The sequence below is a fragment of the Moschus berezovskii genome, chromosome 14 (assembly GCF_049115385.1).
Source record: "Moschus berezovskii isolate FMDL1 chromosome 14, NW_MosBer_1.0, whole genome shotgun sequence".
Taxonomy (NCBI): domain Eukaryota; kingdom Metazoa; phylum Chordata; class Mammalia; order Artiodactyla; family Moschidae; genus Moschus; species Moschus berezovskii.
The window spans coordinates 51,477,158-51,548,211 of record NC_142473.1 but is presented as its reverse complement, the minus strand read 5'-3'; the positions used below and the strand labels follow the sequence as shown (position 1 = coordinate 51,548,211).

The 71,054-nt window shown below is 38.0% G+C and overlaps 5 protein-coding genes across 5 annotated transcripts; 3 read left to right on the top strand and 2 right to left on the bottom strand.

Annotated features, from left to right (window-relative positions):
- The first annotated feature begins 18,122 nt into the window (after positions 1-18,122).
- Positions 18,123-19,061, top strand: LOC129553864 (olfactory receptor 52E4-like). The gene has a single exon (XM_055422564.2). The coding sequence runs from the start codon at positions 18,123-18,125 to the stop codon at positions 19,059-19,061; it is 939 nt and encodes a 312-aa protein (XP_055278539.2).
- A 13,000-nt stretch (positions 19,062-32,061) lies between these two features.
- On the bottom strand, positions 32,062-33,003 carry LOC129553863 (olfactory receptor 52E8-like). The gene has a single exon (XM_055422563.2). It carries the CDS (start codon positions 33,001-33,003, stop codon positions 32,062-32,064), a length of 942 nt encoding a protein of 313 aa, XP_055278538.2.
- An 11,168-nt stretch (positions 33,004-44,171) lies between these two features.
- LOC129553588 (olfactory receptor 52E8) lies at positions 44,172-45,104 on the bottom strand. Its single transcript, XM_055422402.2, has one exon. It carries the CDS (start codon positions 45,102-45,104, stop codon positions 44,172-44,174), a length of 933 nt encoding a protein of 310 aa, XP_055278377.2.
- Positions 45,105-57,940: 12,836 nt separating this feature from the next.
- LOC129553587 (olfactory receptor 52E8-like) lies at positions 57,941-58,885 on the top strand. The gene has a single exon (XM_055422401.2). It carries the CDS (start codon positions 57,941-57,943, stop codon positions 58,883-58,885), a length of 945 nt encoding a protein of 314 aa, XP_055278376.2.
- Positions 58,886-68,722: 9,837 nt separating this feature from the next.
- Positions 68,723-69,658, top strand: LOC129553862 (olfactory receptor 52E4). Its single transcript, XM_055422562.2, has one exon. It carries the CDS (start codon positions 68,723-68,725, stop codon positions 69,656-69,658), a length of 936 nt encoding a protein of 311 aa, XP_055278537.2.
- The last annotated feature ends 1,396 nt before the right edge of the window (positions 69,659-71,054 follow it).

Genomic DNA, 71,054 nt, shown 5'->3' with positions numbered 1-71,054 from the left:
AATTATGTATCCATTGTTCATCAGGCATTCAGCTCAAATTGCTAGTGTTATTAGGCTGTTTATCTTTAAAATGATTTAATTATTCCCAACATGAGGGCCTTTAAACTTAAATGACCATAGCTTGTTGTTAGCCATGTAAATTCATCCCATAATTGAGGATGTGGCCCTTCTAATGACAGGGAAGTTATATTCTTTGACTGTAATTTAGCCCTTTGCTCTAATGGAGTCTGTGTAACTTTAAAGAAGGCTCACACTTATGGCCACGGTCAGACAAGTATGATTGATCAAAAACACAAAAGGGTCTTATCTAGTAATATCAATAGTGATCAGAACAGAACTATAACTTCTTTCTGTTAAAACAAACTTCCTAAAGGGCCAATTCAACTAGAATAATGATGAGGACAAATAACGTAGGTAACCTAGGAGTACTAGAAATTGGCTACTAAAGTTGAACTGGTTTTTGATACTTGCATATGACTGATCCCAAGAGAGAAATACATTTATTTATAAGCAAAAGTGTGAACAATCATCAAGGTAATCATATACAGGCCTGGTCCAGCTGGGTTAGCTCTCTACTTCAGATGTTCTCTTCTTCTCATCCAGGAATTGCAGTCCATTCAGGAAAGGAGTCCTGAAATGATTCCTTTCAACATGACTGTAAAATGTCTTCTATCTGATATCTTTTCCAGTGTGCATAATCTCCAGGTTTCAGGTCATGGGGCATCTCATCTTCATCTAAAGGTAGATTACTGTGGTAAACTGGTAAGGCTGCTGTGAAACCCTGTAAGCAAGATACCAGGTAGTTTTTCCAAGAGTTTTCATAGTTCCATAAATTTACTTTAGTTTTTTAAAGCAGTTTGATCATATCTGATTTTATGGGTATTCACAAATATAATATTCCAGTCAACATCACGGTAATATAACCAATGTTTCCAGTTATGTCTATTATACGGGGCGACCCTTATTGAACTTATGCAAGTAACTATATTACTAAAAATAAAAATACTCACTAAGAGTTTCCGAATTCTGGCTGAATTACATAGATAGAAAAAGTAAATATTTTAATTCTACTTATAAAAGTACAATTTACTAAATTTCTGTAAGTCATAATTAGTTTAAGGGGAAGGATTTCCTAATATACAGAAAGCAAAACTTAAGTCAGTAATACTTTAGTCAAAAGACATAAAACTTATGACCTTCTTCATTAGTTCACACAATCCTATGTAATTCATCCTTGATCTTAATTTTTGGCAACAGTTATTTTATGAAGTCATCAGAATTTCCATTAGAATTCTTTAATTTCTTACCCAATTCAGTGTTATGATCTGAAATTTATCAGAAATGTGTCATTGTCTAAAAGTCCTTGGTATGAATCTTCTTGAAAATGAAACATTTTTGCAAAAACATTAGAGACAACAATAATTCTCAATAAATGACAAAGATTTAGCAGGTCATGGTGAAAGATCTGATTACAATGTAAGTGAGAAAGAAATTTGGTTACTTTTGTGACATACAATACTTTAAGATAATAACTAGAATTATAAAAGATAATATGCTAGGACATACACAAATTTTAGAAATTTAATATATAATTTCTAGAGCATTTAGATTATGACATTTGCTCATATAATATAACCCAATGAAGTTTCAGTTCTGTTCAGTTGCTCAGTCATGTCCGACTCTTTGTGACCCCATGAATCACAGCACGCCAGGCCTCCCTGTCCATCACCAACTCCCGGAGTACACTCAAACTCATGTCCATCGAGTCGGTGATGCCATGCAGCCATCTAACCTCTGTTGTCCCCTTCTCCTCCTGCCCCCAAACCCTCCCAGCATCAGGGTCTTTTCCAGTGAGTCAACTCTTCGCATGAGGTGGCCAAAGTATTGGAGTTTCAGCTTTAGCATCAGTCCTTCCAATGAACACCCAGGATTGATCTCCTTTAGAATGGACTGGTTGGATCTCCTTGCAGTTCAAGGGACTCTCAAGAGTCTTCTCTAGTACCACAGTTCGAAAGCATCAATTCTTCGGCGATCAGCTTGCTTCACAGTCCAACTCTCACATCCATACACGACCACTGGAAAAACCATAGCCTTGACTAGACGGACCTTGGTTGGCAAAGTAATGTCTCTGCTTTTTAATATGCTATCTAGGTTGGTCATAACTTTCCTTCCAAGGAGTAAGTGTCTTTTAATTTCATGGCTGCAATCAGCATCTGCAGTGATTTTGGAGCCCCAAGAAATAAAGTCTGACACTGTTTCCACTGTTTCCCTATCTATTTCCCATGAAGTGATGGGACCAGATGCCATGATCTTTGTTTTCTGAATGTTGAGCTTCAAGCCAACCTTTTCACTCTCCACTTTCACTTTCATCAAGAGGCTTTTGAGTTCCTCTTCACTTTCTGCCATAAGGGTGGTGTCATCTGCATATCTAAGGTTATTTCTCCTGGCAATTTTGATTCCAGCTTGTGCTTCTTCCAGCCCAGTGTTTCTCATGATGTACTCTGTATATAAGTTAAAAAAAATAGGATGACAACATACAGCCTTGACGTACTCTTTTTCCTATTTGGAACCAGTCTGTTGTTCCATGTCCAGTTCTAACTGTTGCTTCCTGACCTGCATACAGGTTTCTCAAGAGGCAGGTCAGATGGTCTGGTATTCCCATCTCTTGAAGAATTTTCCACAGTTTATTGTGATCCACACAGTCAAAAGCTTTAGGATAGTCAATAAAGCAGAAATAGATGTTTTTCTGGAACTAGCACCACTCATTTAACAGTGTTTCCATGCAATTTAACATGCCAAGTAACCCTATTAATTTAATATATTTTTATATTTTTGAGAACCACTCCAAAGCATTCCAAAGTTAATTAAATATCAAAAGAAATTTAATTAAAATCTGACCTTTGAAAAGTTTGTAAGAAGTATGCAAAACAGTCTTCAAGAGATTTTAAAACACTTGGTCAGGAAGGATCATAGGCTATTGTGAAACAGCACTTATTCCCTTAATCAAAATAACAATAAAAATTTTAAAGGCAAATGCAGAAAGTTACAACAGAATACTTAAAGGTAAAGAAACTTAAAATCTAAAGCAGATCAACATTCCAAGAAAACTTCGTTCTCTTAACAGAGACAGAAAATCAAATTCTGATTTTGCTCCAAATTATTTTTAATAACAAAAGTCATTTACGCAGTTAAATTCAACCTAATTTTAACCAGTCCTTGTGCTTAATCGTTCAGTCGTGTCCGACTCTGCAACCCCATGAACTATAGCCTGCCAGGTTCCTCTGTCCATGGGGATTCTCCAGGTAAGAATACTGGAGTGGGTTGCCAACGCAGTCCTTATCATACACTAAATTTCTTCCTCAGGGTTCTTTTTCCAAAAATTTTCCAAAACTTCCTGTATTCATATTAAATTTCCCTTATTTTTTTAACATTGAGAAACAGCCAAATTTGGGATAAAATTACTTTTTCTTCCCTTAAAATACATTTCCACTTCTTGTACCTTGTTCTACTGAAAGCACACATCCTATTTTATTTGCATACTGAAATATTTTTATTATTTCTTTATGACTTTAATGACATATACCTATATATATTTCAATCTTTAACCTTAAAACCTTAAACTTTAGCAAAAACCAAGAAGCAAGTAACTGTGAAATGTTTGTCATATCAGTATTTCCCAATTGACAAACTTATGAATATATTCTGTAATCTCTAGAAACATTCATTTTCTCATAGTATAACTTTTTCTTCAATGTAGTACAAGATGTGTGTCCAACCAACTTAAACATCTTTAGTTTTTCTCTAATAAGAAAACAAAGGAAGGTAAACTTAAGACTTGTTTAGTGATTAGTATTTCAGTGCTTTATCTTGCTTGGAAATGATAAATGTTATTCAATGAATTAATATTATTTAACTTAGAAAAACTCTAATGTTGCAGGTTACCAAAAATCTGGAGAAACTATTTTTAGGTTCAGTTCATTTCAGTTCAGTCGCTCAGTCGTGTCCGACTCTCCGCGACCCCATGAATCACAGCACGCCAGGCCTCCCTATCCATCACCAACTCCCGGAGTTCACTCAAATTCATGTCCACAGAGTCGGTGATGCCATCCAGCCATCTCATTCTCGGTCGTCCCCTTCTCCTCCCGCCCCCAACCTTTCCCATCATCAGAGTCTTTTCCAGTGAGTCAACTCGTCGCATGAGGTAGCCAAAGTATTGCAGTTTCAGCTTTAGCATCAGTCCTCCCTAAAACATAATTATTCTTAAAAGGTTTACCTAAAAACTCGTTATTTCATTTACATTTAATTTACTTAATGGTTTCATCAAACCAAGTTATTTTTCCTGCTGGCAAACTTTTATAATAGAAATAATAAGATCTCACTGACTTACAGTAAGTCTAGGTATAATAAAATTATTATACTTAATATTGATGACTATACAGATAGGTCTGTGTTAATCAAACCAATAAACTTAAACTAACTCTAATACCTGTTTTCATACAATATTGAATCTTTCTCTGATCACATGAACCTGAAATTCATTTGTGTTCGCTTTTTTTTTTGAACGTTTATGTGGGAATTAAAATTAAATTTTCTTTAAGCCAACACAATAGAGCTCCTTTACAAGTTTTCCATAGTGACTGAACCAATTTACATCTCCACACACTACGTACAAGGGTTCCCTTTTCTTCATATACTCACCAATATCTGCTATTTATGTCCTTTTGATGATAGCTATTCTGATAGTTTAGAGTGATATCTCATTGTGATTTTGATGATGCTAGGAAAGGTTGGGGGCAGGAGGAGAAGGGGACGACAGAGAATGAGATGGCTGGATGGCATCACCGACTCTGTGGACATGAGTTTGAGTGAACTCCGGGAGTTGGTGATGGATAGGGAGGCCTGGCGTGCTGTGATTTATGGGGTCACGGAGAGTCGGACACGACTGAGCGACTGAACTGAACTGAACTGAATGACTGTGAAGAAAGCTGATCGCCGAAGAATTGATGCTTTTGAACTGTGGTGTTGGAGAAGACTCTTGAGAGTCCCTCGGACTGCAAGGAGATCCAACTAGTCCATTCTAAAGGAGATCAATCCTGAGTATTCATTGAAAGGACTGATGCTAAAGCTGAAACTGCAATACTTTGGCCACCTCATGCGACGAGTTGACTCACTGGAAAAGACTCTGATGCTGGGAAAGGTTGGGGGCGGGAGGAGAAGGGGACGACGGAGAATGAGATGGCTGGATGGCATTACCAACTCTGTGGACATGAGTTTGAGTGAACTCCGGGAGTTGGTGATGGACAGGGAGGCCAAAGAGTCGGGCACGACTGAGCGACTGAACTGAACTGAACTGAATGATTCACAATGTTGAGCATTGTTTAATGTGTCTTTTGGCCATCTTCATTTCCTTTTTGAAAAAATGTCTATTCAGGTCTTGTTACCTTTTTCAATTGCTTTTTTTGGAAAGGGGACGTTGAGTTGTATGACACGTTTATATATTTTGGATGTTAATCCCTTATAGGTCATATGAAATATTTTCCCCATTCAGTAGATTGTCTTTTAATTTTGTCAATGGTTTCCTTTTCTTTACAAAAGCTTTTAAGTCTAGTTAGGTCCCATTTTTTTATTTGTAATGCTCTTATTTCTTTTGCTTTAGGAGACAGATCAAAGAAAATATCGCTACAATTTATGTCAAAGAGTGTTCTGCCTATGTTTTCCTCTAGGAGTTTCATTATTTCTGGTCTTACAGTTAGATCTTTAATGAATTTTGAGTTTATTTTTGTATATGATGTTAGAGAATGTTCTAATTTAATTCTTTTACACATAGCTATCCAATTTTCCCATCACCACTTATTAAAGAGAAGCTGTTGCATTTATGTATACTAATAAGAAACTATTTGGCTCAGAGGTTAAAGCGTCTGCCTCTAGTGCGGGAGACCCGGTTTCGATCCCTGGGTCGGGAAGATCCCCTGGAGAAGGAAATGGTAACCCACTCCAGTATTCTTGCCTGGAGAATCCCATGGACGGAGAAGCCTGGTAGGCTACAGTCCATGGGGTCGCAAAGAGTCAGACACGACTGAGCGACTTCACTTCACTTCACTTCAATAACAAACTATAAGAAAGAAAAATTAAGGAAACAATACCATTTACCGTCACATCAAAAGGATAAAGTACCTAGGAATAGACCTATCTAAGGAGATAAACGGAGAAGGCAATGGCAAGCCACTCCAGTACTATTGCCTAGAAAATCCCATGGATGGAGGAGCCTGGTAGGCTGCAGTCCGTGGGGTCGCTAAGGGTCGGACACGACTGAGCGACTTCACTTTCACTTTTCACTTTCACACATTGGAGAAGGAAATGGCAATCCACTCCAGTGTTCTTGCCTGGAGAATCCCAGGGACGGGGGAGCCTGGTGGGCTTCCGCCTATGGGGTCACACAGAGTCGGACACGACTGAAGTGACTTAGCAGCAGCAAGGAGATAAAAGACCTATACTTGGAAAACTATAAGACATGAACAAAAGAAACTGAAAATAATACAAAGAGATGAAAAGATGTACCATACTCTTCGATTGAAAGAGTCAATATTGTTAATCATACCACTCAAGGCAAGCCACAGATTCAAGGTAATCTCTATCAAAATACTAAAGGTATTTTTCAAAGAACTAGAACAAATAACTTTAAAATTTGTGTGGAAACACAAAAGACCCTAAATAGCTAAAACAATCTTGAGAAAGAAGAACAGAGCTGGAGGAGTCATGCTTCTTGTCTTCAAACTATACTACAAAGCTATAATAACCAAAATACTATAATACTGGTACAAAAACAGAAATATAAATCAATGGAACAGAATTTAGAACCCAGTAATAAACCTACACAATTATGATCAATTAATTTATAACAAAGGGGGAAAGATATCCAGTGGAGAAAAGACTTTCTCTATCCTATTCTTAATCTCAAGATAGCATAGAAGCCTCAATTGGTTAACTGCCTTTGAGTTTCATATTTTTCTGAGGCTCCTATACATGCAAAATTTGTTTCCCTCCTGTTCACCTGTCTTATGTCAGTTTATTTGCTAGACCAGTCAAAGAATCCATTAGGGAAGAAGGAACAAGTTTTCCATCCCTACAGTTCATTTGTTTGTCCATTCCACAAATAGATGTTGTGTACTTATGAGATACCACATACTGTTACAAGCCAGCAAGATATTTTAGTGAACAAAACAGAGTCCTACCCATGTGAACTGCTTACTGCAGACTTATTAGCCTTCTGTATGATGAGATTTTTGAGATCAATGAGTTTTCATTTTTCTCTTTAATAGCCAAGAATTCCCTTGAATTTAGGTGAATTTTCATTCTAAATTATTCACTGCCTAATTTTTACATTAGCAAAGACTAGGCATAATTTAGACAACTATTAAATAAAGACTCTTTGAATAAAATTTACAAATTAAAAATTATAAAGCATAAACGGTGAGTAAGGTTTCCCTGGTGTCTCAGACAGTAAAGAATCTGCCTGCAATGCAAGAGACTCATGTTCAATCACTGGGTCAGGAAGATCTCCTGGAGAAGGAAATGGCTGCCTACTCCAGTATTCTTGCCTGGAGAATTCAGTGGACAGAGGATCCTGGCAGGCTACAGTCCATGGGTTCACAAATAGCTGGACATGACTGAACCACTAATACATGCAAATGTGAATCAAGAAATAAGCATAGATTATTTTTGAAAGCACAGAATAAATACTATTAGATTAACATCTTAGAAAAGGAAATAAAAAATTGGGATTCCAAAATTAAAGGAAATTTTTTCTACATAGTTTTCCAAAACACGAGTTGGCAACATTTTCTATAAATGACAATATAGTATTTAATTTACATTTTGCAAGCAAGATATAAGAATATTAAGTAGTCATTTATAAAAATAGAAAACAAATGTCTACAATTTTTACTGAAAAAATTCAAAACACAGTAAAAATTATTTAGTACATTTTGTTGGTAATTCTGATCTGCTAGTGAGGAAAGAGAGTCCTGTTTTTGTGGTAACATTCCGGTTACATAGGGCTCTAGATTACTGTTTCCACTCATCAAAATTGATTGTAAATGGTCATCTGTTAATGCTGATTTATGAGATTTGAAAAGTTCTTTTACAAAGACAGATACCGTCAAATACTGATATGAGTTCCTTAGCCTGCAATTTTAATGGAGCATATTTATCACTTGGAAAGGCACTTGCAGAATCCAGTTAGATTTTAATGTTGATATTTGTCTTTTAGCATTTCACTATATTAGAGATCAATCACTTTCAACTGAAGGCTAGATGTTAATTTTCTTTAACTCCTTTCTCCATTTGCAGAAAGCCCTATTCTATTCTCAGAAATCAAGTTTCCTGTCCCCTATGTATCTTGTAATTTTTTTTAAGTACTGCTATTTTGAAAATCCATCTAATCCTCATCCCACTTCTGCTTCTAGATAGAGGATAGTGATGAGTTTGGAGTTCTGTAATGGAAAAGATAATATATGAGGTATAGGAAATTGTCTATTGTCAGCATTCTGTATACCTCAACTCATTTATTAAGAATGCATATTGTTCACAATGAATAATTATAACCATATTTTTAAAGTTCACTTCTCCCCAGTAATTTCACTCACAATCCATTGTAAACATGAATGAGTATGTTAATTCTGCCATACAATGATTAAAGCACATGCATTTCCTAAACTTTATCCCCTGTACATTTATTTTCTTCAGGAGCACAAAATGTGATTTATCTGGGACAAGACGGGAATTTCAGTTTCTAATTATAATTCTCTTTTCTCCTGCTTCTTAGATATATCCAGTCAGCTTGCTACATATTGGGCTAAATTTACATAGTGATGCTAATATTCATGTATTAGGCCTTTTACACCAAGTCACAGTTCTGAAACCTAGAACTCATTGACTTGCATTAAGTTTGAGATGACATATTCTCCAAGGATTCTATGCAGTCATGACACCATTTACCATATAGACATTTAAGTTTATCCATTCATCTGTTGATGGACATCTAGATTGCTTCCACGTTCCAGCTATTGTAAATAGTGCTGTAGTGAACAATAGGAAATGTGTATTTTTCAGTTTTGGTTTCCTCAGCTTATATGCCTAGAAGTGGGATTGCTGGGTCATATGCTGGCAACCCACTTCAGTGTTCTTGCCTGGAGAATCACAGGGACGGGGGAGCCTGGTGGGCTTCCGTCTATGGGGTCACACAGAGTCGGACACAACTGAAGTGACTCAGCAGCAGCAGCATGCTGGTTTTATGCCTAGTTTTTTAAGGGATCTCCATACCATCTTCCATAGTGGCTGTATCAATTTGCATTCCCACCAAAAGTGCAAGAGTGTTCCCTTTTCTCCATACCCTCTCCAGCATTTATTGTTTGTAGACTTTTGGATGATAGCCATTCTGACAAGTGTGAGGTGATATATCATTGTAGTTTTGATTTGCATTTCTCATGAGTGATGTTGAGCATCTTTTCATGTGTATGCCATCTGATGTCTTCTTTGGAGAAACATCTGTTTAGGTCTTTTCCCCACTTTTTGATTGGGTTGTTTGTTTTTCTGGTATTGAGTTATATGAGCTGCTTGTATATTTTGGAAATTAATCCTTTGTCGGTTGTTTCATTTGCTATTATTTTCTCCCATTCTGAGAGTTGCCTTTTCACCTTGCTTATAATTTCCTTTGCTGTGCAAAAGCTTTTAAATTTATTCAGGTCCCATTTGTTTACTTTTGTTTTTAATTCTGTTACTATTGGAGGTTGGTCATAGAGGATCTTGCTTTGATATATGTCATCAAGTGTTCTGCCTATGTGTTACTCTAAGAGCTTTATAATTTCTAGTCACACATTTAGGTCTTTAATCAATTTTGAGTTTATCCTTGTGTATGGTGTTAGGAAGTGTTCTAATTTCATCTTCTATGTGTAGCTGTCCTGTTTTCCCACCACTATTTACTGAAAAGGCTTGCCATGCCCCATTGTATATTCTTGCCTCCTTTGTCAAAAATAAGGTACCCATAGGTGCATGGGTTTATTTCTGGGATTTCTGTCTTGTTCCATTGGTCTATATTTCTGTTTTTGTGCCAGTACCATGCTGTCTTGATGACTATAGCTTTGCAGTATAATCTGAAGTCAGGAAGGTTGATTCCTCCAGCTCCATTTTTCTTTCTCAAGACTGCTTTGGCTATTCGGGGTCTTTTGTGTTTCCAAAAGAATTGTAAATTTTTTGTTCTAGTTCTGTGAAAAATGCCATTGGTTATTAGACAGGGATCTCATTGAATCTGTAGATAGCATTTGGTAGTAAAGTCATTTCACGGTATTGATTCTTCCTACCCAGAAACATGGAATATCTCTCCATCTGTTTATGTCATCTTTCATTTCTTTCTCTAGTGTTTTATAATTTTCTGTGTGCAGTTCTTTTGTCTCCTTAGGTAAGTTTATTCCTAAATATCTAATTCTTTTTGTTGCAATGGTGAATGGGGTTGATTCCTTGATTTCTCTTTCTGATTTTTCATTGTTAATATATAGAAATGCAAGTGATTTCTGTGTATTGATTTTGTATCCTGCAACTTTGCTAAATTCACTGATTAGCTCTAGTAATTTTATGATACTATTTTTAGGGTTTTCTATGTATAGTATCCTATGTCCTCTGCAAACAGTGAGAGCTTTACTTCTTTTCCAATCTGGATTGTTTTTATTTATTTTTCTTCTCTGATTGCTGTAGTTAGGACTTACAGAACTGTGCTGAATAATAGTGGTGAAAGCAGAAATCCTTGTCTTGTTCCTGATCTTAGGAGGAATGCCTTCAGTTTTTATCACTGAGAATAATGTTTGCTGTAGGCTTATGTGAAAAAATGACTCATTTGAAAAGACCCTGATGCTGGGAAAGATTGAAGGCGGAAGGAGAAGGGGATGACTGAAGATGAGATGATTGGATGGTATCACCAATTCAATGGACATGAGTTTGAGTAAGCTCCAGGAGTTGGTGACGGACAGGGAAGCCTGGTGTGTAGCAGTCCATGGGATTGCAAAGAGTCAGACATGACTGAATCACTGAACTGAACTGGAGACTTATCATATATGGCCTTTACTATGTTGAAGTAGTTTCCTTCTATGCCCCTTTTTTGAAGAGTTTTAATCATAAATGGGAGCTGAATTTTGTCAAAGGCTTTTACTGCATCTATTGAGATTATCATATGCTTTTTATCTTTCAATTTGTTAATATGGTGTATCTCATTGATTGATTTGCATATATTGAAGAATCCTTGCATCCATGGAATAAACCCAACCTGGTCATGGTGTATGAGCTTTTTGATGTGTTGCTGAATTCTGTTTGCTAAAATTCTGTTAAGGGTTTTTGCATCTATGTTCATCAGTGAAAACTGATCAGTTTCCTTTTTTTGTGTTGCCTTTGTCTGCTATTGGTATCAGGGTGATGGTGGCCTCACAGAATGAGTTTGAAAGTGTTCCTTCCTCTGCAAGTTTTTGAAAGAGTTTTAGAAGGATAGACATTAACTTTTCTCTTAATGTTTGATAGAATTCTCCTGTGACGCCGACTGGTCCTGGGCTTTTGTTTCTTGGGAGATTTTTGATCACAGCTTCAATTTCAGTGATTGTAGTTACGTTGTTCATAATTTTTATTTCTTCCCCGTTCAGTCGTGGAAGATTGAACTTTTCTAAGAATCTGGGCTTCCCTGGTGGCTCAGAGGTTAAAGCGTCTGCCTCCAATGCGAGAGACCCAGGTTCGATCCCTGGGTCGGGAAGATCCCCTGGAGAAGGAAACGGTAACCCACTCCAGTATTCTTGCCTGGAGAATCCCATGGACGGAGATGCCTGGTAGGTTACAGTCCACAGGGTCGCATAGAGTCGGACACGACTGAGCGACGGAACCGAACCGAACCGAAGAATCTGTCCATTTCCTCCAGGTTATCCATTTTATTGCCATATAGTTGTTCATAATGGTCTCTTGTAATCCTTTGTATTTCTGCATTGTCTGTTGTAACCTCTCCTTTTTCAACTCTAATTTTGTTGATTTGATTCTTCTCTTTTTTTTTTCTTGCTGAGTTTGGCTAAGGTTTGTCCATTTTGTTTATCTTCTGAAAGAACCAGCTTTTAATTTTATTAATCTTTACTATTGTTTCTTTCACTCCTTTTCATTTATATCTGCTCAGATCTTTATGATTTCTTTCCTGCTACTAATTTTGTGGGGGTTTTGTTCTTCTTTTTTCAGTTTTTTTAGCTGTAAAGATAAGTTGCCTATTCAATGTTTTCCTTGTTTCTTAAGGTAGGATTGTATTGCTATAAACTTTGCTCTTAGAACTGCTTTGGCTGCATTCCATAAGTTTTGAGTTGTCATGTTTTCATTGTCATTTGTTTTTAGAAATTTTTTATTTCCCTTTTGATTTCTTCAGTAACCTGTTGGTTGTTTAGAAATGTGTTGTTCATCTCCATGTGCTTGTGTTTCTTACAGTTTTTTTCTTGTAATTGAAACCTAGTCTCATAGCATTGTGATCAGAGAGGATGTTTGATACAATTTCAATTTTCTTAAATTTACTGATGCTTGATTTGTGACCCGAGAAGTAGTCCATCCTGGAAAATGCTCCTTGGGAAAAAGGTGTATTCTTCTGCATTTTGATGGAATGTCCTGAAGATATCAATGACAGCCATCTCATCTAATGTATCATTTAAGACTTGTGTTTCTTTATTAATTTTCTATTTTGATGATCTGTCCATTGGCGTGAATGGGATGTTAAAGTCTCCTACTATTATGATGTTACTATCAGTTTCTCCTTTTATGTCTGTTAGCACTTTTCTTATGTATTGAGGTGCTCCTGTGTTGGGTGCATAGATATTTACAATTGTTATGTCTTCCTCTTGGATTGATCCCTTGATCATTATGTAGTGTCCTTCCTTATCTCTTATAATCTTCTTTATTTTAAGGTCTATTTTGTCTGATATGAGGAGTGTTACTCCAGCTTTCTTTTGCTTCCCATTTGCATGGAATTTATATTTTCCATTCTTTCACTTTCAGTCTATATGTGTCTTGAAGTCTGAAGTAGTTTTCTTGTAGACAGCATATATATGGGTCTTGTTTTTGTATCCATTCAGCCAGTCTGTGTCTTTTGGTTGGAGCATTTAATCCATTTAGATTAAAAGTAATTATTGATACATAAGTTCCTATTGCCATTTTCTTAATTGTTTGGGGTTGATTTTGTAGATCTTTTTTCTCTTGTATTTCTTGACTATAGAAGTTCCTTTAACATTTGTTGTAAATGTTTGGTGGTAATGAATTCTCTTAACTTTTGCTTGTCTGAAAAGCTTTTTATTTCTCCATCATTTTGAGTGATACCCTTGCCAGGTACAGTAATCTTGGTTGTAAATTTTTCCCTTTCAGTGCATATATATATATATATATATATTTCCTGCCATTCCCTTCTGGTCTGCTGAGTTTCTGCTGAAAGATCAGCTGTTAAATATATGGAGTTTCCCTTGTATGTTACGTGTTGCTTCTCCCTTGCTGTTTTTAATATTCTTTCTTTGTGTTTAGTCTTTGTTAGTTTGATTAGTATGTGTTTTGGCATGTTTCTCCTTGGGTTTATCCTGTATTAGACTCTTTGTGCCTCTTGGACTTCACTGACTATTTCTTTTTCCATGTTGGGGAAATTTTCAACTATAATCTCTTCAAAAATTTTCTCATACCCTTTCTTTTTCTCTTCTTCTTCTGGGACCCCTATAATTCGAATGTTGGTATGTTTGATAGTGTCCCAGAGGTCTCTGAAATTATCCTCAGTTCTCATTCTTTTTACTTTATTCTGCTCTACAGAAGCTATTTCCACCATTTTATCTTCCAGCTCACCAATTTGTTCTTCTTCTTCAGATATTCTGCTATTGATTCCTTCTAGAGTATTTTTAACTTCAGTAATTGTTTGTCTCTGTAGGTTTATTCTTTAATTCTTCTAGGTCTTTGTTATTTGACTCTTGCATTTTCTCCCTTTTGTTTTCAAGGTTTTTGATCAGCTTTACTATCATGATTCTGAATTCTTTTTCAGGTAGTTTACCTATTTCCTCTTTATTTATTTGGACTACTGTGTTTCTTGTTTGTTCCTTCATTGTGTAGTATTTCTCTGCCTTTTCATTATTATTATTATTTTATTTATTGTGTTTGATGTCTCCTTTTCCCAGGCTTCAAGGTTGAATTCTTTCTTCCTTTTGGTTTCTGCCCTAAAGCCTCTGCCTACAATGCAGGAGACCTGGGTTCAATCCCTGGGTAGGCAAGATCTCCTGGAGAAGGAAATGGCAACCCACTCCACTATTCTTGCCTGAAAAATCCCATGGATGGAGGAGCCTGGTAGGCTATAGTCCATGGGGTCACAAAGAGTCAGACATGACTGAGTGACTTCACTCTTAAGTCCAGCGGCTTGTGTTAGTTTACTATTGGGTGAGATTTGTGCTGAGTTTTTGTTTTTGTTTGCTTTTCCACTGATAGGAAAAGCTGAGTGAGGTGGTAATCCTGTCTGCTGATGATTGGATTTGTAGTTTTGCTTTGTTAGTTGTTTAGATGAGGTGCAGGACACCTTTCCCATCAGACAGAGAAGTCTGGCAGGCCACAGTCCACAGAGTAGCAAAGAGTTGGACATGACAGAAGTGGCCCTGCATACATAGAAGCAAGACATTTTTTGCCTGTGGCAACTCTGCCCCAGTAAGGGCTGAGCGTGAAGGTGGCTAGCTGCTTGGCTTGCTGGGACCCTGTTAGTGCCAAGTGTTCAGAGGACATGGACTGCCTCTGCCACAGGAGTTGTGGCCCTATTGGAGTCTTTTTCCAAGCCAGTTGTAGCTGATGATCAGAAGGCCTCTTTGGCCAGTCTTTCTCTGTAGCTCTGCCTGTTCAGGCATTTAAAGGGCTCCCTTGCCTGGGGACCTTCTCTGTTGTTCAGTAGGTCAGGGACATAGAAGGGGCCCCCTGCCTGGGGTCCTCCTCTGTAGATCAGTGTGTCAGAGGGGCACCATGGGTGGGGTTGTACTATGTAGTTCAGTGTGTCAGGTATTTGATGGGCCAGCCTCTCTATTGTTCAGCTGCCAATGCTGGCATGTGGGGAGAAAGAGTCTATGGTGATGACTCCACCCCCTACACATGACTCAGCAATATTGCCTTGCTTCCATGGCTGCCTGGCTTTCCTCCACAGGCATTTGCTATCACAATCTCCTCCGTCACATCCCCTCGATCTGTCTCTCCACAGTCAAAAGCAGCCCTCACCCTGGGATTGTTCCACAATCCCTAAACTCCATTTCCCAGCCGCTGTGCCTTCTACGGAACCTGCATCCCTGTCTGGAGTATGTGGTTGCAACAAGGACTGTCTGATTCTCATTCTATTTAGGCTGCCACAGGTCAGCTGTTTCACTCTCAGCCTTAAGTGTTTCTCTTCTGACTCATAGAATTGCCCCAGTGTGGTTATCGGACCCCTGCTTCAGTTCTCCCACCTGCTAAGGGGCAGGTCCCGTCCTACTAACACTCCTGTTTTTCGCCCTAGTTCCTTCATCCTACTTTGATTCTATATATTCTTTTCCATTGGTCAGGTACTCCTGTCTGCTCTCAGCTGGTGTTCTGCATGCACTTCTGTGTATGAAGGGGTATTCCTGATGTATCATGGAGAGAGATGTACTCCTCTGCCATCTTCGACAGTAAGTTATTTTGTTCTCTGCTATTCCTTCCTCTTAAGCTATTTTTCCATATTCACTGACATCTCAAATTTCCATTTTGCATTTATCCACTCACATGTGGGAGGATTTCTAGCCTCTTTACGCCAAACACTGTTGTCCTGGTTGAGTAAATCTACTCATCCATGGTGTAATCTAGACTCGGAATGTAATATATGTTGGTCATCTCAACAAAAAGTGACAAGGAGCTTAGACATCATGAGAAGGCATGTCTGAAATCTGAATACTTACATGGCAGACTAAGGCTGCTACTTTCAGTCACAATGATGTTAGATCCCAGTGGGAGGGAATGTTGGATCTCTGTGAGTCCAGAGTGTGTATAGTTAAAAAACCTATTACTGCTCCAATCTCCATGAAATTCCATGAATTAGTACAATTCGAGAAGATATGGCTTGTGTACTCCAGAAGGCCTGGACTCCTGCTCACAGAAATTCAGTACCATGTTTACAAGCCATGGCATTAGCATTTTTATAACCATTATTATTCCAGGCTATATCATACATTTTAATTATATCATCTTCCTTCTGTTTTTATAAATCAAAGCCAACAGCTTTTAAGAGTTTAATGCTGCTAGACCAAATTTAGGGATAGAGTCTGTGGAACTGGGTAGAGTGGACATTGATAATGAAGGTGGTAACTACAGACCTCATGGTACAAAAATACAGTCACAGGAGGATTAACTATTTTCTTTGAGAAGAGGGACCTTCTAGACCCTAGGGATTAATGGTTCTATGTGAGATGGGCTGGGAGTTGGGAGTTAATTGCAGCACAAGTATAAATCATCTCTATAGTTATGACAATTATATAAAGTCAGATGGGGAGATGCTGCTGTAATCTGATCCTGCAAGTATGCATATGAATCACAGACATGGTTAAGGCAGGTGGCGCTGCTCGAGGCTGGGCTCTAGGAGTAAGGAATTGCCAGACACGAGGGACATGAGTTCTGACAAATAGTGACAAACAATGATCCCCTGAATACGACTGGAGCTGTAAGGAGCAGAGAAGCATAAGGTAGGTGTGGCTGGAATATTTTTGACAGGGGTAGGGTAAAATTTCCCACTTTGTGTTTTGTTAATCTCAGTTTTTCTTAAAAGCATAGACCAAAAAAGATATTTTAAAATAAGACACATTCTTTTTCCTCCTATCCAGAATTTTTAGTGAATTTCTACAGATGTTTCAATAAAAGCTTGATTAAAAAAAAAGAAAATGTTGAATGTAATGACTTTCTTGGTCTGTCCATCATACGTGAGTCTCACTTAGCTGAAGTGTTCAGAGAACCTCCCAAGCAGAGATGACCCTAGCTCCAATTTGCCACACCAACCACTTAGACTGGAGAAGGCAATGGCAAGCCACTCCAGTACTATTGCCTAGAAAATCCCATGGATGGAGGAGCCTGGCAGTCCGTGGGGTCGCTAAGGGTCGGACACGACTGAGCGACTTCACTTTCACTTTTCACTTTCACACATTGGAGAAGGAAATGGCAACCCACTCCAGTGTTCTTGCCTGGAGAATCCCAGGGACGGGGGAGCCTGGTGGGCTTCCGTCTATGGGGTCACACAGAGTCGGACACGACTGAAGTGACTTAGCAGCAGTAGCAGTAGCAGCAACCACTTAGAACAAGAAAATAAAACAAGGAGGGAGAATTCAACTTCTTTACTCTTCCTCACAAACCTGCTTCTTCATCCCCCAGAGAGAGTTACTAACTTTCCTAAAGCCATTATTTCATAACCTTATTAGAGAACAATTATTACTGTTTTCAGCTTACACTCCAAAGCTCTAAAAATTTTTCTTTCTAGAATTCAAACTGAAGTGTCATCCCATGTCAAAGGTCTTTAATGTTCATTGCTAACATTAAGCTGAATCATCCTCATACTGCATTCGTGTAACTTCTTGTATGTCACTTTGTTAGAGAGGACTTTCTTCATGATAAATTTAAAATGACACTAACTTCATCTACTTGTCATGTTTTGTTTTACTTCAAAGAATTTATTTTTCTACCATCTACCTGCTGTATATATAAATATATATGTATATATGTATTATATATGTATATATAAATATATATGTGTGTTATATAAATATACATATATATGAATACACATGTATACATGTACATATCTGCTGTTTATTTGGCTACTGTCTCATTCCTGAACTAGTAGTATTATGCAATCAAAGGCTTTGCTTTCTACACTTAGCAAAATTATTGTTTTTGAAGATTTGAATGAATCCACACTTTAAAAGCTAGCATATAATCTCCTTCACAATTTCCTACTGATTAGTGCTCACAATTTATTATATTCTTTTCTTTGAGATGGTTTGACTTTTTTAATTTATTTGATCATTTGTTTGTCTTCTCTGGGATTCCAAGAGAACAGGGAGAAGATGTTCCTCTCAAATGCCACTGATTTCCACCCCTCCTCTTTCCTCCTGCTGGGAGTACCAGGCCTTGAAGAGATGCATGTTTGGATTGGATTTCCTTTCTGTTCTGTATATTTGATTGCCCTTGTGGGGAACAACACTATCCTGTTTGTGATCAAGAATGAGCAAAGTCTTCATCAGCCCATGTTTTGCTTCTTGGCTATGTTAGCCTGCATTGACCTGGGTCTGTCTACATCCACCATCCCTAAGATGTTGGGCATATTCTGGTTTAATTTAAAGGAAATTAGCTTTGGGGGTTGTGTCACCCAGATATTCTTCATTCATATATTCACTGCTATGGAGACTGTTGTGTTGGTTGCCATGGCCTTTGACCGCTATGTTGCCATCTGCAATCCTTTGCGGTATAGTCTGATTCTCACTAACAGAACTATTGGTTTCATCCTCATTGTGGTGTTTGGTGTTAATTTCATTTTGGTTATCCCTCTTGTGTTTCTCATCTTGAGGCTTCCTTTCTGTGGACACCAAATAATTCCCCACACTTACTGTGAGCACATGGGTATCGCTCGACTGGCCTGTGCCAACATAAAGGTGAACATAATATTTGGATTGATTCTCATATCCATGGTGCTTGTTGATGTGGTTCTGATTGTCATCTCCTATGTGAGAATACTCCGAGCTGTCTTCTGCCTTCCTTCTCGGGAGGCCAGACGAAAAGCCCTTAATACCTGTGGCTCCCATATCTGTGTTATTCTAGTCTTCTTCACTCCAGCATTTTTCTCCTTCATGACCCACCGGTTTGGCAGGAATGTCCCTATATACATTCACATTCTCCTGGCTAATCTATATGTTGTTGTTCCACCTGCTCTTAATCCTGTTATTTATGGAGTGAGGACTAAGCAGATTCGGGAGAAAGTATCAAGCATCTTTTTGAGAAAAGGCTGATACAAGGTGTCTCAGAGATATTTGTTTTAATCTAGGGAAAGGAGATTGTGCTTCTCAATTACAGAATCTTGGAACAGAAAAAAAGACTTTGACTTTAGTATTATTTCATTCATAATGAAATGTGATCAAGGCACATAGAGCTCCAGGACTACTGTCTATAGAGATGCCAAGGTTCTTTTAACTGGCCCCAATTCTAGGGTTCAGTTCAGTTCAGTTCAGTCGCTCAGTCGTGTCCGACTCTCCGCGATTCCATGAATCACAGCATGCCAGGCCTCCCTGTCCATCACCAACTCCCGGAGTACACTCAAACTCATGTCCATCAAACCGGTGATGCCATCCAGCCATCTCATTCTCCGTCGTCCCCTTCTCCTCCCGCCCCCAACCTTTCCCGGCATCAGAGTCTTTTCCAGTGAGTCAACTCGTCGCATGAGGTGGCCAAAGTATTCCAGTTTCAGCTTTAGCATCAGTCCCTCCAATGAACATCCAGGATTGATCTCCTTTAGAATGGACTGGTTGGATCTCCTTGCAGTATAAGGGACTCTCAAGAGTCTTCTCCAACACCACAGTTCAAAAGCATCGATTCTTCGGCGATCAGCCTTCTTCACAGTCCAACTCTCACATCCATACATGACCACGGGAAAAACCATTGCCTTGACTAGACGGACCTTGGTTGGCAAAGTACTGTCTCTGCTTTTTAATATACTATCAAGGTTGGTCATAACTTTCCTTCCAAGGAGCAAGCGTCTTTTAATTTCATGGCTGCAATCAGCATCTGCAGTGATTTTGGAGCCCAAAAAAACAAAGTCTGACACTGTTTCCACTGTTTTTCCATCTATTTCCCATGAAGTGATGGGACCAGATGCCATGATCTTTGTTTTCTGAATGTTGAGCTTCAAGCCAACCTTTTCACTTTCCTCTTTCACTTTCATCAAGAGGCTTTTGAGTTCCTCTTCACTTTCTGCCATAAGGGTAGTGTCATCTGCATATCTGAGGTTATTGATATTTCTCCCAGCAATCTTGATTCCAGCTTGTGCTTCTTCCAGCCCAGCATTCCTCATGATGTACTCTGCATATAAGTTAAATAAGCAAGGTGACAATATACAACCTTGACGTACACCTTTTCCTATTTGGAACCAGTCTGTTGTTCCATGTCCAGTTCTAACTGTTGCTTCCTGACCTGCATACAGGTTTCTCAAAAGTATTCAACAGACAGCTCCATTGGGTGGTGCAGTATTCATTTCATGAGACTGCTAAAGGTTGGTCTATAAAAATAGTTCTGGCATGCTGATTTGAAAGTGATTCAAACTGTTCACATAGTCAGTGGCCCCAGAAAAAGCATTTGTTTGAATACCTGTGTTTCTTAAGGACAGCACAGAACCTTTGGAAGAACCTACTACTTATATCAAAATATGTGGCACTGCCAACCACCCATAAGAAGCCTTCATGCCACTGCTAGTCAGTAACTTTCAGAGTTCATCATTTATTCACATCTGGTACTATAAATTAGTTTCTAGTTTTAATACTAATTAACGAAGGCCCGTCTAGTCAAGGCTATGGTTTTTCTAGTGGCCATGTATGGATGTGAGAGTTGGACTGTGAAGAAAGCTGATCGCCGAAGAATTGATGCTTTTGAACTGTGGTGTTGGAGAAGACTCTTGAGAGTCCCTTGGACTGCAAGGAGATCCAACCTGTCCATTCTAAAGGAGATCAACCCTGGGTGTTCATTGGAAGGACTGATGTTAAAGCTGAAACTGCAATACTTTGGCCACCTCATGCGACGAGATGACTCACTGGAAAAGACTCTGATGCTGGGAGGGATTGGGGGCAGGAGGAGATGGGGACGACAGAGAATGAGATGGCCAGATGGCATCACCGGTTTGATGGATATGAGTTTGAGTGAACTCTGGGAGTTGGTGATGGACAGGGAGGCCTGGCATGCTGTGATTCATGGGGTCGCAAAGAGTCGGACACGACTGAGTGACTGAACTGAACTGAAGTCATGTAATATGCATCCTTTGTGGTGGCTTATTTTATTCAAAATTATATCTATGAGATGAATTCATGTGATTGCATATAGTGAAACTTGTTACTTTCTATTGTTGTATAGTATTCCATTTTATGAATGTTCAGTTCAGTTCAGTTCAGTTCAGTCGCTCAGTCGTGTCCGACTCTCCGCGACCCCATGAATCACAGCACGCCAGGCCTCCCTGTCCATCACCAACTCCCGGAGTACACTCAAACTCATGTCCACAGAGTTGGTGATGCCATCCAGCCATCTCATTCTCCATCGTCCCCTTCTCCTCCCGCCCCCAATCTTTCCCAGCATCAGAGTCTTTTCCAGTGAGTCAACTCGTCGCATGAGGTGGCCAAAGTATTGCAGTTTCAGCTTTAGCATCAGTCCCTCCAATGAACATCCAGGATTGATCTCCTTTAGAATGGACTGGTTGGATCTCCTTGCAGTATAAGGGACTCTCAAGAGTCTTCTCCAACACCACAGTTCAAAAGCATCGACTTTTCGGCGATCAGCCTTCTTCACAGTCCAACTCTCACATCCATACTTGACCACGGGAAAAACCATTGCCTTGACTAGACGGACCTTGGTTGGCAAAGTAATGTCTCTGCTTTTTAATATACTATCAAGGTTGGTCATAACTTTCCTTCCAAGGAGCAAGCGTCTTTTAATTTCATGGCTGCAATCAGCATCTGCAGTGATTTTGGAGCCCAAAAAAACAAAGTCTGACACTGTTTCCACTGTTTTTCCATCTATTTCCCATGAAGTGATGGGACCAGATGCCATGATCTTTGTTTTCTGAATGTTGAGCTTCAAGCCAACCTTTTCACTCTCCTCTTTCACTTTCATCAAGAGGCTTTTGAGTTCCTCTTCACTTTCTGCCATAAGGGTAGTGTCTGCATATCTGAGGTTATTGATATTTCTCCCAGCAATCTTGATTCCAGCTTGTGCTTCTTCCAGCCCAGCGTTCCTCATGTCACCTTATTATTTATGAATGTACCAAGTTTAATTATCCACTCTGAGTGGACATTTAGGCTTATCTCATTTTTTGATATTTTCAATAAAGTTGTTATAACTATTTCTCTACATGTTGTTTGGGAGACACTTGCAGGCAATTATAACTTCTAAGGGTATGATTGCAGAGTGATTATTTTTGTATTAATAGAAAGTTCCAGTTTTCCAGAACTATACATCATTTTACATTTTTAGCAGTTATGTATCAGCCAATTTGCTGTGCATCCTCACCAGCACTATTTCTTTTTTATGTGTGCTTGTGTGTGGATGTGGATGTGTTTTTGCTTTTGTTCCCATTATGTGGAATATGTGATGCATTAGTATACATTTTCTTGATCCTTAATGGTGTCATAAAAACTATTTGCCATTTGGATGTTTTATTTAGAACACTTTGTAAAATCTGTGCTCATTGTTGTAGAATTTTTTCCAGTGAAGTTATGAAAGTTCTTTTTATAGCCTGTATTTGAGTTCTTTCTCAGATATGTATAACCTGCAGGTATCTTCTCCCACTACATGATTTAGCTTTTAACCCTTTACATGGTGCTTTTTGAGAAATTCAAGTTGTCATGTTCAATGTAGTTCAATTTGTAAATATTTTTCAATAAAGCTATTGTCCTTTAGTCCTGTTGAAGAAATTTCTGCTGAGCTTAATAACATGAAGATATTCTCTTATGTTACCTTCAATATGGGCTTCCCTGGTGGCTCAGTGGTAAAGAATCTGTCTGCCAATGCAGAAGACACAAGTTCAATCCCAGAGTTGGAAAGATCTCCTGGAGAAGGAAATGGCAACCCATTCCAGTATTTTTGCCTGGAAATTCCCATGAACAGAGGAGCCTGTTGGGCTACCATCTATGGGGTCTCAAAAGAGTTGGCCATCACTTAGTGACTGAAAAACAACACCACCTTCAATATGCTTTATTATTTTACTTTTACATTTAGCTCTATGATCCATCTAGAATTGATCTTTGTGTCTGATGTGAAATTAGGACCAAGTTTCCTATATGATATCCCAATTAATTCTGAACCATTTATTGAAAAGTCCATCTTTTCCACACTGTATTTCAGGACACCTTTAGAGTAAATCAGATACTAGTAAACAGATAGGAATATTTCTTGATTCACTCATCCACTTTTCTATCCATGTGCCAATACTATACTATATAAATTAATTTTATAGTAATAAATATAGGTTTCTGGTAAGGCCTATATGGCTTTCCCAGGTGGCACTAGTAGTAAAGAAACTGCCTGCCAATGCAGGAGACATAAGAGAAAAGGGCTCAATCCCAGGTGGGGAAGATCCCCTGCAAGAGGGCATGGCAAATCACTTCAGTATTCTCGCCTGGAGAATCCCACAGGCAGAGGAGCCTAGCGGACTACAGTCCATTGGGTTGTAAGGAGTCAGAAACAACTGAAGTGACTTACATATGCACACACAGCACAAGGCCTATATCTCATATCTAGGAGTTCAGATAAAAACAGATGAATATTCCAAATATCAAGCCATATTACAAATAAATAGGGCTATCAAAGCATCAAAACAAAGTGATCAGTGGAAAAAGCTTGAAATCTTTCCAATATTTATTGCTGACGGTTATGAAAACTACTGAAGTTACCTGAGCAGGAAATGAGAAAGAGACTAGGAAAAGAAAAAGAGCATTGCTCAGTTCAGTTCAGTCGATCAGTCAAGTCCAACTATTTGCAACCCCATAGACTGCAGCACACCAGGCTTCCCTGTCCATCACCAACTCCCAGAGCTTGCTCAAATTCATATCCATTGAATCAGTGATGCCATCCAACCATCTCAAATTCTGTTGTCCCCTTCTCCTCCTTCCTTCAATCTTGCCCAGTATTAGGGTCTTTGCTAATGAGTCATTTCTTAGCTTCAGATGGCCAAAGTATTGGAGTTTCAGCTTCAGCATCAGTCCTTCCAATGAATATTCAGAAATGATTTCCTTTAGGTTGGACTAATTTGATCTCCTTGCTGTCCAAGGGACTCTCAAGAGTCTTCTCCAACATTTCAGTTCAAAACCATCAATTCTTCGGCACTCAGCTTTCTTTATAGTCCAACTCTCATATCCACGCATGACTACTGGAAAAACCAAAGCTTTGACTAGATGGACCTTTGTTGGCAATGTAATATCTCTGCTTTTTAACATGCTATCTAGGTTGGCCATAGCTTTTCTTCCAAGGAGTAAGTGTCTTTTAATTTCATGGCTGCAGTCACCATTTGCAATGATTTTGGAGCCCCCAAAAATAAAGTCTCTCATTGTTTCCAGTTTCCTTTTCTATTTGCCATGAAGTGATGGGACCAGACACCATGATCTTAGTTTTCTGAATGTTGAGTTTTAAGCAAAATTTTTCACTCTCCTCTTTCACTTTCAACAAGAGGCTCTTCAGTTCCTCTTCACTTTCTGCCATAAGGGTGGTGTCATCTGCATATCTGAGGTTATTGATATTTCTCATGGCAGTCTTGATTCCAGCTTGTGCTTCATCCAGCCTGGCATTTCGCATGATGTACTCTGCATATAAGTTAAATAAGCACAGTAACAATATACAGCCTTGACGTACTCCTTTCCCAATTTGAATCCAGTCTGTTCCATGTTCAGTTCTAACTGTTGCTTTTTGACCTGCATACAGATTTCTCAGGAGATGGGTCAGGTGGTCTGGAATTCCCATCTCTTTCAGAATTTTCCACAGTTTATTGTGATCCACACAGTCAAAGGCTTTGACATAATCAATAAAGCAGAAATAGATGTTTTCCTGGAATTCTCTTGCTTTCTCAATGATCCAACGGATGTTGACAATTTGATCTCTGATTCCTTTGACTTTTCTGCATTGCTGGTGGAAATGAAATGATACAGTCACTTTGGAAGACGTTTGGTAGTCTTAAAAAATTAAATGCAGTATTATCATATAATACAGAAATCAGTCATGCTTGCTGATATTTACCCAAAGGAGTAGAAAACTATATCCATAGAAAAACCTGCATTCAGATATTTACAGCAAGTTTATTCATAATTGCCAAATTTTGGAAACAACCAAGGTGTCCTTCAATGGATGAAAGATGATGTGGTACATCTAAATAACAGATTATTGGCTAACACTGAAAGAAATGAACTAATAGGCCATGAAAAGACATGGAAGAAATTTAAATGCATATTACTAAAAGAAAGAAGCCAATATAAAATGGCTTCATACTGTATGGTTCCAACTATATGATATCCTGGAAAAGGTATGGCAATAGTAAATAGATCAGTGGTTTCCGGAAGTTGAGGTCTAGGAAATGGATGAATAGCACAGGAGCACAGAGGATTTTTAGGGCAGGGAAAGACCCTGTATGATACTGCATTGGTGAATATGTGTCATTATACATTTGTCCAAACTCATGAAGAATACTGAGTGAATCCTAATGTAAACTCCACTCACTCTGGGTGATAATGATGTGTCAATACAGGTTCATCAGTGGTAGCATATGTTACCAGTTTGGTGAGTGATGTTTAATGGAGGAGACTATCCATGTGGGGACAGAGGATAAAAGAGAAATCTCTGTTATCTTCCACTCAATTTTTTCATGAATCTAAAACTTCTCCAAAAAATATACTTTACAAGGAACTAATGTATAACTCAGGGAACTATACTCTTAATATTTGCAGCAACTTTATAAGGGAAGAGAATCTGAAAAAATTAGATATATTGATACATGTCTATATAAATGAATCACCTTACTGTACAGCTGAAACTAACACAATGTTGTAGATCAACTATACCTTAATTAAAATAAATAAATAGACTATTAAACATACAGTTCTTGTGTTATTATTTTAACTTGTTAAAATATAGCAGGCAATTCTTTAGAATACTGATACCAGTTTCTTTCGTTTTCTCCAGTTGGATAGGAAAAGTTTTATTTTTATTTCTTCTGGATTATTTACTTATTTTTGTTTTAGATAATACTATAAAAGGTGACAACAAATATGTATAGCAAAGTCTAGTCTCCAGGCACAACAATAAGGATTTAAAGATCAAATTAATGATCTAGAATAGGATGTTGTACCAAAATTTTCCAAATACCTACAAAGATACATATTGACACATTAAATATTAACCCTCTAAGTATGTTCAGTGGATAAATTTATTTTTTATAATTATTTATTTACATTTAAATTTTTTGGATCATAACATTAAATATGTATACACATTTTAGGAAATTCATTAAATGTCTAGTAATATTTATGATGACCGTATTTTTGTAAATGGAATTGTTTATTTTGCTTTAGTTAGTGCTCATTAATTTTGCACCATCTTGTGTTCTTATTTTTAGTTCATCTCTGGATTAACCAAAGTATGCTGAATAGGTGGTGTAAAACTCAGGAAGTATTGTATATTAAAAGATTGCTTTCCCTTATGCCATTATATTAGAAAATTAAAATCTTGTAGGTTTTCAGTTCGAAGCTATTACAGATAAAGCTTCTATGAATATCTGCGTGCAGCCTTTTTTTTTTTTTTGGTAAAAAAAATTGTTTTTTTAATTTATTTTGGGTAAACACCTAGGAATATATTGTTTAGGTCATATGATAGTCATATGTTAAACAATATTTTCAAAACTACATAACTGTTTTCCAAAGTCTTCCATTTTACATCAAGCTAGCAAGGGCTTCCCAGGTGGCACTAGTGGTAAAGAACCCACCTGCCAATGCAAGAGACATAAGAGACTTTGGTTTGATCCCTGGGTCTGGAAGGTCCCCTGCAAGAAGGTGTGGCCATCCACTCCAGTACTCTTGCCTGGAGAATCACCACGGACAGAGGAGGTTGGTGGGCTACAGTTTATGGGGTCACAAAAAGTCAGAAATGACTAAGCGACTTAGCACACATGCACAGCAATATGTGAGAGTTCTGGTTGCTTCACATCCTTGCTAATATTTGGTATGCTAGTCTTGTTAATTTTAACAATTTTTATAATGGTATCTTGTGTGGCTTCAATTTGCATTTCCCTAACGACCAGTGGTAGTGAGCATGTTTTCATTTGCTTATTGAGCATTTGTAATCTTTTTGTGAAATAGCTATTAAAACTTTATCTTCATTTTTAAAATTTAGCTGTCTTTTTACTATTGGTCTGAAAAGTTCTTCATACAGCCTGCATGCAAATCCATTGTCTGATATATATGTTGCAAGTATTTTCTCTTAGTCTGGGACTTGCATTTTTTTTAGTTTCTTAGTAGTATATTGTGAAAAATAATTATATCTCTATATATTTTATAAAGTCCATACAGTCAGAGAAGGAAGTCAGATAAGCAATGAAATTTTAACACAGGCCCATCTCACATTGGCCCACTTGGTCTCTAAAACTCTATTGTGGTTTTTTCCAGAATGCATAATTGGAATAGAGATATTTAGCATCTGGCAGAATTTCTTCAAGGAAGGCCAGTCTTTTGTTCTATCTAGGCCTTCAATTGATTGGATGATGCCCATCCATACTTTGGAAATCCCAGATTTCTCTATGCAAAGAATAAAGTTTAAAAGATTTTCACAACACTGTAAATAAAATATAGTACAATATAAAATAAAAATAAATAACAGACCTTTGGGGCTTTACACCGAGTTAGAGTGTTTGTGTTTGTTTCAGGTGTATAGCAAAGTGATACAGTCATATATATATATGAATTAACAAAAGCAGTTTCCGTCTTTTGATGGGGTGCTCATGGTTTATAACATAAATGGCATTACTTTGAGAGAGGGATAACTTAGGTATGGTATTGGGTTTTTTTCTTTTTGCAGCTTGAGACAGTTGTAAAATAACTTAATGTAGCTTTTTACATTTTTGCCAAATTCAGACTTAAATTGAAGAAAGTAGGGCAAACCACTAGACCATTCAGATAGGACATAAATCAAATCCCTTATGATTATACAGTGGAAGTAAGAAATAGATTTAAGGGACTAGATCTGATAGAGTGCCTGATGAACTCTGGATGGAGGTTCATGACATTGTACAGGAGACAGGGACCAAGACCATCCCCATGGAAAAGAAAAGCAAAAAAGCAAAATGGCTGTCTGAGGAGGCCTTACAAATAGCTGTGAAAAGAAGAGAAGCGAAAAGCAAAGGAGAAAAGGAAAGATATAAGCATCTGAATGCAGAGTTCCAAAGAATAGCAAGGACAGATAAGAAAGCCTTCCTCAGCGATCAATGCAAAGAAATAGAGGAAAACAACAGAATAGGAAAAACAAGAGATCTTTTCAAGAAAATTAGAGATATCAAGGGAACATTTCATGCAAAGATGGGCTCGATAAAGGACAGAAATGGTATGAACCTAACAGAAGCAGAAGATATTAAGAAGTGGTGGCAAGAATACACAGAAGAACTGTACAAAAAAGATCTTCAAGATGAAGATAATCATGATGGCGTGATCACTCACCTGGAACCAGACATCTTGGAATGTGAAGTCAAGTGGGCCTTAGAGAGCATCACTAGGAACAAAGCTAGTGGAGGTGATGGAATTCCAGTTGAGCTATTTCAAAGCCTGAAAGATAATGCTGTGAAAGTGCTGCACTCAATATGCCAGCAAATTTGGAAAACTCAGCAGTGGCCACAGGACTGGAAATGGTCAGTCTTCATTCCAATCCCAAAGAAAGGGAATGCCAAAGAATGCTCAAACTACCGAACAATTGCACTCATCTCACACACTAGTAAAGTCATGCTCAAAATTCTCCAAGCCAGGCTTCAGCAGTATGTAAACCGTGAACTCCCAGATGTTCAAGCAGGTTTTAGAAAAGGCAGAGGCACCAGAGATCAAATTGCCAACATCTGCTGGATCATGGAGAAAGCAAGAGAGTTCCAGAAAAACATCTATTTCTGCTTCATTGACTATGCCAAAGCCTTTGACTGTGTGGATCACAATAAACTGTGGAACATTCTGAAAGAGATGGGAATCCCAGACCACCTGACCTGCCTCTTGAGAAACCTGTATGCAGGTCAGGAAGCAACGATTAGAACTAGACATGGAACAACAGACTGGTTCCGAATAGGAAAAGGAGCACATCAAGGTTGTATGTTGTCACCCTGCTTATTTAACTTATATGCAGGGTACATCATGAGGAATGCTGGGCTGGAAAAAGAACAAGCTGGAATCAAGATTGCCGGGAGAAATATCAATAACCCGAGATATGCAGATGACACTACCCTTATGGCAGAAAGTGAAGAGGAACTCAAAGGCCTCTTGATGAAAGTGAAAGAGGAGAGTGAAAAGGTTGGCTTGATGCTCAACATTCAGAAAACGAAGATCATGGCATCTGGTCCCATCACTTCATGGGAAATAGATGGGGAAACAGTGGAAATAATGTCAGACTTTATTTTTTGGGGCTCCAAAATCACTGAAGATGCTGATTGCAGCCACGAAATTAAAAGACGCTTACTCCTTGGAAGGAAAGTTATGACCAACCTAGATAGCATATTAAAAAACAGAGACTACTTTGCCAACAAAGGTCCGTCTAGTCAAGGCTATGGTTTTTCCCGTGGTCATGTATGGATGTGAGAGTTTGACTGTGAAGAAGGCTGATTGCCGAAGAATTGATGCTTTTGAACTGTGGAGCTGGAGATGACTCTTGAGAGTCCCTTGGACTGCAAGGAGATCTAACCAGTCCATTCTAAAGGAGATCAGTCCTGGGTGTTCATCGGAAGGACTGATGCTAAAGCTGAAACTCCATACTTTGGCCACCTCATGCGACGACTTGACTCACTGGAAAAGAGTCTGATGCTAGGAGGGATTGGGGGTGGAAGGAGAAGGGGACGACCGAGAATGAGATGGCTGGATGGCATCACCGACTCGATGGACGTGGGTGTGAGTGAACTCCGGGAGTTGGTGATGGACAGGGAGGCCTGGCGTGCTGTGATTCATGGGGTCGCAAAGAGTCAGACACGACTGAGTGACTGAACTGAACTGAACTGAACTGAGATTTTTACAACTGTGTATTCTATAGTATTTTTTCATTTGGTGAAATTTTAACTGTTAATGTTTTTGGCATTGTGCTTTGTACCATTTATTAAATAAAAAATAAATAAATAAAAGATTTTCAGTAGATATGTGCCTCGGCTTGGGTAAAATTATGGGCTTCCCAGGTGGAAAAGTGGGAAAGAATCTGCTGCCAATGCAGGAGATGCAGAAGACATAGGCTCAGTCCCTGGGTTAGAAAGATTCTCTGGAGAAGGAAATGGAAACCCTCTTCAGTATTCCTGACTGAAAAATTCTGTGGACAGAGGAACCTCGTGGGCTACAATCCATGGGGTTGCAAAGAGTAAGACACGACTGAGTACACATACACAAGTTGTCTGAACATTTTCTGGTGACTCACAACAAAGATGAAGTTCAGTATGCACAATTGATAAGTCAACCCAGGAGTTGTGCTTAAACATTTTCAATCTCTCTATGTTTACCTGCTATATCTGTTTCTTTCTCCTGCTGTACTTTATTTACCTTGATCTTAATTAGAGCCTAAAATGAGTGTATCCTGTAAAGTCTTATAAGCCCTTTGAATTGTTTTACTTCTGTGTAATTGCTTCAGTTGCTATTACAAAGCATGAAATTGCATACAAAATTATGCTTATGTTGTTTGCTGATTTTTTTTCTACCTTATGATTATGTTTTCGTGGGAACCAACTCTACCATGGAAGCAAAAAGGTTGCATTCAGATTCTTTGATTAGTGTTTCTGGAACTCATATCTTGCAGCACTGTCTAGTTAGACCCGTTACAGGTAAGAGTTCTTGGCAGCATAGCACTCCTCTATCATATTCAACGAATTCTGTATAGAGAGATTATTTAATACTACTTGAGTTGCATTAAGACTTAATTCTCAAATGCTGATTTTAATATCTGTTACAGAAATACATTACACCTATTTAACAATAAAAATTAAATTTTGTCTAGGGACTAATAACGGAGAAGGCACTGGCGACCCACTCCAGTACTCTTGCCTGGAAAATCCCGTGGACGGAGGAGTCTAGTAGGCTGCAGTCCATGGGGTCGTGAAGAGTCGGACACGACTGAGCAACTTCACTTTCCCTTTTCCCTTTCATGCACTGGAGAAGGAAATGGCAACCCACTCCAGTGTTCTTGCCTGGAGAATCCCAGGGACGGGGGAACCTCGTGGGCTGCTGTCTATGGGATCGCACAGAGTCGACACGACTGAAGTGACTTAGCAGCAGCAGGGACTAATAATTGCTCTGTAAATTTATCTCCAATTTGATACTGCATATAAATAAGGAAATATTGATAGCTTACAGTGAACGATGTCGGATTCATGATCTCCGAAGAAGATTTAGCTTTGGGACCAGGGACCAGATCACTCAAGAGCTTTTGTGTATCAGAGTTTTATTAAAGTAAGAAAAGGGACAGAGGAAGTTTCTGACACAGACCTCAGAAAGGGGATGGAAAATTCCCCCCTTGCTAGTTAGCAAGGGAGTTATATACTTTTTAATTAGTTATTGCAATAAATCAAAATAATGTCTCAAGGCTGTAAAGATCTTACTAGACCCACTCCCATAATTTACATTTTAATATAACAGGATTGTCCAGAAGGTGGCTACAGTCCATGGGATCGCAAAGAGTCAGACACAACTGAGCAACTTCACTTTCTTTAGTACAGAGTTTAAACTGATTTGTTTGTTGTGTAATCATCAGTTCCGGGCTTAAAGAAAAAATGTCTTATGTGACTAAGACAAAGGAATGTAGAGGAAAAAAAAAAAAGTTTGCCCTTTCCTCCTCCTTGAGAATTCCAGACCCCTATCTCCTCCTTGAGAGCCCCAGACCTCTTTCACCTCCTCGGGAACCCTGGACCTCTTATCAACCTGCCTAGGAATTGACTCTCTCAACATGATGTTTAATATCATATTCTGTAAAGCATATTCTCCATAAAATCTTAAGGACACTTTAATTTTTAAAGGATAGAAAAGCAAATTATTTCAAGGCTCTTTTCAAATCAAGTGTTCAAACTTTTTTAAAATGAAATATTGTCACCACCTGATCTCGGATCTGCTTGGTTCTCACCCCATAAATAATGGGGTTAAGAGCAGGGGGGATGACCACATATAAATTGGCCAGGATGATGTGGATATAACGTGGAATATTGTGTCCAAATCGATGAGTCATAAAGGAGAAAAAGGCTGGAGTGAAGAAAGCTAAGATGACACACACGTGGGAACCACAGGTATTAAGAGCTTTGAGTCTGGCCTCCCGGGATGGGAGTCTGAAGACAGCATGTAGAATCTTCACATAGGATATAGCAATCAAGATAACATCCAAAAGTATCATAGAAATAAGGATTAACCCAAACAATATATTGACCTTTATGCTGACACAGGCCAAACGGGCAATGCCCATGTGCTCACAGTAGGTGTGGGGTATAGTATTATGTCCACAGAATGAAAGCCTTAGAAGGAGGGATATAAGTGGAAAAACAAAAACCAAATTTTTCAATATTCCTATTTCCACAATAATACAGGTATTTCTGTTGGTGAGGATTGTGTTGTATCGAAGAGGGTGGCAAATGGCAACATAGCGATCAAAAGCCATGGCTACAAGCATGAATGTTTCAAAGCCTGTAAACAGATGTATGAAGAACATTTGAGTTAAGCATCCTCCAAAGGAAATCACACCAAGGTTGAACCAAAAGATGCCTAGCATTTTAGGAATAGTGGCCGTGGACAGGCCCAGGTCTGTGAGAGCCAAGATGGCCAAAAAGTAGAACATGGGCTGGTGAAGACTGTGTTCAGTCTTTATGACCAAGAGGATGGTAACATTCCCAAGGAGGGCAATCAGATACACTATACCAAACGGAAAGCCAAGCCAGACTTGCATATGTTCCAGGCCTGGAATTCCCAACAGCAGGAAAGATGAGGGGTGAATCCATGAGATATTGGCTGGAGACATATTGGCAAAGGTTGTTGATGGTCATGCTCCACTCATTTGAAGGAATCTTTAGTTCTACATAAGGCTTCCCAATGCCTCATCAATATTGCTAATACTGCAGAAGAACGATAAGATATATAAGTATGTACACTTTCTCTAGAAATGCAGAAGAAAGAGCATGTTATTCCACAGACTTCTCTTCCTCTCATTTACTTTCATTGCTATATATGGCACATGAAGGAGAATATTCCTTAAGAAATGAATGGATATTGAGACATTGGACAAAATAATCTAAACTAGTTTTAGTGAGAAATTAGATCAAATCAGTTAATATAAGATTCTATACTAGGCTCTAACTTTTGAAATGTTAATTATAAATTGAGAGAAGATACACACATTCCTAACCCACTGATAAATGATTACAATTTGTGAGCATTGGCATTATTATAGATTTCAGAAGCAGCCTTTAAAACCATTTGCTTAACTAGAAATATTACTCTAACATATGCCTTTGGGGGTTTCCAGTTGAAATCAACGAGCTTATCCCCCAGTACTTAATATGAAATATATTTCTTCCTCAACATGCTATGAAAGTAGCACTGACATAGGTACACTACCATGTGTGAACTAGATAGCTGATGGGAAGCTTCTGTATAGCACAGGGAACTCAGCTTCATCCTCTGTGATGACCTAGAGGAGTGGGATGGAGAGGCTCAAAAGGGAGGGGATATATGTAACATATAGCTGATCATGTTATACAGCAGAAACTAACTGTAAAGCAATTATATTACAATTAAAAAGTTATTACAAAAAATCTAAGCATATGTATTTTTTGCTTCTAAATTTGTGTTATTTCTTACTTTTGTCATCAATGTATGAAGACATGTGTTTTATTCTTTGAAATAGAATCTTAGCTTATAAGGTCACTGACTTCACAAAATTCAATGCTACAAAATTAATTTTAGATATAAAACCATCTTTCTTTTAGCAAGGTTGACTCAGGTTTAAATCCCTGACAACTCTTCAGGCTCCCCATTTTTTCCCTATTTTTTTGCACAAACAACCTGGGCTTACTTCATTTATAAAACACCTATAACCTTATTATATTGTCGTTGTTATAAGAAGGAAGAGAATAATTCTAAAATAATGATGTTATACAAGCATTTAAAATTATTTATCTCAGTCTCACAGGGAAATTTCAAATAAATTATATTACTTGGTATTCAGACATGGGAAAACAAGACTGGTTCTGGTTCCTGAGTAAGTGGATTTCTTTCTTTTTTTTTAATTTATTTATTTTAATTGGGGGCTAATTACTTAACAATATTGTAGTGGTTTTTGCCATACATTGACAAGAATCAGCCATGGGTGTATATGTGTCCCACATCCTGAACCCCCTCCCATCTCCCTCCCTATCCCATCCCTCAGGTTCATCCCAGTGCACCGGTCCTGAGCGCCCTATCTCATGCATCAAACATGGACTGGCGATCTGTTTCACATATGGTAATATACATGTTTCAATGTTATTCTCTCAAATCATCCCACCCTTGCCTTCTCCCACAGAGTCCAAAAGTCTGTTCTTTACTGTGTCTCTTTTGCTGTCTCGCATATTGGGTCATCGTTACATCTTTCTAAATTCCATATATATGCATTAATATAATGTATTTGTGTTTTTCTTCTGGCTTACTTCACTCTGCATAATAGGCTCCAGTTTCATCCACCTCATTAGAACTGATTCAAATGCATTCTTTTTAACAGCTGAGTAATATTCCATTGTGCATATGTACCACATCTTTCTTATTCATTCATCTGCTGATGGACATCTAGGTTGCTTCCATGTCCTGGCTATTGTAAACAGTGCTGTGATGAACATTGGGGTACAAGTGTCTCTTTCAATTCTGATTTCCTCGGAATTGCTGGGTCATATGGCAGTTCTATTTCCAGATTTTTAAAGAATCTCCACACTGTTCTCCATAGTGACTATACTAGTTTGCATTCCCACCAACAGTGTAAGAGGGTTCCCTTTTCTCCGCACCCTCTCCAGCATTTCTTGTTTGTAGACTTTTTGATAGCAACCATTCTGATCAGCGTGAGATGGTACCTCATTGTGATTTATTTTAGTCTGAATCACAGGTGCAGATCTTCATCCTTAAAACAACACTGCTTTGTTACAGTCACCCAGCTCTCTAACATTCTGGTATTCCCAGCGTTCTGCCTGAATATGCTTATTTTAGAACTAAGTAGTCAGTTCTTCATTCTTTTTATTGTGCTACATTAACGTTGTGGTTAGCAATCTCCAGTTTCTTCCAATTACTCTTCCTTGTTATATACTACCTCTTGCAAATTTTAACACAATTGGTCTAAATACTTCATATGTGAAACAAATTGCCAGTCCAGGTTCGATGCATGATACAGGATGCTCGTGGCGGGGCACTGAGATGAACCAGAGGGATGGTATGGGGAGGGAGGTGGGAGGGGGGTTCAAGATGGGGAACACATGTACACCCAGCGCAGATTCATGTCAATGTATGGCAAAACCAATACAATATTGTAAAGTAATTAACCTCCAATTAAAATAAATAAATTTTAAAAAAAGAAGAGGGAACTAAATATGAGTGTGTTCTTAATTATAATCCATGAAGGACAGATTCTCTTCTCTCTTTGAAGAGAATGAATTAGTATTAATAACAAGAGACTTGACCTCTTCTTTGAAGCTAAGGATATTAGGGGACATCACAGTACACTGTTCCCTTAAGGTTTTAGGAAATCTATGTAGAAGATTCTAATAAAAGAAGCATGATCCTTCAAGAGAAAAGATAGGAAGCTAAAATCTCTAAATATCTAAATATACCTGTCGTAAGGTATATACATCAAGGCTGATATGAAGAAGAGAAAGAAGAACCAGCATCATCCTCCCATTAATCTGCCAGGTCTCTTAGTTACTCATGCTCAGAAAGGCTTCATGGAACTCAGTGTTGACTTGTTATATTTCTCTCCCAGGACCCTGTAATTCTACTCCATAGCTCTCTGAATGGCTATTTAATCAACGTCCGAGTTCCCATGTGATTGAAAGCTTCATGCAGAGTTGCATCAGGGGCCAGGAAGTGGTTTTGTTCAACATTATTTCTCTAGCACAGGATTTGGTGCATAGCTGTGACTCAAAACATTTCTTTTACAAAAAGACTGAATGAGTAGGTACTTATTAATTTTGACTCCTGGTCAAAAGTCCTCATGTTAGAAGAATGGTAACAGATATCACACAGTATATCTGGCAGTTAAAGATGCAGAAATGAAAAAGAAAACCATAATCCTCAAAAAGGCTACTCTGAGTACATAAGGAAGAGAACTCTGATCAAAGGCTTTCCTGAAAAGGAAGTTATCAATGGGCCTGTGATGCAATAAAAAGAAAATACAAGGAGGACATTCCAGAGAGAATTTTATAAAAGCAGGTGATTGTGACAATCAAAAACAGGAAGTAAAATGTAACTGGTAGACTTGTTCATGCATAACTTGTTCTCTCATGGGACCTTCTGATTATTTGGCTACTCAAATACATCAGTAAAACATCAATAATATAGTTTCATGGTGGTACATTTTCAAAAATCAGAGTTAATCAGTCTTTTGCAATGTCAACTTGTTTTCAGCATAAAGTCATTATTTATTCTATATTAGAGTGCCTAAACAGAATTGTACAAGGGGCAAAAGGGTGATGACAAAGACCTGTGAGATCTTAAATCAAAACCTCCTGAATAGGACAATTCAGGAGGCCTCTATGTAGGACAGAAATAAATTAAAAGTAAAAATAGGGGGAAAATTGCCACAAAACAGCCTCATCCAGCATGTCACCTATCTAATAGATTCTTATTCACGCTAAAAGATCTTTATTCCTATATACAGTGAACAACAAAAGTTCAATAACAGTGCTAAAACCAGAAATATGTTCAATCAGGTATTCTACAGTCCTGGATAATGGAGTACCTGTCCGTAAGATCAAAATTGTTCTTTTGCACAACACTGAGCCAGCCTAGTTCAGAAGCAAATGTTATATATCAGATATATTTCAACTCAAATGAGATTCACCTTCCCATTCTATACCAAATAGAATGGTATAGCTAAATAAATAAATAGGTGGATAGCTAAATAAATAAATACATGTTCATAATTTGGGAAAGAAACTATCATCTTACTTTTTCCAAATTTGACTCTAATATGTTTTTTTATTTTAATTGGAGGATAATTACTTTACAATATTGTGATGGTTTTGCATACATCAACATGAATTGGCCATAGGCACACATGTGTCCCCTTCCTCCCGAAGACCTCTCCCAAGTCCCTCCCCACTCCATCCCTCCAGGATGTCATGGAACACCAGCTTTGGGTGCCCTGTGTGATAGGTTAAACTACCACCAGCTATCTATTTTAAATAAGATAATGTATATGTTTCAATGCTACTCCCTCAAATCATCCCAGCCTCTACTCCCACTAAGTTCAAAGGTGTGTTCTTTATGTCTGTGTGTATGTACAGGGCAGCAAAGGAGACTCCAATATTTTTTAAAAAGTAATAAATAGACTGGAAGAGCAAGTAGTGATTGAGTTATACAAATAGCTACTTTTACAGGAAAGAAGAGATGTGATTTTAAAAACTGATTATTTTTCAACTGTTATGTGTTTTTGTGTGCTCAGTTGCTCAGTAGTGTCCAACTCTTTGTGATCCTGTGGACTGTAGCCCACCAGGGTCATGGGATTTTCCAGGCAAGAATACTGGAGTGGTTTGCCATTTCTTTCTCCAGGGGATCTTCCCAGCCCAGGGATCGAACCCATGTCTTTTGCATCTACTGCATTGGCAAGCAGATTCTTTACCACTATCACGACCTGCTAGTATTGTGTGTTTTATGTACAGCTTATATATTTAATGCTAAAGTAAAAAGTGTAAGTGGTTCCGTTATGTCTGACTCTTTTCAACCCCTTGGACTATACATTCCATGGAACTCTCCAGGCCAGAATAATGGAGTGGGTAGCCATTTCCTTCTCCTGGGGATCTTCCCAACCCAGGGACTGAACCCATGTATCCAGCACTGCAGGTGGATTCTTTACCAGCTGAGCCACCAGGTAAGTCCATTTAACAGTAAACTTGCTTGATAATATGGAAGACCTAAATCAAGAATGAATATATTTGTAAACAAGGAGTCTTATATGTATAAATCAGCAGGGAAGTTCCATTGTATGCTTTTAAGTAACTACAAACTATTCGGAATCTGAAAGTAATTAAACATACTGAGGCTCTTTATCATGTGTTGGTTTGATTTTAAAAAAATTTAGAATGTCTATTTTTGGATATTAAATACAAAATAATATTCCAAAATAACCTGTAGCATGACAAAGTTCAGGAGAATTAAACTAAAGGAGAGAATTAGAAATAGGAGGGAGAGAGAAGGAGATACAGAAAGAAACAAAGAAGCCAGAATATGTAAGGGAAAGGGATAGAAAAGACTGAAGAAGAGGACAGAGAATTTAGCAATATCATAACAGTTTGCTTAATTGACTGTTTAGCTTTTTCTTTTTATTCCTCTTTTCATGAAAATTAGGAATACTTGTACAAAATGTAATAAGACACTAAAATACACAGAATTACCTACAATTCTATCAATTAGAAATAAGAATGTAAAATATTTTGGTTAATCTCCTCCAAATTAATTTCATATGTAAAGTTAGTGAAGGGGTTAAATCAATAGATTCAAGTCCAAACTTTCCTCATCTATATGTTCAAATACGTATAGCCACAGCTAAGCCTGCACCAACTTACCAGCTTCAGGAATAGCCAACATTAAAAAATAAAAAGTACAATCCAGACTAATAAATGCTCTAAGTATGTCTCAGCACTGTAACTGTGGTCCAAAGAGATAAGCTTACTGGGATGGAAAATTTTCTCCCGGACTGGGTGTATCTACTCTTCTGGGGCTCCACAGTATGAAAGCATCAAAGAAAATGAATTCACAAGTTCTTACCACAGGTTCAAAGGCATAAAAAAGGACATGGGCAGAGGAAGCCTTTGAGACTTTCAAGTTTCTCCCTGTAGGTTCCCAATTTCCAAGTATTTCTAATTCTCTAACAACCCAATAGTTCTAATTATTCCCTTGCCATCAGTCCTATAAGAATAATATCTGAAGCAACCTATGATTTTTTTATCTGGTCCCCCAAGGCTGTTATATTCTCTAATTATTGTGCCACTTTTTTTCCAGCAAATATCTTTGCCTTGATCTAGAAGTCAAGTAGCCATTGAACACTTATTTAAAATTAAGAAAGTGTAGACTTCTCAGTGGTCCAGTGGTTGACTCCATGCTTCCACTGTAAGGGGTATGGGTTCCATGCCTGGTTAGGGAACTAAGATCCCTCGTGCCACATGGCCAAAAAAAGATTAAGTACGTAGTCAGATATGTTTTAATCTATAAATCTTTTCTCCATGAGGCCCATATTCTGGTTGCATAGACAATACTAACCACGAGATGTTGTTGTTTAGTTGCTAAATTGTGTCTGACTCTTTTGCAGCCCCATGGATTGTAACCTGTCTGGTTTCTCTGTCCATGAGATTTTCCAGGCAAAAATACTGGAGTGTGTCGCTATTTTCTTCTCCAGGGGATCTTCCCTACTCAGAGACTGAATCCTTTGTCTCCTGCAGTGCAGGCAGATTCTTTCTCCCTGAACTACCAGGGAAGCTCCACTAACAACTTATAAATGTGCAAATAATTAAGTTTAAGTTGTACAGTGTTAAATTTAGAGCTACAGAAACTCAGAGAACTTGTACATTTTCTATGCTTTCTAACCTAATTTCCTTTAGAAAAGGCTTGGAATGTGGCACAATAAAAACTACAAAGGAAAATATAAACTTACATTACTTGTGGACATCACAGAAGGATTATGCACTGTGTCTAGCCTGGATAAATATAGAATTATGAAGCTGACTTTCTTCAGAGAAAGGAAAAAGCAGTTCTAACAGTTGTCATTGGCTCACTGGACTGGCACCAATATCTTGACCATGACAATACCCACTTAACATAAACAGCTTTTCAAGATATGAACATCAGACAAAGTCACTCTATGTTTGTGATGATGGAGTGAACTGGGGTGCAAAGGATAGCTTCCTGAGATACTGCCAAATAGTTTTCTAAAATGAGTTTACCAATTTACCATCTCACCAACAATGTTTGAGGATTCTAGTTGCACATATTTGGTACTTTGGTGGTTTAGTCGCTAAGCCATGTCCAACTCTTGCGATCCTTTTACTTTATCCATTATTGTCAGTATATAGTGGAATTGCTTAGTGATTTTATATGTATTTCCCTTGTGACTAAGAAAACAGTGCATCTTTTCATGCTCACTAGAAATTGGACATCTTCTTTTTCAAAAGCCCCATACAAACCCTTTGCTAAGTTTTCTAGGTGGTAGTATTCCATTTTCTTATCAATTCATAAGCATCATGTATATATTTTTTAACGTGAGGCATTTGGTTTGTCTATTCTCCCTGTTATTTATTTGATAAAATATATATATTTAATATGATTTATTTGATAAAAGATGCTCTTAACTTTAATATACACTGACTAATCAATATATTTCCCATATTGTTAGCACATATATGTATTGTGTCTTTATATTCCATTCTTACTGGAAAGTTATTTGTCCAGAAGTTGTATGGTTTTCCCTTTCAAGTTTACATATACAATTCATTTGGGAAGGATTTCTTGTATAATGTGAGATAAACATCAAAATTCACTGTTCCTTCCTTTAACTCTCCAATTTATCCAATATCTTTTATTGAAAATATCATCTTTTGTTACTGTACTACAATGTTTTCTTTCCTATAATTCGTGCAAACATGGGTCTGTTTCTGATCTCTCTATTCAGTTTCATTGGACTGGTTTTCTATACTTGCACCAAAACAATACTCTCCAAATAACTATGCTTTATTATAGGTCTTCACTACTATAGCTTTAGAACAGGTCTTGCTGTCTGTCTGTATGTCTTCCAATATAGTTCTTCAGAAAGAAAATTGGCTATTCTTGGACACTATTCATGAATATGATACTATTCAAGATAGTGTAGATTATGCTGAGATAATATCCATTCCCTTCCAAATTTCAGTGTATTAAGAAATAAAAGATTTAATTCTTTGCCTACTACATGACTAATACAGGCTTTGAGAGTGGGGAGGGGCTTTATTGTAGTCACACAAGGAGTTATTCTGACAAAGGTCAGAATTTTATGACATGACATCTGAACAAAAGCCTTCAGTGAACACAAGAGGTGGAAGAGAGAAAAAGAAAAAGTATATAATTAGTCTTAAATATTTCACTAAGAATTGACAAAAGTCAGTTCTACAAATATGTTACCATAGCAAGTCCCATGGCCAAGTCTAACTGCAAGAAGTTTTACACACATACACCCCACATGTTCCTGGAAGAAAAAGAAAACTTGGAAATGTCGGTAAACACCAGGAATGACTAACTTAAATGTGTCAAAAATATTTTTTAATTTTCATCCTCTGACTACTGAAAAACAAATTGGCTAGCTATATGTTCTTCCTCAAAAGTTTTCAAGAGTTTTTTTTCTCACTATAATGATTTTATCCAAAGGCCCAATTTGCGTAGATAATGTTCTAAATTTTTTAAAATATTTACTTATATCTGAATATGATAATATTAATTTTGTTGTTAATGTAAGCTCCTCTGATGTCTATTTGGATGACTAAAACTTTCTTGCCTGTTTAGAATCAGAAGGTTCTGAATATATAGGCTAGCTTGACTCAATTTATCTGATATCTGTTTATTAAATTGCCTGAGTATGTTCTTTTGGTTTGTTAAATTTTCTAAATGCAAAAGATTTAGCTGTTGCTATGGAGTTATTAGCAAGTATGATATATGCATACCTATGTTGTCCTGTTTACAACATTTTTTATAAAATTAGCTTTAAGATTTAGAAAGCAATATCTATTTTTTAAATTTCTCTATGACAGTTTCTGGTCATGCAGTAAAATGTCCATGCTCATAAGCTGATGAAGAATCAGAAGTAAAAATTTCTGAACTAAAGTAAAAGAGATAACTGTGTAAGACCCTCTTGAATGTAATTTCAAATGACACCTGCTTTATGGACTAAGTCAATAATTTTTTGTATGATTATTCTAGAAAATGAAAAGAAGCCAAATATATTTCTAGTTTTGCTTGGTATTCTTCAATATATTGGTGCAATATTTGTAATATTTATCGGATATTATTGCAAATTTTCTAAAAGACTCCTCCCAAAATAAAGTAATATACAATCCTATAACAGAATGTTCTTAGTCTTAATAGCCTAACTTTCCTACCATGGGATTCTCAGAATGTAAGATTCTCCCTTTCCATCTCTGTATTCCAAATAGCCACCTACAACCAAGCATGTGTTGAAGTTCATAAATATTTATTTACTGAATGTATTTTTCATAATTATGTACTGTTATTCTTTATGTACTATTCTTCTTATTATTATTATATGTTGCCCCAAGACTTGTATAATCTTAGTTCTCCAACCAGGGATCAAACCCATGCCCTTGGCAGTGAAAGCACAGACTTCTAACCACTGGACCACCAGGGAATTCCTTATTTCATTTCTAATGCATGGTTTCTCCTGTTTCCTTAGGGTGAAAATCATGATCATAATTTGTTATGGAGAATTTTATGACCCATTATTTACTCATATAAAAATGCAAATTTTAAAAGTAACCACATCATAGAACTCACATAAGAAATATGTGTGTTAATATAAGTAAATTTTCTAGACCAATAATTACTGATTCTAAATAATATCATTGTTGTTATTTCTAAAATCCTGCTACTGATTCTATTCTATTGCTTTCACATTTCCTCTGGTGATCCAGAAACTATTACAATTTTAAAGCTACCTGATTTAGCAATCTACCTTCCACCAATAACTGAATTTTCAGATGAATCTTCAACTATTCATTTGAAAACTTCCAAATAGAGTAACTATTTCACAGGGCTATCTTGATCAAACAATCGAAACAGTTTTCCCTGATGGCTCAGATGGTACAGGCTGCAATGCAGGAGACCCAGGTTCGATCCCTGGGTTGGGAAGATCCCCTGGAGAAAGAAATGGCAACCCACTCCAGTACGCTTGCCTAAAAAATTTCCTGGATGGAGGAGCCTGGTGGGCTACAGTCCATGGGGTCGCAAAGAGTCAGACTTCACTCACTCACTCACTCAAAAGATACAATCCTTACAGATGATTATATTATCATCAGTAAACTCATTATTATTCTTAAACTCAAAGAATTATGGACAAAGGAGTGTCATTACTGTTAATAATCACTGTTAAGGCTCCCTGCCCTCTATCTTTTCAGACAATCAGTTCAGTTCAGTTCAGTAGCTCAGTCGTGTCTGATTTTTTGTGACCCCATGAATCACAGCACACCAGGCCTTCCTGTCCATCACCAACTCCCAGAGTTCGCTCAAACTCATGTCCATTGAGTCAGTGATGCCATCCAGCCATCTCATTCTCTGTCGTCCCATTCTCCTCCTGCCCCCAATCCCTCCCAGCATCAGAGTCTTTTCCAGTGAGTCAACTCCTCGCTTGAGGTGGCCAAAGTAGGCATTGAATAAATGATTGATGAACAGATCAGTTCAATCAACAAGACATGCACACAAGCAATTAAATGTCATACAAAAACTGGCTTTTTGATGTCCTGTTTAGACAGATACACATAGAATATGTATTCTGTTCTATTCAGATAAACATAGAACCCGTTGTAGATAATATCATTTAAAGAAATCAGAGCAGAATATATGGCTTTAAACCTGTCAATTGTGTGTTAATAGACAATAATTACAACTCATTGAGGAAGTTAGGGAGAGGTGTAGGCAGAATGAAGTGTTAGGGGAAGCTTCAGACAGTTGGACAGCAACGAGAATTGTTAGATGTAGCCAATAAATAAAAATATAAATAAACTAAAACTCTGGATGCCATGTTAGGTTTGTATTTCAGATAAATAAGTAATTTTTAGTATACATATGTCCCATCAACATGTAACTGGGTGTTCAGTAATTTATGTAGTTTATTGAAGGCAAGCCACCCCCTTCTAATAAGCATGTGGAGAAAATATGAACTGTTTAACATTCTTAAGGCTACTGATGGTTAACCATTTAAAAAAAACAATTCCTCAAAACTCGTTCCCTAATTTTCTTAGTCCTGATTCCATAGATTACAGGATTGAGGGCTGGTGGAACAATCACATATAGATTGGCTAAGAGGATATGGATAAACTGAGGAATGTTGTGGCCAAAACGGTGTGTTAAGAAAGAGAAAAATGCTGGTGTGAAAAAGGTTAAGATAACACCAATATGGGAGCCACAGGTATTGAGAGCTTTGAACCGGGCTTCCCAGGAAGGCAGGTGGAAGACAGTATAGAGGATCCTGATATAGGAAAGAATGATAAGAAGTACATCCAGTAATAAGATAGCCATATCCCCAAGACCAAATAATATATTGACTCTGATGCTAGCACAGGCCAGACGGGCAATGCCCATGTGCTCACAGTAGGTATGGGGAATGATATGGTGCCCACAGAAGGGTAGTCTCAGGAGGAGAAATATCAGTGGCGCCACCATGTACAGGCTCCGCAGAATAGCGATGCCTGCAATAATGCCAATGATTTTGCTGGTGAGAATCATGGTGTACTGAAGGGGTTTACAAATGGCGATGTACCGGTCAAAGGCCATGGCCACCAACACAGTGCTCTCCATGGCAGTGAAGAAGTGGATAAAGAACATTTGGGAAAGGCAGCTTCCAAAGGATATATCTTTGAGGCTGAACCAGAAGATGCCCAGCATTTTGGGAATGGTGGCCGTGGACAAACCCAGGTCAACGGAGTCCAATATGGCCAGGAAGTAGTACATGGGCTGGTGGAGACTACGCTCGTTCTGGATCACATATAGGACAGCAGCGTTCCCCAGGAGTGCAACAAGATACACAAAGAAAAAGGGAAATCCAAGCCAGATGTGCACGTCTTCTAGCCCGGGGATGCCCAACAAAAGGAATGAAGAAGGATGGAACTGGGTGTCATTAGGCATAGACATTTTTTCTGCCACAGTTATTCTGCCACATCATTTCTGCCACAATTTTTCTGTTGTCCATATCAGAAACAATTGTTGGCTTCCAGTCAGTGATCCCTCCTGCATGTCTCCATTTTTTCAGACTCCTGTTAAGATGCAAAAGAACATTTTAATCTTCCTTTGTTTCTATTAAAAAAATAAGATAAATAATTTTGTCCGCAATACTGATTACATAGTTCAAAATTGCTAACAGACTAAATGTTCTCATCATTAAAAAAAAAAGTCTATGTGATGTGAGGAGAGTGATAGCTAAAGCTATGGCAGTAGTCATATTGTGATATACAAATGTATCAAATCAACACTTTATATACCTTGAACATAAGGCAATGCTATGTATCAATTATATCAAAATTTTTAAAAAGAGAATAGGGTTAAATACACTCCCACTCCTTATTTTTTGCTAGCCTCTCCTCAGCATCATATGGCACTAGGAATAGAAATTGCCTTACTTTATTGCCACTTTCCCTAATAAAAAAAATACTGATATAAACTAGAGAAGGCAGAATAATATTTTCTGTGAAATAATAATAATATCACAGTGAAAATTAAAAATCTGGAGTATAGCCAGAAATAAGTGGAAAGAATAAAATTCCAGAGTCTATGTATGTGATAGTGTTCCATATATTTTTTGCTTAGGGTGTATGGTGATTTCTTTGGTGTTTGTAATCTCAACTATTACCCTATTAGAGAATCTAAAAACCCCTCAAAATATAATGTGCATAATCCTGTGTGTATGTTCATGCATTTTTGTGGTGTTTGTGAATAATAGATGGCCTGGTTTTTCAGGGAAGAAGAAATAATTTATTTTTATTTACACATATTAATGAAAAATTCTACCACATAAAAATTAATTTTAAAACTCCAATACAATAATGTAAAGTAATTAGCCTCCAATTAAAATAAATAAATTTTAAAAAGCTAACTAAAATTGTTCAAAATAAATAATTTAATTGAAGTAAAAAAAACTTCATAAATAGATGAATTGCTGAAGAAGAAACAGGACAAAAAATTTCTATGTCATATTTTAGAAGATAAACAGCTCAGTTCTCATCATAAATTTTTTTTAAACAAACTACCCATCAAATTTGGAAAATGGATAATATCAAAGAGAGGGAAATACTTGACAGAGTATTTTTTTAGTTATGATGAAACATGAATTGAGAGATCATTCTAATCTAAATAAGCCTATCATTTAGAGAGTTCGTAAGTCAACACATTCAGTAGAGACATTGTCCAGATACAACCCAGTTGAGGGAGCAGAGATTAAATATTCTGGACTAGGCAACTTTCAAATATATTTCTGCCTTGTAACCATGGGGAGAGGGCAGAGCATTTTAGATACCCTAAATCTAAATACTAAATACCTAGATACTTCCTAATAGGATTCTATCCTGGCAGTCATGTCTTTATGGATACCTTCCTTATAGTGACATTGAAAAGAATTATCAAGTGATTTTGTTTCATAGCACTCATCCAGAATACATGGGAATTCTGAACTTAGTCATAATAAATAAATATTTGAAGCAAAAAGGGAAGATTTTGTGGGAAAAACTAGTTGTATAGAAAATATGGAAGTTTGATGTGTACAATTGTATGCAAAGTTTTGATTCAAATTTAGGAATATTCGAATATTGAGGGAAGTCAAAGTTAAGAAGCATCCATCAGAGATAAATGCACAAGAAGGTAAATACACCTGTTGACTTTGACCCACGTCAAGATTTGCTGTGTCCTTTAAAGCCTATAAAGACTAGCAAAAATGAGAGATAACTTGATACTTTGGGAAATTCTCTCAGGATATATATATTTTTTTATATGTTATGTTACATAATAAACCTGTGAGGTAAAATTGGACTGCTAGGGCTGAGGAGAAGACAGTTGAAGTTCTCAGTTTTGTAATGTTAAACTTTCAGAGATCGCTTTCTGTCTTTCATTAGTGAGAATATATAAGGTTAAGTGAAGAGGTGCATCTGTGCTTAGTCATGTCCAACTCTTTATGACCCCGTGGACTGTAGCCTGCCAGACTCCTCTGTCCGTGGGATTTTCCAGCCAGAAACACTGGAGTGGGTTGCCATTTCCTTCTCCAGGAAATATTCCTGACCCAGGGATCAAACCCATGTCTCCCGAATCTCCTGACTTGGCAGGTGGATTCTTTACCACTGGGCCACCTGGGAAGCCCAAGTGGAGACGTACTCTCTCAATTTGCCCATCAAGTACTTAAGAGGTCCTCTGTGTACCAACCTAGATTAGGGAATTTGAATACAAGTTTGAATAAAATTGGCCACATACCTTCAATGAGACCACTGAGCAATAAGGGAGATAAAACTCCAAAGATGAAATTTGGAAATTGTATGGTAAGTTCAATTTAGAAGTATGCACAGAATGCTTTGGTGTAGAAATGGGTTAGAAAAATTCCATGGAGGTGGTTAGGCTTAGGCTAAGATTCACAGAACTGTTCGTCAGCCAAAGAACGAAATGTTTTATTTTAAATGGAGTAAAGAGTAAAAATAAAGTGAAAATGAAAGCACAGTGGATAGAAAGAACATCAAAAAGGAATAACAGATTCTCTCAATGACCTTATCCAGAAATCCAGTAGATTAATGACCAAATTCTTAATCATGTGATGTCTTAGTCTCTCTTAAAGGCACCACACAGCAAAACTTTAGAAAATAAATACAGTTACATCCCAAGAAAATGAATTATTCCACTTATTTCTATGAATTTTCTAAGTGGACTTGAAAATGTATGCTTACCTCCCCTCAAAGTCAACATCATTTCCAGTCTGTAAACACTTCACAAATCAACAAATCATTTAATCATTTTATAATGTATACTGACCTGTTATTTCAGTATGTATTCATATATCTTTCAATTTCTCTGGGTTCAGAATTAAGACTGGTCCCAATCCCTCATTTACCTTCTAACTTTAAAGTTCTACATGAAAGTATATTTAGCTCTCCAGCAGCCATCTCTTTGACATGGTATCTACTTACTCTGCCCTATTCCACCAACCACCAGCAGACCCCAACTATCCACATTCCCATTTCCCAGAACTGATGAGCACAAGGAGCATGTATACCTTCTTCTTGTCCTGGCCTAATTTTGTAATCTCATGGCAATCCTGCTATTTCCTTCCTCAGATGCTTCATTAACCTAGCCCTAAGTCTTATTTTCATCAGATCTGTTCTCTGGAGCTATGCTTCAAGATTCATTTATTAACAAATTCATGAATTCAAAAGCAGTTCTAGAAAATAGAGAAAACTAGTCCTTGTCCTCTTGTTATTCACATACATACAACTGCAAACTAGATCAGAGACAATAGCTAAATCAATGCAGGCTATATTGGTGCATCTCCTTCCACACTTTCCATATGAGATTTTGCACGATCATAGGAATAAGAACATGTAGGTAAAAGTGTAGCCTCAGGAGGTTGTGAGTGTGCATTCTCATTTCATCTCGTTGTTTTTTTTACCTTCACTTTTCCTCCAACTCTTCATACTATTTTGGCATAAGCTCTTTCCCCATTTGTCTTGATATTTTCACAGCCTAACCATTATCTAACTTACTTTGGTCTCTAAGAAACATCCCTTGGCATACTATTTATTATGCTAAGTGGGAGGTACTTATACTTTTCTTAAAACCTACATCCTCTGGGATGGGTCCCAATAGTATCTTAGGGGATTTGATGCAGTTAGTAGGCTCCAAAGAATTCTTTATTATTATTATTATTGAAATATAACTTGACATACAATATTATCCTAGTGTCAGGTATCCTATACTACATAGTGATTTAAAATCTGCAACATTATGATATAATCGCTGCAATAAGTTTAGTAAACATCTGTCCCCATACAAAGTTGCTACAATATTATTGACCATATTTTTATGCTGTATATTGCATAAGGCTTATTTTATAACAGGGATTTGTACTTAAACCCCTCCACCTGTTTCAACCCTTGCAACATTTTTCCCCTCGGGTAACTAATCTAATAGTTTAATCTAAACTAAACTAACACAAATAATTGTTATTTGTATCTATGAGTCTGCCTTCATTTTGCTTGGTTTTTTTATTTTATTTATTTTTTCTAATAGAAAATTTTATTTTATTTTTTTATAATTTTTTTATTGGAGGCTAATTACTTTACAATAATACATTGGTTGGTTTTGCCATACATTGGCATGAATCCACCCCAGGTGTACATATGTTCCCCTTCTTGAACCCCCCTCCCACCTCACTCCTCCCCTTATCCTCCCTCTGGGTCATCCCCGTGCACCAGCCCAGAGCATCCTGTATCATGCGTCGAACCTGGACTGGTGATTCATTTCACATATGATAATATACATGCTTCAATGCCATTCTCCCAAATCATCCCACCTTCACCCTCTCCCACAGAGTCCCAAAGACTGTTCTATACACCTGTGTCTCTTTTGCTGTCTCGTATACAGGGTTAAGGTTACCATCTTTCTAAATTCCATATATATGCATTAGTATACTGTATTGATGTTTTTCTTTCTGGCTTCACTGTATATAATAGGCTCCAGTTTCATCCACCTCATTAGAACTGATTCAAATGCATTCTTTTTGATGGCTGAAAAATACTCCATTGTGTATATGTACCAAAGCTTTCTTATCCATTCATCTGCAGATGGACATCTAGGTTGGTTTTGTTTTTAGATTCCACATACAAGTGAGATGATACTGTGTTTGTCTTTCTTTATCCGACTTATTTCACTTAATGTAATGAACCCTAGATACATCCATGTTGTCACAAATGAAAAGACTTCAATTTTTTATGGCTCAGTAGCATTCCATTCGGAGAAGGCAATGGCAAGCCACTCCAGTACTCTTGCCTAGAAAATCCCATGGATGGAGGAGCCTGGTAGGCTGCAGTCCATGGGGTCGCTAAGGGTCGGACACGACTGAGCGACTTCACTTTCACTTTTCACTTTCACACATTGGAGAAGGAAATGGCAACCCACTCCAGTGTTCTTGCCTGGAGAATCCCAGGGATGGGGGAGCCTGGTGGGCTTCTGTCTATGGGGTCACACAGAGTCGGACACGACTGAAGTGACTTAGCAGCAGCAGCATTCCATTGCGGAGAAGGCAATGGCAAGCCACTCCAGTACTCTTGCCTAGAAAATCCCATGGATGGAGGAGCCTGGTAGGCTGCAATCCATGGGGTCACTAAGGGTCGGACATGACTGAGGGACTTCACTTTCACTTTTCACTTTCACACATGGGAGAAGGAAATGGCAACCCACTCCAGTGTTCTTGCCTGGAGAATCCCAGGGACAGGGGAGCCTGGTGGGCTTCCGTCTATGGGGTCACACAGAGTCAGACACGACTGAAGTGACTTAGCAGCAGCAGCAGCATTCCATTGTATGTGTATACCATATCTTCTTTACCATTCATCTATCCATAGACACTTAGATGGCTTCAAAATCTTGGCTATCATAAATAATGTTGGAATGAAAGTCCAGTTCAGTTCAGTTCAGTCACTCAGTGATGTCCAACCCTTTGCAACCCACGGACTGCAGCACACCAGGCTTCCCTGTCCATCACCAACTCCTGGAGATTACTCAAACTCGTGTCCATCGCGTCTGTGATGCCATCTAACCATCTCATCCTCTGTTGTTCCCTTCTCCTCCCATCTTCAGTCTTTCCCAGTATCAGGGTCTTTTCAAATGAGTCAGTTCTTCCCATCAGGTGGCCAAAGTATTAGAGTTTCAGCTTCAGCATCAGTCCTACCAATGAATATTCAGGACTGAGTTTCTTTAGGATGGACTGTTTGGATCTCCTTGCAGTCGAAGGGACTCTCAAGAGTCCTCTCCAACACCACAGTTCAAAGCATCAATTCTTCGGTGCTCACCTTTCTTTATAGTCCAACTCTTACATTCACACATGACAACTGGAAAAACCATAGCTTTAACTAGATGGATCTTTGTCGACAAAGCAATGTCTCTGCTTTTTAATATGCTGTCTAGGTTGGTCATAGCTTTTCTTCCAAGGAGCAAGCATCTTTTAATTTCACGGGTGCAGTCACCATCTATAGTGATTTGGGAGCCCCCCAAAATAAAGTCTCACTGTTTCCATTGTTTCCCCATCTCTTTGCCAGGAAGTGATGGGACTGGATGCCATGATCTTAGTTTTCTGAATGTTAAGTTTTAACCCAACTTTTTCACTCTCCTCTTTCACTTTCATCAAGAGGTTCTTTAGCTCTTCTTCACTTTATGTCATAAGGGTGGTGTCACCTGCATATCTGAGGTTATTGATATTATATCTCCCAGCATCTTGATTCCAGCTGGAGCTTCATCCAGCCCATTTCACATGATGTACTCTGCATATAAGTTAAATAAACAGGGTGACAATATACAGACTTGATGTACTCCTTTCCTGATTGGGAACCAGTCTGTTGTTCCATGTCCAGGAATGAAATTTAGAGTGTATATAATATTTGAATTAATGTTTTTGTTTTCTTCAGGTAAATATTCATAAATGAATTGGTGAGTTATATGGCAATTCTATTTTTAATTTTTCAGAGAATCTCCAATGTGTTTTCCATAGTGGCTGCACCAATTCACATTCCCACCAACAGTGTACCTCTTTTCTCTAAATCCTAGTCAACACTTGTTATTTGAGGGTTTTTTATGATAACCATTCTGACAAGCTGTAACAGAAATTTAAAAAATAGTCTTGTTCAGGCTTCAGAGACAAAGCAGAACAGGTCTCTAACCTTGCTTCTAATCTGCCTGGACACTGCCTTGACTGGGGGTGACTGTGAGTGACTGCCTGCTATGAGTGTAAGACTTGCAGCACGTTAGATAAATTAAGGGAGGAATCTTGAGATTGTTGACCCCCTGAAGGGGACCTTGCCAACCAAACCCCAGTCTTAACAAGATTCTAAGTTTTACTAGACAAAACAAACAGCATTAACATGAAAGACAAAACAAACAGGATTAACATGAAAGAAAAAACAAACAGCATTAACATGAAACCAAGTTTGCAAGCAGTCCATCCTAAAGGAAATCAGTACTGAATATTCACTGGAAGGACTGATGCTGAAGCTGAAACTCCAATACTTTGGCCACCTGATGCGAAGAACTGACTCATTTGAAAAGACCCTGATGCTGGGAAAGATTGAAGACAGGAGGAGAAGGGGACTACAGAGGATGAGCTGATGCACTGCTTGGGACCCTTTCCTAACTGGGACTGCAGATGTGCTGTGACATGGGACTTCCCAACGCTGATTAAGTCTGGATGTTGGTCAAACTCAATTTGGTGATGTATCCTCTGTTCTTTCTATTTTTCGTTTCTTTTAATGTTAATATATTGAAAGTAAGCTAGATAATTCTCTAATAAATATTTGTACTGTTTATTTGCAGATAATGAGTGGGTTATTTTGTTGACAAATCCTTTGAACCTGAGACAAAAGTGAAAACTTTCAGCAAAATACAACTGTGAGGTGATATCTCATTCTGGTTTTGCTTTGCAATTCTATAATAATTAACGATGCTAAGTAATGATGAAAAGAATATTTTTTTTCATGTGCCTGTTGGCCATTTGTATATCTTCTTTAGAAAAATATCTATGAGGTCTTCTACCCATTTTTTAATCCAGTTGTTTATTTTTTATATTAAATTGTATGAACTGTTTATATTATTTGGATATTAACTCCTTATCAGTCATATAATTTGAAAATATTTTCTCCCATTCTGTAGGTTGTATTTTCGTTTTGTCAACAGTTTCCCTTTCCGTGCAAAAGACTTTAAGTTTAATTAGGTCCCATTTGTTTATTTTTGCTTTTGTTTCCTTTGCCTTAGGAGACAGATCCAAAACAATACTGCTACAATTTATGTCAAAGACTACTTGAGAGTGTTCTTAGAAGGTTTTATGTTGAGTGAAATAAGTCAGAAAAAGACAAATACTGTTGCTATCACATATGTGGAATCTAAAAAATAAAATAGCAAATATTTTAAAAAAGAAAGAAACTCACAGATATGGAAAATAAATTAGTATTTATCAGTGGGAAGAGAGAAGGAGACAGACAAGATAAGGGTAGAGGATTAAGAGCTACAAACTGCTATGGATAAAATAAACAAGCTTTATAAGGATATATTTTACAACAGAAGAAATTCAGCCAATATTTTAAATAACTATAAATGGAGTATAATCGATAAGATTTTGAATCACTATGTTGTACACCTGCAACTAATATTGTAAATCAACAATATTCCAATTTTAAAAAGTTAAGCATAGAATTGGACTTCCCAAGTGGTACAGTGGTAAACAATCCACCTGCCAATGCAGCAGCTTGCAGGCGATGCGGGTTCTATCCCTGAGCTGGGAAGATACCCTGGAGAAGGAAATGGCAACCCACTGCAGAATTCTTGCCTGGAAAATCCCTTGGAGAAAGGAGTCTGGAGGGTTACAGGGCATGGAGTTGCAGAGTTGGACATGACTTAGCAACTAAATGACAACTTAGAATTGTCATAAGACCCCAATATTCCACTTCTTGGTATATACTTTAAAGAATTTGAAACAGGTATTCAAACAAATCTTATATAAGAATGTATGTAGCAGCACTATTGACAGAAGCCAAACTGTGCGTGTATAAACAAAATTGGTATATGCATACAATGGAACACTGTTTAGGCATGAAAAGGGAATGAAGTACTGACATACACTGCAACAAGGGTTCAACTTTAAAGCGTTACGCTTTTAAGCAAAAAAAGCTAGGCACAAAATTCTCATATATGTGATTCCATTTATATGAAATATCTAGAATTGATTCCTGGAGAAAATTCATAGGGCTAGAAAGCAGATTGGGCCTCCTAGGAGGCTCAATGGTAAAGAACCCATCTGTCAATGCAAGAAACTAAAGAGACGCCAGTTCGATCCCTGGGTCAGAAAGATCCCTTCAAGGAGAGCATGGCAACCCACTCCAGTATTCTTGCCTGGAGAATCGCATGGATGGATGAGCCTGGTGGGCTACAGTCCGTAGGGTCGCAAAGAGGCAGACATGACTGAAGCCACTTAGCACGCATGCGTGCACAGAAAGCAGATTAGTGGCTTCCGGGGTCTGGAGAAAGGGGAGAGCATGGAGTGATTGCTTGATGAGTGCAAGGTTTTCTTTTAGAGTGATGAAAATTGTACAAAAACTAGATAGTGATAGTTGCCACTATGAATGTATTAAGTGCCACAGAATTGCATACTTTAAATGGTTGAAGCGAAGTGAAGTGAAAGTCGCTCAGTCGTGTTCGACTTTTTGTGACCCCATGGACTATACAGTCCATGAAATTCTCCAGGCCAGAATACTGGAGTGGGTAGCCTTTCCCTTCTCCAGGGGATCTTCCCAACCCAGGGATCGAACCCAGGGTTTCCCACATTGCAGACAGATTCTTTACCAGCTGAGCCACAAGAGAAGCCAAAAGCACTGGACTGAGTCACCTATCCCTTCTCCAGCGGATCTTCCTGACCCAAGAATTGAATTTGGGTGGTTAAAATGGTCAATTTCTATGTTATGTGTATTTTACTACAATTTAAAAAAAGAATTTCTGGTTATATAGATGCCCAACAGAGTCCAAAGAATTAGTCCCAGCATTTTATGACCTAAAAGAGTAAAGGATAATAAATAAGGAAGGAAAAAAGATTAAATATGATTGATCACTAATACTATGTAAAATAGCAAGAATTGACAGTTGACCAAATAACAAGCAGCAAGGTCACTAAGATTCCCCTAGAGCTTCTCTTCAGCTGGAGCAACGACCAAAGGGAATTCTTATTGATTTTAATTCCAATGACTCAGACTGTCTGGCCTCTAGAGATGACATTGCAAATCCTCCTCAACACACAGGCACGTAAACATTTTTAACCACTCTTGGGATGTATCAGGGCTCTGATCTAAAAAATGTTAATAACTGAATTTTCAGTTGCTACATGATCCCCTACAACAGAAGACAGAATACCTGGTAAGTGCCCGTGATAGATCTGAATAATGCATGCCTAAGATTGGGATTCAGATTCACAGAAGTCAAGTTAAGACTTTTAGTATTGGGGTAAGGAATAAAATGGCACATATCGGTGATCTGGGGAGAGATACTGGAAGGACTAACATGGGAAGAAGTTGGAGAGAAAGTACCTGCTGGACACCTACAATATTTCAGGCTTATATAGCCTCATTTATCCCACTAAATAATAATATGAGGTAGGTATGACTGTACTTATTTCTAAATAAAATTGAAACACAGAACATAGTGCAACTTACCTAAGGTCACAAGGCCAGTAAGAACAGACTCAGGACTCTTATTTCATGCCACAAGATGAGTAATATTAAATATTATATGCTTTTGCTTCTTTTTCCTACACATACTACCATGATAATGAGTGAAACATAGTGGAAAAAAAGCTGCGTAGGCAAATAAGACTAGAGTGATGAACTTGAATCCCCTTATACTTAGGGACTCCCTACATACCAAAATGTAATAAAAAAAAAAAAGCATACAATATGATCAGCTATTGATTTTTTTCTCCTGCTTTCTATTTCAAAGGGATTAAACTGAATTCAAACTTGATTATTTGGAGACCTGAATTAACGATTTGATGGCATGGCCCAATATGAAGCATGAAGTGGAAAGCATAACTACAGCAATAGTAAAAAAAGAAATATCTTTGGAACTAAATGAACAGATGTGAGTAAAGAATTTGGCTTTGCCCAGAGAAAGGTCTGGCCTTTGCTCTTGGCTTCCATGAAGTAATCTATGTCATATCTGATAGGAGTGTCTTTATTTAAGGTGAGGGCTAGTCAAACCAGACCTGATTGTGGGGGTTTCCCATGCCATAAAGACCAACAATATAACAGGATGGGCGATTTTGGTCATGTGGCATCAGTCAATGGGTGTCCAATCATGTGTGCAAAAAATCTATCAAGTATATGTAATGAAACCTCAATATAAAGTCCAAACAAGAGGTCAAGTGAGCTTTCCTGGTTGGCACTCTGGCTCAATGCACATTGCCACATATCAATACCAGGAGGGTAATTCATCCTGACTTTACGTGAAAGGACAATGTTCTGTTCAGTCACTCAGTCGTGTCCGACTCTTTGCGACCCCATGGACTGTAGCCTACCAGGCTTCTCCATCCATGGGATTCTCCAGGCAAGAATACTGGAGTGGGTTACCATTTCCTTCTTCAGGGGATCTTCCCAACCCAGGGATTGAACCTGGGTCTCCTGCATTGGAGGCAGACGCGTTAACCTCTGAGCCAAATAGATGTTTCATATTAGGAAATCTTACCCTCTTCCCTAAGCATTTCTTCCTTTATCTGGTTTTAATCTTTCTCTAGAATAAACTCTAACCATGAATATCATAGATTTCAGTAAGTTCTATGAGCCCTTTAGTAAATTATTGAACCTGGGTATAATTTGGGAAAACTCATATACTTGAAGCAAGCCACTCCAGTACTCTTGCCTAGAAAATCCCATGGATGGAGGAGCCTGGTAGGCTGCAGTCCGTGGGATTGCTAAGGGTCAGACACCACTGAGTGACTTCACTTTCACTTTTCACTTTCACACATTGGAGAAGGAAATGGCAACCCACTCCAGAGTTCTTGCCTGGAGAATCCCAGGGACGGGGGAGCCTGGTGGGCTTCCATCTAAGGGGTCACACAGAGTCGGACATGACTGAAGTGACTCAGCAGCAGCAGCAGCAGCATATACTTGAAGTTTGTGTCAGAAGGGAGGACAGTCTTAGGTTCTGTGCCTTAACTTTGCAGTTTAGCTATCTCAGATCTGATGTCACATTTCTCTCAACAGTTAAAGGAGTTGACAGGTTCTTAAAAATGAACTTCATTCTGAGAGGAAACTTCATGGATTATCATTCCCCTCTTGATGATTTATCTTAATTTCCTACTTGGGCATATCTGAAATTTAGATATCTGAACCCCAAGTATTGTGTGGATCTGCTTCTAGATTCTCAATTCTGTTCCACTGTCTCTTTTCCTACCTTTTTACTTTGCCAGTAACACTGTGATATATCATCACTTTATGGAAAATTTCAATGTCTGATAATGTAAATATTTCAGATTTATTCTTCTTTGATATATTTTTGACTGAACCAACTCCTTTTATTCTTCTTTATCTCTTATTTTTCTTTCTACCCCCTTTCACTACCTCTACTGACAAGTTTGCAAATTTAGGTCCAGATCAATGTCACAAAACTCAGTTCCAAACTAATTTCAAATCTTGATTCTGAAGATTATTAGCTCTGTAAGCAATGGTATAAGTTAACCAACATCTCAAAACCTTTTACTTTCATAAACCATAGACCAGTAAAACTTGTGCCATTAAATTGTAGGAAGAATTGAATGAGATAATATAAGCATATAACAGTAAGAATAATGTCTGAAAAATAGTAGGTATCCAATTCAAGATAGATGTTATTATTGTGGTGGTTATTGCTATTATTATCAATTTTATTATTGCTTAATAGTATTTATTTCTTGGAGAAGAGGAGAGTTAGTGCATTTGCCTACTCTGAACCCATAATTTTAAGAGAAAAATGATGTTAACTTGTATTTGACACCTCAACTCTCATACTTATGGTACAGGTGAGAAGAGTCACTAGGATTATGTATGGAGAACTGGGAAAGAAAAAATAATAATCAAAGACATTTAGAGAAACTTATTCCTAATACCAATCCTTTGTTTGGGAATTTTTTATTTTTAATCTTTATAGATATCAGTTAACTGTGGATTGTCCAATGGTAATCATCAACAATTTTTAAAAGTCACGCCACCTGCAGAAGAATGTCTTCTCCCAATGTCACTGAGTCACATCCTTCTTCGTTCCTGTTGCTGGGGATTCCAGGGTTGGAAGTTGCACAGATCTGGCTTGGCTTTCCCTTTTTTGTCGTGTATCTGATTGCTCTCATTGGGAATATTATTATTCTGCTTGTTATCTGGACAGATCGTAGCCTTCACCAACCCACGTTCTACTTTCTGGCCATGTTGTCAGTGATTGACCTGAGTCTTTCTACTGCTACCATCCCCAAGATGCTAGGTATCTTCTGGTTCAGCCTTCAGGAGCTGTGCTTTGGGTGCTGTATTGCTCAAGTCTTTTTCATCCACTTTTTTACAGTCATGGAGAGCATTGTACTTCTTGCCATGGGTTTTGATCGCTATGTGGCTATTTGCAATCCCCTCAGGTACAGCATGATCCTCACCAATAGAGTTATTGGTGTGATTGGTATGGTGGTAGTTCTTAGAAGTTTATGCATGATTGCCCCCATCATTTTTCTCCTTCTGCGACTGCCTTACTGTGGACGCAGAATCATTCCTCATACCTATTGTGAGCATATGGGAGTGGCGCGTCTGGCTTGTGCCAGCATTAGTGCTAATGTCTACTATGGTCTTGGGAATATTTCTATATTGTTTCTGGATGTGCTTCTTATCATTATCTCCTATGCTAGGATATTGAATACTGTCTTTCATCTCCCTTCCCAAGATTCCCGCCTAAAGGCTTTAAATACCTGTAGTTCTCATATCTGTGTTATCTTAGCCTTCTTTGGTCCAGCTCTTTTCTCCTTCCTCACTCATCGTTTTGGTCATAGCATCCCCCAGTATATCCATATCCTTCTGGCTAATCTCTATGTAGTTGTCCCCCCTGCCCTCAACCCAGTCATTTATGGAATCAGGACCAAGCAAATCCAGAAGCATGTACAGAGTATATTTGTTAAAAAAAGATTGAATTAGAGGTAATGTATTCAGCTTATAATGGGATAAAGTCTAAGAAGACTGACATTTGTGATTAAATTAATAAAACAATTTATTTCACCCAAATCAATTGTGTGTGTGTGTATATATATATATATATATATATATATATATACATATATGCTTGAACTTAGTCACTTAGGCTCTTTAAGACCCCATAGACTGCAGCCCACCAGGCTCTTCTGTTCATGGGATTTCTCAGGCAAGAATACTGGAGTGAGTTGCCATTTCGTCCTCCAGGGGATCTTTCTGATCCAAGGATTGTACTCTTGTCTCCTGTGTCTGCTGTACTGCAGGTGGATTCTTAGACACTGAGTCATCAGGGAAGCCCCTTAAAGTTGTATAAGTACCATATAGACTATATGTAAACATAGAAAATAAATATTGGTTGTAATTGTTGCAAACGTGTGTTTGTGTGTGTCTCAATGTATTCTTGCAATGATATTCACTACTGACCCAGGCATAGAATATGCCATGCAAGAGTAAATCTCAGGGAGGACAGATTTTATTCAGTGATGATATAGCTTTCTGTTAAAACTGTAAGGTGCTCTAGATCTCTTTCATATAGTAATAAGATTTCTTTCATAAGGATATTCAATGAGATCACATGACGAGTAGGAAGTAAAATGCAAAGATTTTATAAATGAGCTGGTGAGCCTTGAGGGAACTCAGGAAGGAAAAGAATACCTGCTGTCTAGTAGCCATCAGATGGCAACCACTCCTCAGAGTGAGCCATGAAGAAATTCTGAGTGTGAAAACACAGGTTACTAGCCCCAGATGACTAAGGTGCATGCCAAAAAAATGATTTCAGTTAGCTTAGATTCTTGCACCTTCCCATACATAGAAAAACAGAAAAGCACTAAATTTCTTAAGCTTAGATATCTGTTATTTTTTAGTTAACAACAATCTTTTGGTGATCAGACTACCTTTGTTTCAACACTTCTCTATCTCCTGGCTCCCCTCCCCTGCTTGCCTCCTTGGATCAGTTCTATTAGGGTTACTTGAGATGCTGCCTAGTGGGCTTGAAGTCCTAAAAATTCCTGCCAAGTAAAACATAACTTGGAACACTTAAGTTGTGAATATATTCTAAGTCAACAGAACAAACGTATGGATACAAAGAGGGAAGAGGGGAGTGGGATAAATTGTGAGATTGGGATTGATATATATGCACTATTGATACTATGCATAAAATAGATAACTAATGAAATCCTATTGTATAACACAGAGAACTCTGCTCATGCTCTGTTGTGACCTAAATGGAAAGGAAATCTATAAAAGAGGATATATGTAAATATGTGGCTGATTCACTTTGCTGTACAGCAGACAGTAACACAACATTGTAAAGCAACTATTATCCCATAAATATTTTTTTAAATTTTGAAAATACTGTCTAAAAGTAAATAGTAAAATTTTTACCAAAGTATAATCAAGCAAATGATAAAAATTAGACTAATTTTTTGAGTTTGAGTCAAATTTTAGCATGGAGAATATTCTATTGATACTTAGGTCAGTCATCCTTTAAAAGTTTTATTTTAAATTATTTCTTTCTTTTCTATTGACATTTTTGTAGTGTTTTCTTCCCTTTCCAAGCTCTCAACTTTCTGATTCTATGAAGTTCTTCATAAGCCAAACCTCCTATAAACACTTTCATTCATGAAATGGTAAGTTTAACACTATGTATTTTGTGACAAAGAAACATTCTTCCTTCTTGGAGTTGAAAAGTGCTATGGAATGAATGAAAATCATTATAAGATATATGTTTTAGCAATTGATAAAGCAATTTAGTTTAGAACAGAGATAATAACAGAATATGTTACTTCCCAGGTGGCAGAGCAGTAAAGAATCCACCTGCCAACGCAGGAGACATGGGTTTGATCCCTGAGTCAGGAAGATCCCCTGGGAAAGGAAATGGCAACCCATTCCAGTATTCTTACCTGGAAAATTCCATGGACAGAGGAGCTTAGCGGATTACAGTCCGTGGGGTTGCAAATAGCTGGACACAACTGAGCGACTGAATAGAGCAAAATATTACTGAACAATTGAGTCATACTTTGAAAAGATTAGAAAGGTGTGTTTAGTGGCCTGAAGTTTATTCATTTAGAAATTGAAGTTTGTAAACTGGTGAGTAAAATGATTATGTGGGAGTTTAGAGAGTATTATGTCACATTAGCATTTAGGAAAGATAGGGCATAGACAATTAGTGAAGAACAAAGTTGATTTCTGATAATTTTATGACTCAAGGAGAACTGTAATTTGGATAGTTATAATGCAAGTAAAGGGAAGACATCAGGCACGAGATACAAGAGAGGGACATGGGGCACAATTTAGCCACACAGTAGCAAGAGAGAGTAAGGATTAATATTTATTTTGTTCATTGGTTTTTAACTAAATGACTTCAAGTGTTGACATATATAAGAAGATAAAAAGAAAATTATTCATGAACTTCAAACCACAAATAAAGAAATTGGAATGTAAAGGACCTTAAAAATTTTGGAATGTGAAAAAGTAAATATAAGAGAAATATATAAAATGGATGAAGTAGGTGTAAACAATGTATTCATAGTTTACAAAAATGTCAATAGAAAAAAAAAGAATGCTAATTTAAAATAAAGCTTTTAAAGGATGACTGACCTACGTATCAATAGAATATTCTCCAAGCTCAAATTTGACTTTGAAATTTACTATACCAATCAATTCACCTAATTATATGACATTCCTATCCTAGTGATTCTTATTAATTTAATATATAAAATCAACATTGAAAATATATTATTAATGATTATATTTCAATCTCAGAAGAGTTAATATTGAAGTGACAGTAGAAGAGAACAATAAAAAATAACATGCCCACAGGTTTTCATAATCATACATTAAATTCCAGAAATATTGATAAATATTCTTTATCCCTTAAAGTAATGAGGGACACTCACCTAATTTATACATTTTATGACTGAATTTTTGTCAAAAAATTCTGCCTACATTTCTGTGTCAAGATATATTTTGAGCATAAATACTCATTTCTGCTCTCCTTCAAAAACACGCTGAAATTAATGATAATCTAGAAATAAAATAATAAATATATAGCATTATTGGGAAATAGAATATATGTCATTAAGCAGAATAACATTTGTGCTGTAGGAGTCCCAGAAGGAGAAAGAGACCAAACACTTATTTGAAGAAATAATGGCTGAAGATTTTTTTCTAATCTGAGGAAGGCAACATATATCCAGGTACAAGAACCCTATGGACTGTAGTCCACCAGACTCCTCTGTCCATGAGATTCTCCAGGCAGTAATACTGGAGTGGGTTACCATGCCTTCCTCCAGGGTATCTTCCCAACCCTGGGATCAAACCTATGTCTCCTGCTTCTCCTGCATTGCAGGCAGATTCTTTACCTACTGAGCCACCTGGGAAGCCCCCAGGAAGCATAGAGAATTCCGGATAAGATGAACCTAAAGAGACTCACACCAAGACACAATTACAATTAAAATGTCAAAAGTTAAAGAAAATCTTAGAAGCAAGAGAAAAACAATTTGTTAACACCCAAGGGAAATCCAGTGAAGCTTTCAGCAGGTTTTTCAGCAGAAAGTTTGCAGATCAGAATGAAGTGGCAAGACATATTCAAAATGCTAAAAAAGAAAAACTTTCAACCAATAATACTCCAACTTATGTCCACCCAGAGAAACAAATATTTGGCAGCCATCCATGAAGAAAAATAATGTCTTTGAGGGAGCTTGGAATCCAGGTAGAGCTTATGATTAAGGAGGGCTGTTATGGGAATGCAAACCAGCACACCAATGTCAGGCCTGATGTTGTGGTTCTGACTGCACACTGGAAACACCCCTGTCCCCTTTGAGTTCAACTCCAGCCCCACTTGTATGTAGTTCGATCACTAGCTACTGCTGCCAAGGGGCCCATGAAGAACCAAGCCTATCTGTTCCCCATGTGATAGATATGGCAGCTTGAGACCTAATCATGACCCCCAAAGCCATTCCACTCTAGCACAGACTAGGGGCAATTCTTCCCAAATAGAGACCAGCCCAGTGACCCAATGAGAGCACTCTCAGAGAACCAGTGGAAACCACACCCCCTTGCAACCTGGTAACTATCCTGCCAATTGCAAACCTGACTATAGCCCAGATAATAGCCATAAGGCCCAGTTCCACTTTTATCCAACAATGATCTCAGCAACAGTCCCATCAATCCAGGATCCCAGCAGGAGAATAACATTACCTGCTAAAACCAACTTAAATCTTGGAAGGCATGTTTGTTTCTTCAAATGTGCATACCAACTCAAGGCTAGATAGACCACAAGGAATCAGACAAACACCAATGAAGGTAACTAATAAAGCTCCAATGACTGTTCCTAAAGAGATGGAGATCCATGAACTGCTTGACAAATCATTCAGAATAATTATCTTAAAGAAGCTCAGTGTACTACAAGAGAAAATATACAACTACATGCAATCAGGAAAACAACACATGAATAAAATAAGAAGGCTAACAAATAAATAGTATAAAAATGAACTAAACAGCAATACTGGAACTGAAGAATATAATGGCTGAAATGAAAACTTCAATGCAGACATTTTAAAGTTCGGTTTACATATAAAATGGAATATCATTCAGCCTTAGAAAGGAAGGAAATCCCATCATTGCAGCAACATGGAAGAAACAGGAAGTTATGCTAAGTGAAATAAACCAGTCACATAGACAAACGTTGCATGATCTTGGTTTTATGTGGCACCTTTATTAAAAGAAATCAAACTCATAGTAACAGAGAGTAGAGTGGCAATTACCACATGCTGGGACTTAGGAGAAAAAAGATTATTTAAAAAGTGAAAGGTAGTTGCCAAAAATTCAGGGGAGTGGATCATCAGGAGTTATTGTTTAATGGACATAGTTTTTATTTTAACAAAGTGAAACAATATGAATGTACTTAGTACTACTGAAATATACTTAAAAAGAGTTAAGATAATAAATTTTGTGTAAAGTGCTTCTATGACAGTAAAATATTGGAAAAAAATGGGAAAGGGGGTAAACACAGAATCAAATAAAATAATTTGTTCATGTTATAATAGTATCACAAACTGATACAGGAGACATACAGATCATATCTGCTTGGTAAATAAGGGCGGGTTGAAGGAAAACTAAAATAAATGGTTTCATAAGGAGGACTTTTGATCACCAAAACAGCATAGTGTTTTGAAGATTCGTGATGTAGAATTAAAGTTTAAAACGTTGATTAGGTAGTGACTGAAGGTTTTGGCAACAATGTTGACTATGGTTTACCAAATAGTCTATAATACACACCAGAGAAATGAAAGTCATAAGGAGGAATCTTAACAGGAGTTTTTACAAAGTCAGACTTGACTTGGGAAGGTACATGTTGACACAGTGGTGAGGATGGATAACATGAGAAAGTGATGGGGGAGACTGGAAGTACAGGTCTCATTAATCAAAAAGAAGCAGTGAAAAAACAGGAACACATGAGATTGAACCAGAATCTTTTTGATCACAAACAACATTATCTTCTGACCTAATAACACAAAATTGTCTGAACTCAGAAGATAAAAAAATAAAAACTGATTGGTATATTCAATTTTCTGCCAGTCTTTTTCGATCTGCACTCAGGAAAACCATGATGTATGGTGCATCCTGGTAATCTCAGGTCAACTCCATCACCTTCCAGGAAGGGAAATTCGAAGTAAACTTTAGAATTTCGGCTCTAGCTGGATTCTGTCTTCTCGGGAGATTGTGGAGCTTCTTTCGCCTTCTGCCCAGAGAACTGAAACATAAAAAAGCCCTTCTCTGAAGATTTTACCTGTTACCATTAGTTATAATTTAGGAAGGAGAGTCTTACTGGGTTGGAAGAAAATTGATGCCATTTTCTACAGGTATGATGAGCACTACCCAAAACCAAAATTTGCTGTTACAGAGTCCAATGTGTCTACTTGACAGATCTTCTTCTTTAACTTTTGAAATTCACTTGTAGCATTGTCAAACTGCATCAGGATTCACATATTTATATTCAACAAAGCAAAAGACTTGCTAAGGATAGATCCCTAGGAAGTCACACTTTGAAAACTTAATGGTCTAAATTTAATACTTTCATGCCTTTTGAAATAAACCCTCAGTGTTGTCCCCTATGCTGATTCCTCCCCCGTCTGGATGTTTCCCTTCCTAATAGCTCAAGAGACATCCCTTCCTGTTAGCTAAGGAATTATGTCTGGTATGGTGATGTGTCTCTGCAGATAGAGTAGGGAAGAACAAAGAGTTAGCTGGATTTAATGACCCATGAGCCCATGTTTATGCCCAGAGGACTTTGAAGACTAAGCTCAGGGATTCTGGGACATGCTTAGACTTAGAGACACCCTCATTCACTATAAAGTTTTTCTCCATGTGATAGGACAGACTGAAACCCAGAGGTTTCTTGGGGTTCCCATCACCATCTTTAGCACCAGGGTTTATACTGTGACATGCTGTTCCAAGGAAGGTCTGGAAGAGGAAATATTGGAAAGGTAAGGATACATGAAAGAGGGAAATGAGACGCCACAGAAAGAGAAGAAGAGGCCAATGAGGGGAAAATGGGACAGCAGCTTCCCCTCTGCTGAGAAGTTATCCAAAGTAACCATTTTCTATTCTTGTCACACACACACAAAAAAAAAAAACATGCCATAGCATATGGGATTAAAGCAGACGGCCACAGATGAGAAAACAGTGATGTGTCACTGAGTTACACACAGAACATTTCTGCTCTTTCTCTCTCCCTTGCACATACATTCACACATACTCTCTCTCTCACCCATACATACGTATACACATACACACACACAAACCCTAATTCTATTCAACAGCTACATTCTGAAAAACTGGGAGCCATATCCTCACGTGGCAATGTTAAGGATATTAAATACTCCTCATTTGTTACCCCCAGTAGCAGCATTTATGTTGGTAGGGAATAGAAAAATTTATAAATAAAATCATGCTATGTTAGATGCTGCAGAGTTGTATAATATCCTAGAGATGCCAAAACTTAAAAAAAATATAACTTTATTACTTTTAAGCATCAGGAAAGATTTATTCACAATGCTTTAATTTTAGTGTCACTTAAATTTGCTAGGTATTTTATGTATATAAACCTGAAGCTAGGTATAATTTCAGGACATGAGTGCAATTTTGCATGTTAATTTGTGATAAGTTAAGGCATGTAAGGCATATGAACATGATTTAGCTGATAAGCAAAAAGCAAATTACTGTACTTACTGTCGCAAAGAGTCGGACACTACTGAGCGACTGAACTGAACTGTAAGAACATCAAGGGATCACAGAATAAACAGGAATCTGGAGGTATCAGATCAGAAACCAAACCTTTCCATAAGATTTGTTGCTCTTGTTGTTCAGTTGCTCAGGCTGACTCTGCAACCTCATTAACTACATCAAGTCAGGCTTCCCTATCCTTCAATATCTCCCAGAGTTTGTTCAAACTCATGTCCATTGTGTCAGTGATGCCATCCAACCGTCTCATCCTCTGTCACCTCCTTCTCCTGCTCTCAACCTTTCCCAGCATCAGAGTTTTTTCCAATGAGCTGGCTCTTCACATCAGGTGGCCAAAGTAAGATTAGCAGCTTAGTTAAGATTTTTGATGCTTGTTAATTCCATAAGATTAGCAAGCATCAAAAATAGCAATGACTTTCTAGTAGAAAGAGCAAGAAAAAGAATTTAAGAGAGACCATCTGACTGGTGGTGGTTTAGTTGCTAAGTCCATGGACTGTAGCCTGCCAGGCTCCTCGGTCTGTGGGATTCTCCAGTCAAGAATACTGGAGTGGGTTGCCATTTCCTTCTCCAGGGGATCTTCCTAACCCAGGGATCAAACCCGGGTTTCCTGCACTGCAGGCAGATTCTTTACCAACTGAGCTATGAAGGAAGCCCTGCTTCCCATAATGTGGCTGCAACAGATCCATGAGGGAAATCCCTATATTTATATAATATCAAACACAAACAGTGGTATAAGTCAGCAGTTTTCATTTAGACCTAGGATTCTTTAACACCAGACCGCAGTTTGAAAAACACTAGGTATGTAGACTTTTGGATAGCAGCCATTCTGACTGGTGTGAAATGGTATCTCATTGTGGTTTTGATTTGCATCTCTCTGATTATGAGGGATGTTGAGCATTTTTTCATGTGTTTGTTAGCTATCTGTATGTCTTCTTTGGAGAAATGTCTGTTTAGTCTACATGCAATAAATGCTGGAGAGGATGTGGAGAGAAAGGAACCCTCTTACACTGTTGGTGGGAATGCAAACTAGTACAGCCACTATGGAGAACAGTGTGGAGATTCCTCAAAAAAAATTGGAAATAGAACTGCCATATGATCCAGCAATCGCACTCCTGGGCATACACACTGAGGAAACCAGAATTGAAAGAGACACGTGTACTCCAATGTTCATTGCAGCACTGTTTATAATAGCCAGGACATGGAAGCAACCTAGATGTCCATCTGCAGACGATTGGATAAGAAAGCTTTGGTACATATACACAATGGAATATTATTCAGCCATTAAAAAGAATACATTTGAATCAGTTCTAATGAGGTGGATGAAACTGGAGCCTATTATACAGAGTGAAGTAAGCCAGAAAGAAAAACACCAATACAGTATACTAACACATATATATGGAATTTAGAAAGATGCAAATGATAACCTTGTATACGAGACAGCAAAAGAGACACAGATGTATAGAACAGTCTTTGGGACTCTATGGGAGAGGGTGAGAGTGGGATGATTTGGGAGAATGGCATTGAAACACGTATGTTGTCATATGTGAAATGAATCACTAGTTCAGGGTCAATGCATGTTATAGGATGCTCGGGGCTGGCATGCGGGGATGACCCAGAGGGAGGATAAAGGGAGGAGGGAGGTGGGAGGGGGGTTCAGGAGGGGGAACTTATGTAAACCTGGGGCAAATTCATATCAATGTATGGCAAAACCAACCAATATAATATTGTAAAATAATTTGCCTCCAATAAAAAATAAATTACCTAAAAAAAAAAAAGAAAAACACTAGGTATAATAATTTCTCAAAAGTAACCAAAAAACTTCTTGGAAAAGGAAAGGAAGAGAATACCATAAAAGATAGTATACATTCTTTTTTGAAATACTGCCAGTTCCTTCAAAATTCTCATATATAAGAAAAAATAAAAACCATAAATAATATTGCCTGTAAAGCTGAGTGCTGAAGAATTGATGCTTTTGAACTGTGGTGTTGGAGAAGACTCTTGAGAGCCTATTGGACAGCAAGGAGATCCAACCAGTCTATCATAAAGGAAATCAGTCCTGAATGTTCATTGGAAGAACTGATGCTGAAGCTGAAACTCCAATACTTTGGCCACCTGATGCGATGAACTGACTCATTTAAAAAGACCCTGATGCTGGGAAAGATTGAAAGCGGGAGAAGGAAACAACAGAGGATGAGATGTTTGGATGGCATCACCGACTCAATGGACTTGAGTTTGAGTAAGCTCTGGATATTGATGATGGACAGGGAAGCCTGGCATGCTGCATTCCATGGGGTTGCAAAGAGTCAGACACGACTGAGGGACTGAACTGAACTGATGAATCTCAGAACAATAACTTCTGTTGAGAGAGTTGTTGACTACTCTCAGGAAACAGGAGAATATCTAATGTTTCTAAATTAACTACTTTTACCATAACCTCCAGTGTACTGATTAAAAGTCTTCTCATCTTTCCAGGACTCACTGATAGAAAAACAGTGTGATTCTACTTTCTCACAAGAATTCAGTGACACCTCTAGGAGAATGCCTTCTATCAATGACACCCAGTTCCATCCTCCCTTCTTTCTCCTGCTAGGAATACCAGGGCTGGAGACTGTACATCTCTGGATCGCTTTCCCATTCTGTGTTGTGTATCTGATTGCCCTTGTGGGGAACATCACTGTTCTATATGTGATCAAGACTGAACACAGTCTCCACCAGCCCATGTTCTACTTTCTGGCCATGTTGTCCATGATTGACCTGGGTCTGTCCACTTCCACCATCCCCAAAATGCTGGGCATCTTCTGGTTCAACCTCCAAGAGATCAGCTTTGGAGGCTGCCTTGCTCAGATGTTCTTTATCCACATGTTTACAGGAATGGAGACTGTTCTACTGGTGGCCATGGCTTATGACCGCTTTGTTGCCATCTGCAACCCCCTTCAGTACACCACCATCCTCACCAGTAAAACCATCGGCATTTTAGCCTCTGTTGTTGTGGGCAGAAATTTACTTCTTGTGACTCCATTTGTGTTTCTCATTCTGAGGCTGCCCTTCTGTGGGCACCACATTGTCCCCCATACATACTGTGAGCACATGGGTCTTGCCCGATTGGCCTGTGCATCCATCAAGATCAATGTTATCTATGGGCTCGTGGTGATTTCTAATATTATTGTAGATGTGATTCTGATTGCCTCTTCCTATGTACTGATCCTTCAAGCTGTTTTCCACCTCGCCTGTCAGGATGCCCGACTGAAGGCTCTCAATACCTGTGGTTCTCACGTCTGTGTCATGCTGTGCTTTTACACACCGGCACTTTTTTCTTTTATGACACACCGCTTTGGTCGTAATATTCCCCACTACATCCACATTCTTTTGGCTAATCTATATGTGGTTGTCCCACCTGCCCTTAACCCAGTCATCTATGGAGTCAGGACAAAGCAAATCCGAGAGCGGGTTGTAAAAATATTTGTACAGAAATAATAACTCTGTGAAATGACTGGGAAATATATTCACATATAATCAAATATTAATAATCTATGATCTAAATCTTTCATTATATTGTATAGTACTCTCCAGATTTTTCATTTTTATTGGAAATGGTTTAGGGTAAACAGATGAAGCAAACTACCATCTTTGTCCACTCTGCTCACCTCCCCATGTAACTGAGCAAAGACTAAAAAAACAGGAAGATATTGATAACTTATCATAAACAGTATCATGGGGTGTCATTCATTCACACAAGCACACCATAGAGTTAGTAAAGTAAAGCAGAAAACGTGTATACTGAGAAAGCAGAGAGGCTAGAGCTCTGAGTGTTCTTACCTTGTCCTGAAGATCCTGGACGAGCTTCCAAGATGATAGCTTACAGTGAATATTGTCAGATTCTAGATCTCCGAAGAAGATTTAGCTTTGGGACCAGGGACCAGGCTTGATCACTCAAGAGCTTTTGTGTACCAGAGTTTTATTAAAGTATGAAAAGAGACAGAGAAAGCTTCCGACATAGACATAAAAAGGGGGCCAGAGAGTGCCCCCGTTGTTAGTGTTAGCAAGTGAGCTATATACTTTTTTAATTGGTTATTACAATAAATCAAAAGAATGTCTCAAAGCTGTAAAAATCTTACTAGACCCACTCCCATAATATACATTCTAAGATATCAGGATTAGTCAGAAACTTTTCAAGAAGGAGAAACTGTTCTCAGGCAGGATACATTGTTGTTACATAATCCTTACTACAATGTTTAAACTGAATTGTTTGTTGTGTAATCATCAGTTCCAGGCTTAAAGAAAAACACATTTTATGTGACTAAGACTAAGGAATGTAGAGGATAAAAAAGATTTGTCCTTTCCTCCTCCTTGAGAATTCCAGACCCCTATCTCCTCCTTAAGAGCCCCAGACCCCTCTCTCCTCCTCCAGGACCCCGGACTTCTTATCAACCTGCCTAGGAATTGACTCAATATTCTGGAGGCAGCAGTGATCTTGGATAGAACGATTGATGGAAAAGGGTGAGAATTCCCTCATTTCTCCATGTCTTCTCTTTCAGTTCAGTTCAGTCGCTCAGTCATGTCCGACTCTTTGCGACCCCATGAATCACAGCACGCGAGGCCTCCCTGTCCATCACCAGCTCCCGGAGTTCACCCAAACTCATGTGCATCCAGTCTGTGATGCCATCCAGCCATCTCATCCTCTGTCGTCCCCTTCTCCTCCCACCCCCAATCCCTCCCAGCATCAGGGTCTTTTCCAATGAGTCAACTCTTCATATGAGATGGCCAAAGTATTCTCTTTCAGTTCAGTTCAGTTCAGTCACTCAGTCGTGTCCGACTCTCCACGACCCCATGAATCACAGCACGCCAGGCCTCCCTGTCCATCACCAACTCC

What these genes read in the sequence shown, in the direction of transcription:
- LOC129553587 (XM_055422401.2), top strand. Translation starts at nt 57,941, where the DNA reads ATGTCTTCTCCCAATGTCACTGAGTCACATCCTTCTTCGTTCCTGTTG.
- LOC129553862 (XM_055422562.2), top strand. Translation starts at nt 68,723, where the DNA reads ATGCCTTCTATCAATGACACCCAGTTCCATCCTCCCTTCTTTCTCCTG.
- LOC129553588 (XM_055422402.2), bottom strand. Translation starts at nt 45,104, where the DNA reads ATGTCTATGCCTAATGACACCCAGTTCCATCCTTCTTCATTCCTTTTG.
- LOC129553863 (XM_055422563.2), bottom strand. Translation starts at nt 33,003, where the DNA reads ATGTCTCCAGCCAATATCTCATGGATTCACCCCTCATCTTTCCTGCTG.
- LOC129553864 (XM_055422564.2), top strand. Translation starts at nt 18,123, where the DNA reads ATGTTCCTCTCAAATGCCACTGATTTCCACCCCTCCTCTTTCCTCCTG.